This window comes from Amyelois transitella, chromosome 10 (genome assembly GCF_032362555.1).
Source record: "Amyelois transitella isolate CPQ chromosome 10, ilAmyTran1.1, whole genome shotgun sequence".
Taxonomy (NCBI): domain Eukaryota; kingdom Metazoa; phylum Arthropoda; class Insecta; order Lepidoptera; family Pyralidae; genus Amyelois; species Amyelois transitella.
The window spans coordinates 10,050,820-10,122,908 of NC_083513.1; the positions used below are offsets into that span (position 1 = coordinate 10,050,820).

Sequence of the window (72,089 nt, forward strand, 5' to 3'; positions counted from 1 at the left end):
TTGTATCTAGTTGCAGCTTCATTCAATACTTGTGTTTATACGATTCTAGTATTTGTTGAAATCAATATCCTCATATTTTTCTTTTTACTATGATTTGTTTATCTCAGTAGGTCAATTTGTACAAATTTCACAAATGTATGATTATTCCTTTCAGGTTATCATGTTTTCATTAATAAAAATCGTAACTCTGAATACATGTGTTACTGACAAGACCTCTGTTTAGTCTAAAAAGAGATAAAAAACAATATGATTAAAAATATGATAATGACTCTAAATCCGTTTAATATAATCATGCGTATAATAAGAGCTTACTCACAGAGAGTCTCATCTGTACCGACGTTCATTTGCAAACGCAAGTTAGGGCTGCGCCGTTATTACCGGTAAAGTTGTTTCGGATTTTACCGGTAAACCAAGATGGCCGCTGTGACACATGACATAAAACAATATTTATGAGCGCCAAGTTCGCGGATCCGACATGCGAGGCCGTCACGAACCGCGGAAATATACTCGTAGTCTAAACGAACGATTCGTATTCACGGCAGATTTATGCTAAGAATTTTCGGCTTACTAATAAGTATCAAAGCTTCGACAAATAATATGATACGAATGGCTTGAGTTATTTTTGGTTACAAAAACAATTTCTTACAAACTAATTTATTGGACGGGCAAGATCTGTTACCTATCTACCAATTTGATTCCTTTTTTTAATATGCAATTAAAATTATATGTAACAACAATTACTCTTTCAAAATATAAGCACGTTAATAAATACATATACCTATGGAAAAGTCACATATTATGTAGTTTACTACTAGTCATATCCAACCTAACAAAAAATTAGGCGTACGTTTTCCATCTTGAAGCAAATTTCCCCATACTTAACCTAAGAAAGGTGATAGGTAAATACGTACATACAAGATATAGAATCAGTGCTTCAATTTTAGAAGCATATTAATGATGACACAAATGATACGCAATACACAAAATAAATCAATCGAATCGATGATCGTATCTCTTTCTGATAACCTTTTATCCCGGATGCTGAGACACAAACAAGTAACGCCGGGCAACAAAACTGTCTTACTGGCCGAATTGATATTATGCTAATAAACTTACATAATAAACAACAATATTTAACATGAGAGATAAATAAAAATAGATAGCGAACTTATTATTGCGTTGTCTAAAAAAGGTTTTAATGTATTGACCTTTACTCTTTTGGCTGTATGTTCTATGCGTGTCTGTTCTCAGTGGAAACTGCTTTCATGATGAAAATAATAAACATCTGCCTTCGTCGAGAATCTTCTTAATTTTCATTGGTTACATTTTAAATATCTCATCCCAATTTCAACTAATATTATAAATGAGAAAGTACTCGTAAGTTAATTTGTTGTTTCCTCACGCGTTATCTACTGTATTAATATCGTCATCATGTCATCGTTATCTTTTAGAAATTTTGAGTAGTTTACATATAAGTTAGCATTTTAGGTGGCGTTTATTTCGTCGCGTTTTGAAAGTGACGCTGAATTTGTTGCTTTTTGTAGATGATGCTAAATTCGCCGCCTTTTTTTTAGGGTCGCGCTTAATTCGCGCGGGCGTAACTACGGGAAAAAGCTAGTTTTTTAAATATGAAACGAAATTAATAAATATATTTATTTTGTAGTCGTTTGTTTGGAGAAGATTTTCCTTGTATTATTCGTGTTTAACATTTAATTTTATTTACCCAAAAAAAATTGTGTAATCATTTAGTAATATAAATTTTAAAGTTAACTTTGAATTTGAATATTGATAGGTGGCAGAAATATGCCACACAGGTTTTGTAGTACCTAGTTAAAATGAGTCTCATTCATTTTTGTTTATGCCTTACTTACCTTGGCTGACTCTATAATGAAGGTAACTAAAGTTTTCGTTGATGCTGAAAAAAAAAGAAGTTTCACACTAAAATACAAAATTAATTACGTCGGTTAGCCTAGCCACTTGATTTTCGTTGGTTTTACCGGTAATCGTCGGTTATTCGTTACCGATGAAAAGTTTGACACTAATGAGCCAAGTTTACCGTTATCGTTAAAAGAGCCATAGCCTGAAACTTTATAGATTTTGAAAGTTTGAGTTAATAAAATAAAACTTCTATCTAAATTATCTACAAACACAGTTTAAAATTCAAAATTTTTATTCATAATTGTGGGACATATCTGCGTCATTTAATAATTTCACAACATTGGTTAACGTTAAATCTCAAAACAAAGTTTACTGCCGCTTCCAAATTGTCAGTGCAGAAGAAGCGGTAACAAACTGCACTGAAGCATTTTCTCTTTACCCTACCACAATTACTTACTATACAATTAGCCGGTACGCTTTTTGGTGAATACAATTTTAGCTTGATGCATTTTCTTTTGTCCAATGTCTATCACTCAATCAATCAGCAATCAAGGATATTTTATTTACATTTATATGATCACGCTGCCTACTACATCTTTCCTCTTGCCACGATCCCTGCATACTTACTTCATTTTCGTAATAGAGGTTCATTTTTATTGATAAAGAATTAATTAAGTTACAACCTTCGTGTCACCGAGCCTGAACAAATATTTCCATGACAAAGACCGTTGATTATTGAAGTTAGCGCAGTAAGTGTTAGCAATCTATCTGATGGTAAGCAGTTACCTTGTCTTACCGCCCTACCAGTGCTGCAACTATCGTTACCCTGAACAAATATTCCACATCGAAGACCGTTGATTATTGAAGATAGGGCAGTAAGTGCTACAAATTATCTTACAACTCGATGACATTATAACTATTTTGGAACAAAATAGCGTAAGATAAGAGTCTTATCACCTATTTCAAGGGCAGTAGGTGTATTTTATTTTAAATTGTATTGGAATTTGCCAAAATAGAAGGAAAATTGAACTATCAAAGTAGATTTAGACAAAAATAGCTTATAATTATTAGACGATAATGATAGGACATGAAGAAGATAGGCATTGAACTGGTATAGAATATAATATTTATTTAGTATATAACTAATTATAAAGTACCTACCTATTTTGGCTATTGACCTAAATGGTGAAAAAAAAAAATTCTATAAAAAATATATAAAAATATTAATGTACCCATTTAAATTGAAGAGTTGAGGAGTGTGGGTTCCTTTTTAAATAAGTTTTCCTTATATTGTTGGGATCTTATAGGATTTTTCTTTGGTGAAGATAAAAAAGATATCATTATAAAAATACTAGATACATCGTCAAATTTTAGATACGCATCGTCAAATTAGAGACTGCACTAAGTCGACCCTTGCCTTGAAGCAGCATTCCTGCGTTAATAGTTAGGTTCAACATAAAAATGTGTCTTTGAATACCTTACCAAACGAATATCTTTTCACATTTCATCATGACCTAATAAATCAAAATGTGGTTGTATAAATCGAAAGTTGCGTTTATTCTCGTCTTCATTATTCACCGGTTTATCATTTGGTCGTAAACGTTATTGTGACCCAGTTCTTAAGCTCCTACTGACACGCACCTCAGCACAAATTGCATCCCAATTTGCTACTATGCTATTTGATTTATTAAAATTTCGCTTCCGTTTTTTAATTAATTGTTAATCAGGTAAATTGAGGTTTAACGCACTCAAATTTCTTGTCAGTAATTGAAAAGCTACGGGTTATTTTTTGTAGTGTTAGTCTTACATCTCGTCATCGGGTAAGCTTTTTCTATTTTTTCTTGTTATTATTCTCAATTACTGGCCTTAAAATATTAAGACTACATACATGCAAGAACACACCCATATGAAAATTTGGACAAAATTAATTCTTTGCTTGGGCAACGTTAAGCATATTGTCAGGGTTTAAAATTATATGTGTTTTTCAACATATGAATGTTAAATTAGGGTATTAGTGTCTGATCTAATCTCCCAGTTAGAACATGCGTAACTATAAGAGTATACTGATTTGCAATTTGTTAACATAGAAAAAGTACTGAAAAATCAGAGACAGAGACACATCTCTGCATACTTCCTTCGCTTTATCCACATTCATAACTCTCTTCATACAAGCTTGAAGTTGACCCTTTGCCAGGACGTTCTTAATTTGATCAAGATATTTTTGAATCTAATAAGAAATTTGTACAATAATCATACTTTATCTTGTATATTATATGAACCATCAGTAGATACTAAGGTCTCGTATAATATACAAGATGAAGAATGTACAATTGATTCCTTAACAAATTATTCTGCTATATTCATAGCTGAAATCTATGAAATGAGACCTCCGGATGTTAGCACAATAAATTGTACCTACCACTATGTTCATCAGGAATTTTTCTCAAACTGAAAAAGACCGAAACTTATCCTTTGGCATACTTTGTGTTTAATCCTTGACTTTAATAAGGAAAGCAAGCAGTATAGGTGCTGAGGGCAAAGTCTACATTTCTAGCAACAAATACAAAGTTCACCATCTAGATACTCGTACGTTAGGTGCACTCGCTGTTGACATGATTAGTAAACATCGGACATTGCGTCATTAAAATGATCGCGTTCGCGTTATATAATTGATCAGAGCAATCGCGTTATTTCATACGTTAACAGTTTAATTCTCAAACATTTGCGTTCCAACACTAAAGATGTTTTGGTTAAATTGAGCAGTTCCATTGAGTGTTGCAGTGTGTTTAGTTACTTGCTATAACAGCGGTTATGGTTTAGCTATTGTAGATAATATGCTGGTCAAAAATTCAACAAGTTCCCTTAATCTTCGTCTTCAGGTCTTATAATTCATTATTGTTGGGTATATGTCAAATCATGCAGTCATTTTTGCCTAGTTATGTAGCATTCGTGGGTTTTCGGCACTATTGGCTCTGTCTACTCCGTAAGGGATGGGCTTGTTATATGAGTATATGCTGAATTGTACTCATTTGATTGCATCATATAGATATGATATTTATCATTAATTGAAACAGTATTTCACACTGGTGCGCCGCAGGGACCTAATCTAGGCCCATTCATGATTTATATATCAATGGCCAAATCACTCAGATTGATCTATCTTCCAAATATCGTTTCTATACATATAGGTTTATATTGCTTCAGAATGCCAATCACACATTAAAATGTGAATAGTCACGTCGCCTTCGAAAAAAAATTGGCTCGTGATCGGAGCGAAGTCCAATATCAAAAGTTCATTTCTGTACATTGATTAGACTATGCTATCACTTAGCATTAGCATCGGATGATCAATATAATCAATACGGCGATGTTAAATAATCGATTAGATTTTTTATATAATATAAGACTTTCTCCGGGAAATTTATAGTAAAAATCAGCTTATATTTCGGTTTAGATAATTAACTATATTCGAACAACATTTTATCGACATTGGCCCAGTTGGTTTAGCAGTGGAAGTGTTATATACTAATAGACATTTACACTTAAAATAGTATGAAAAAAAAAGTAAAAAGAATTTATTCGAAAAACACCATTACAAAACAAAAAAAAAACAAGAATATGTACAAGTTTTAAAGTACATATGTAGGATGGTGTTCCCGAAAGGAAAATAAAGATAATTTGGTAGATTATATTCGATGTGGCAACGAAAAAGAGAGCGACCAAATAATTCTATAACTGCGAAGTTTAATGAATAAAAATGTATTTTATCTCCACGCGCATCCTTTTTTTATTCATAATATTTAGAGTTAGAAATCAATAACATTTTGATAAGATAATAAAGGTGTCAATGACCGAATGTTCTCTGGTGGTCCAATGATTTACGTCAGCTTCTTTTATTGCTTAGAATACAATCTTTAGTTATAGTCAAAGAGCACATTGTATTTTTTGTTCTTTTTGTGCCGTGTGGTTCCCGGCACCAATACAAAAAAGAATAGGATCACTCCATCTCTTTTCCATGGATGTCGTAAAAGGCGACTAAGGGATAGGCTTATAAAATTGCGATCCTTTTTTTAGGCGATGGGCTAGCAACCTGTCACTATGTCGATCTCAATTTCATCATTATGCCAAGCAGCTGAACGTGGCCATTCAGTCTTTTCGGGAGTTCTGGCTCTGTCAACCCCGTAAGGGATATAAACGTGACTATATGCATGTATGTTATTTTTATTGCCTGGAAGAAATTTCATAATGCGATAAGCCTTTTGTATCTACATTACCTTAATATAGGGTTAGGACAAATCTATTGTTATAATTTTATGTGCAATAAAGGTATTATATCTGTCTAGCTATATATTATTGCTTAGGATTAATGCTGTGGCTAGAAATAAAAAAAAACACTATGTTACTCCTGTGCCGTGTGGGTCCCGGCACCTACAAAAAAGAATAGGACCACTCCATCTCTTTCCCATGGATGTCGTAAAAGGCGACTAAGGGATAGGCTTATAAACTTGGGATTCTTCTTTTAGGCGATGGGCTAGCAACCTGTCACTATTTGAATCTCAATTCTATCATTAAGCTAAATAGCTGAATGTGGCCATTTAGTCTTCAAGACTGTTGGCTCTGTCTACCCCGCATGGGATATATACGTGACCATATGTATGTATGTATGTTACTCCTGAAACTCGAGTTCACTTTGTTTCAAATTTCTTCAAAAATAGTTTAAATATTTACTCTTACTTCTACTGTAGATATTTATGTATGTTTGTTTGTAACGTGATAACTTTCGAAAAGTTGGTCTAATTTTTATTAAATTTTGTAGATACTTACTAGGAAAAGTTGGTAAACCTTAAGTAGGTAAGTACATCTTATTTCTCATCTTATCTCTTTGACTAGATGATGTTGCAATTATTATTTCATGATATGACTATCTATTTTTTAGTTTTAGTTAGTGAGTTCTGTAATTATTTTTGATAAGAATATCTTCAGCAAGGTCTTATTATTTTTGTGAAAATTCCTCTCATCGAACTCAGGCAAGTCGGGTTTTAGTAAAAGGACTCTTGCCTGATCTTCGCAGACTTTACAGGGGAACCTTACCCAAATATTGGATCATGTTTACACTAGTAGCCTGAATGAGTATTTTCCTCACGACGTTTTCCTTCACCGTAAGAGCAACGGTTAGCACTCAAACTAATGTAGGTACATATCTCAGAAAAGAGTCATTGGTAAATACATGTGGTTCCCGGCACCAATACAAAAAAGAATAGGACCACTCCATCTCTTTCCCATTGATGTCGTAAAAGGCGACTAAGGGATAGGCTTACAAACTTGGGATTCTTTTTTAGGCGATGGCCTAGCAACCTGTCACTATTTGAATCTCAATTCTATCATTAAGCCAAATAGCTGAACGTGGCCATTCAGTCTTTTTAAGACTGTTGGCTCTGTCTACCCCGCAAGGGATATAGACGTGACCGTGATGACCATACGTGATGTATGTATGTATGTATGTATGCAAGTACATGGCAAAGGTAGGATTTGAAAATGTGCCCCCCACACGCATTAGGTACTTACTTGATGTTCCCTGAAAAGTTAAATTACCACGATATTTTTCCTTTTTTCTGATTGTACATACATATTATACATACATATGGTCACGTCTATATCCCTTGCGGGGTAGACAGAGCCAATAGTCTTGAAAAGACTGAATGGCCACGTTCAGCTATTTGGCTTAATGATAGAATTGAGATTCAAATAGTGACAGGTTGCTAGCCCATCGCCTAAAAGAGAATCCCATGTTTGTAAGCCTATCCCTTAGTCGCCTTTTACCACATCCATGGGAAAGAGATGGATGGATGGTCCTATTCTTTTTTGTATTGGTGCCGGGAACCATACGGCACTTTCTGATTGTACCTACCTTTACTACGATAAAAAGGACGCGCTGACCTCTTAAATAGCATACACTCTATCAAATCTGTAAGTACTTACTTAATTATGAAATCGTTTTTCGAGGTTATGCGATAATTACAGCGTACAAAAATATAAACAATGAAATGTGAATATTAAAATGGGACACAGCAAAGTGCATTAAAAACATTCAGATAAGATATGCGCATTCGTTTGTAAGTATTATTTTTAATTTATCATTTAATGGTAAGATACTGTGCAAATATTTTTTTATGACTGTAACATTTGCTGTTGGTCATTCAAATAAGTATATATAAATCTCTATAATCGTCTCCTATCTCGGGTCTGCTGGAAAAGATTTCTTTTGAAATAAGCGGAACCATTGTAATTACCTAATTTTGTTTCTTGTGTTTATCAGTCTCGATGTTTTCTGTATACATCAATTTGTAAATAAATAAATAAATTAAAAATAAAATATTTTTATTTTTATGAATCCAGCCACGTTTCATAATTCTATTACTAGATATAATGGATATCTAACGCATGTTTCGACTGTCACAATCATAATTTCAACCGGAGGAGCTTTATCAGTAGGGATTGTGTTATCAGTCATTGAACCCGCCACAGCAGTGACGTACTCTCTTGTTTTCTTGTGGGTTTAGCGTTTGCGATTAGAAATGAAGTAAGAGATACATACCTACATATAATCACGTCACGTTAAGCTAAACAGCTGAAAGTGGCGCATCACTTTTTTCAAGACTGTTGGCTGTGTCTACCCCGCAAGGGATATAGACGTGAATTTAGGTAGGTATGTATGAATGAAGCGAAAGGAGTATGCAGGGATCGTGGCAAGAGGAAGTATGTGCTCTCTGCCTACCCCTCCAGGAAAGAAACGTGTTTTATGTACCTATGTATGTCATCCATTTTATTTACGCAACTGTAATTAAAAATACATCCAAAACACCTTTGGATAAGATTAAAAATTATCAGATAGTTACCTAGTTCTAATACGAATAGAAAAGGGTTCCATTACATGTGTTGCTAAGTATTATTACTAAGTGAATGTTAATGGTATTCAGCTTTAAGGGAAAAATATTGAAAACGGAGTACCTACCTAAGTATGGCGCATTTTTTCGGTTAATATAAGTTCCTAAAATATCACATACTTAATATTGAAGTCGAAATTGGACATATAAAGTCAAATAAAATGGAGTTAAAAATGTTTTTGTTTACTTATAGAAGTATTTGCAATGGGAAGTGAATATAAGCCACATGTTTTAACTAAAATAATAAAAGTGAAGTTAGGTCTAGTTAAGGTAAGCGCTATAGATCAAGAATCTTGGCTTTACATGAGATGTTTTTTTTTTATTTCTAGTACGATAAATTTTCAAAGCTCAGGTGTGCTTAAATCTATAGTCTAATGAAATAAATTCGGTTGTCGGGTGCTTCTCACCTCACGCCGGTATCGAAATAATATTTTCAAGAGGGGGGTGACCAGTCGACCGAAACATTTGCCGAGTTACACCCTCGATAATAAATGTTTAATCAGTATTACTAAAACCCCTGTCGCAATAACACATACTTATATGGAATAAGCAAGAATAAAACCTGTAACTAAAAATCCAAAAATAATCGAAATAAAATGTACATATCGTTGAAAAATACGATCGTCATATTTTTGCTAACAAGAAACTGCCAGGAGTTGTACAAATAAAAATGTGAAACAAGTGCAACCTTTATCAATAAACACAAATTAAAAAAAAATCCTTACTATCTTTTTAAATCTTTAAATTTATAAAGAACCGGTGCTTTAAGCAGTAAAATTTAATATTGATACAACATGAGTTTCCATAATCGTGATTGCGTTACTAAGCAACGATGTTTATCTATAACAAAGAATGGATTTTTTACGTAAAATCAGTTAGTGAATTATGAATCCAGTGTTCTAAGACTGCTGAATAGGTAAGACTTTATTTTACATCACAATAAAATAGTTGAAGTAACAATCTAGTGTCGTTTTAAGAAAGCAAAAGCCATTGTTTACAGAGGTTACAGCGAGGCAAGGTTAACTTCGTTGTTTGTAGCTATTTTCATACATTAGTGCAGGTAATTGACCTGTTACGTGACCTAATGGGTATAACCCCACGTAATAGGGCCTGAATGTGACAACTTTAGCCTAGTAACAGAATAAAACTGCCGATTAACTATTATTTTGGGTGTTTGTTTAGTTTATTATGACAAGTTTTGAGTTTAACAAAATAATGTCTAGGTACCTACCTATCGATAGTTTCAACAATTTAAACACGTAATTATATATGTTATCAAACCTTATTATTAATTAACTGATTATAAAGTCTCTAATTAATCTTGAATGGGTTTCAAGTAAGTAGGCGTCAACTTAACATTAGTTATTTTATTATAAGTAGTATCTGTTAGGTACCTATACTAAAGATGATGCGGATGTTTGTTTAATAAAATATGATAACAAATCTTTATCTCTGAATACACAAACCCAATAACATCTTTCTTCTTAACTTTAAAACTTACATGAGCTATGAGACACAAAAGTCGTAATTGAGATTCAGAAATAGTGACAGGTGGCTGCCCATCGCAAACAAAAAAGAATCTTAATTTTTATACTACAGAACTACATACTTACTTACAAACTCAACTGTTCTAAAAGTTTTTTCCCTTTCTTGATTTTTACAATATGCGTGGGATGACATGCAGCTGTATGTACCATATTACCTAGGTATGTTTTTTCACATTCGGACTAGCAAGTAGGCTGTCATTAGATTAATATAGTCTTGACTGGGTGATGGTAAGTAAGAACCTCTGTAGGTATATATAGAATGGGTTAACATACTAAGGTACGTAGTTACATGAGGTAGATACCTAACCTATTATCGTTTCATTATCTTTTTACATTAATTGCACCGAAATGTAAACGGGGAATAATTTCGTGAGAAGGAAAATGATTTATTTCGTGTTGAAAAGAGACAGGTTGGCTTTGCAAGGGGTCTGGTGCATTATAGGGTGGTAATTAGATGCTTAAGTCTGATAGCATAGTTACCCTATGTAGGCTTACGGGGCGGCCGTATATTGAGTACGCGTTTCTTAGGTCGTACTTAGTTATAGTTTTAATTATCCTTTTGTGAGTAGCTTTTTGCATTTTGGAATGTCCTTTGAGTTCAAATCGTCGCGCCATCTTTACTTTGAAGTCAAGCATAAAAGGAAGACGAGGAAAAAAGTTACATTTCAGGTTTTACTAAACTTACATAGCCTTGGTTGTGTTAGGAAATCATTTTCATTTGGAATTCGAAGGTGAATTTGCCAAATGAGATTTTGTGATCGCCGGTTATGTGGTTAAAGTATTCGACTTCTGCGGTGTAGTACTCGTACCTACTGCTACCATAAGACTTCTGAGTTTTTAATATAATGGCTAATGCTCATACACCGAAGGATGGTATCATATGGCAATCTGTATATTGAATAATATTTTGGAATAATTTACCATGATATCAGGGTCGCCGGTATCATTTAGGTACTTAGTCTAGCAGCCATGAGTTCTCTTTGAGTATGGAGTACCTAAGGAATAAACGTCAGTAACGGAATTGCAAACGCTATATTTTTAAAATGATCCTTTTACCAAAAGTACCCGAAACCGCCGAGCTTGTATGAAGAGAGTTATGAATGTGGATGAAGCGAAGGAAGTATGCAGAGATCGTGGCAAGTGGAAAGAGGTAGTCTCTGCCTACCCTTCCGGGAAAGAGGCGTGATTTTATGTATGTATGTATGTATCCTTTATTCTTTGTTGTAGTTGCCTTCGAGGGAAGGCTTGACCACACCGCGGAGCGCCCGTGCTCCGGTGGGTAGAAGGCCTACGAGCGCTCTTCCCCATCAACGTCTGAAGAAGGAGGTGAGTCATATTCGAATAGTAAGTATTGGTCGTACGTTCGAAATTAAGCTACCAATAGATTTGGATACCTATTTAATATGTGTTGATTCGTGTGGTTCCTGGCACCAATATAAAAAAGAATATGACCACTCCATCTCATTTCCCGTGGACGTCGTAAGAGGCTACTAAGGAAAAGGCTTATAAACTTGGGATTTTTATTTTAGGCGATGGGCTTGCAACCTGTTTTTTCAATTTCAATACTATCAAAAGCCAAACAGCTGAACGTGGCCTCTCAGTCTCTTCAGGACTGTTGGCTCTGTCTACCCTGCAAGGGATATAGACGTGATTATATGTATGTATTTAGGTATGATTCCCCTTCCAAAAAAGATTTGACTAACGTTTAATAATATCTCTTTAAGACTCCTAGGTACCTGTAAAAATGCTTTCATATAAGATTTATATATATGTAGATATAAGAAGAGTTAATTCCACCGGACCTTACGGAATATTAGGTACTACCGTTTCGTTAAGGCGCTACATTCAGATTACATGTACCTCGATGCGGGCGAGAGGCTCACCCCGCGCGGGGCTCACCCCCGACCAGCTTGCCCCGCTAGATCGCCGCCGCACCATAGCCGCTGGCGCGTGACCTCACGTAACCCGAATAAAGTTTGCGAATGCAATGGAGTCCGCATCAGAATATTTTATTGTTTTTGATACAATAAAATAATTTTACAAAAAAACATACATATATTAAATTACATTACCTATAAGCAATGATATAGTTGCGGATGTATGCAAAAATTTTGTATAAAATGAATAAGTTTGTAATGGTTTTAAAAAAACTACCTACTCGTAATTACTTATTCGATTTCGTTCAATCAAAGGTAATTTACATAGTAATGTATATCATATATTTTTAGGGTTCCGTAGCCAAATGGCTACGGAACCTATGGTTTTCTATATATGGTTTTCTATCTTGGGTTGTCGTTGATGTCGGCGTCGGAATAATGCCATGACTATCTAAGTCCATAATATCAACTGTCGACTCCACACCATCCGCACTTCTCTGTTCGGACATTGTCAACGACGATATCGGAGACAATTTATTTTTCCTAAAAATTAATAACAATCAAATAATGGGATAATGACTGTGATCGTGCCAAATGAAGAAAGCGAAGAAAAATAAACCCTGCGACGTCTTGCAGCTGAGGAGGTACCCTGAATAATACAGTTACCTAGGAGTAAGTACCTATAGAAAAAGACAGAACAATCATGCAGTAAAAAGTACTGTTTCCGTAGGCAAAGACCAGGGCAACAACTAGTGACAGTATAACCGACGGCGGCGGAGCTGTTGTTTGTTGTTGTTTTATCTATCTATCAACCTACTGCCGCCCCGCCACAAGCCGGTATCAAATGAAATATTTTTCACCTTCAGTGTTTGCGGAGAAAATCTCAGTAGGCATCTATATGTCTATCTATTAGTAAGTGTAATTAGTACCCACCATCTTAATTGTCCCATATGGGAAGCTCTTTCAAGGTTTTTTTTTAACATGCTAACATTTAACATGCTATCATGACGTAAAATTATACACCTATTTACACTAAACGAAACAAAAAAACTGTATTAAAAACTAACCTAAACTATCTATAATAGGAATATTTCAGAAAGTACCAAAAAAAAAAAAAGTATCAAAATCCACGATCCTAAATACCTACGTAATATCACCCCGTCCGGCGGAAAAGCGACGCGTAAGATTCAGAGATCAACGACACAATTCAATAAGCTGAGCTGACAATTATGTACAGAAATAAATTCAAACAAAATGAATGTGGGAAATAAAATACTTCGCAGAATATTTTTCAACGACGCTCGGAGCGATTGGCACAGGTCCTGCGTCGGAGAATGTGATCCGCGGAGTGAAGGCACGCTTACAAAGGATAGCGCTTTATCCCACCCGGTCGTGTAGGAATGAGACAGAGATAAAGTGTCAACACTCTACTGTCCAGTACTATTGTCGCAACAATTTTAATTCCTGTTTTCATCTATTTAGTTTAATTACGTCTAAACAAAACATCCAATCGAAATTTCATCTTCCAGAAGTTATTATTTTTTAATGATCTTCAATTTGGTACAAAATTCAAATTTTAAATCCTTATAGTTTGAGATAAATAATCGAAATCTAGACTTGTGTTCCTGAATTTTTTTGATCGAGGATTTTTGTTCCAATCGTGTTTTCATCTTCCACAAATATAATTGAATATATTTACTTTCATATCCAAAAATATTGAAACGATGCAAGTTATATTTTATGAGAAAAAACCAAGTGAAAATGACCCAAAATCTATGATGTATCGCCTTAACTGTAAAACCATTTCGCAGAAGTCCCTGGAGACACCTCCAGAAATGGACTCACCTGTTGGCAGCGTCAGTAGCGACCTCCGAAGGCAGAATGAGGAACTGCGCGCGCGCTTGGCAGGCGAGGCAGCCGACCATAAACGCAGGCTGGATGCTTACCGCCGCGCGCAGCAAGGGCAAGCTGCTTTGGTGTCTAGGCTTCAAGCAAAGGTACCTACCTAACTACCACTTTCAAACTTAGGCACCTATTTAGTTAACTATGTAAATTGTTAACAATTTGTACCATTCAAAAAACTTTGAGTTGGCAAAAAAGATAGCACTTTTAAACATAAGTAGTTGTTGGTTTTAAACAATCGTTAACAAGTATTGACAACATTAAAACAATCACAGTGTTTATGTGGCATTACATAAAGAATTCATTCGCTAAAACTGTCAACGTCAAAATAAAATTATCAATGTCAGTTTTAGTAAATATGACGCGAAAAATCAAAACAAAAAAGCAAACCAAATTTTTTATCTACAAAACATAGTAAATATAACTGAATTTAAGCATACTATTAATTTTGGAAACTAACCAAAATGTTCTGCCGTATGTTCCGATGGTACATGAGGTAAAAAAATTTATATATATAATAAATTAAAATAATTTTAAATAATATTTGCGCATGCAACCAGAACTTCCAAGTTAACTAAACAAACTCATTCTAATTTACTACTCAGGTGCTTCAATACAAGCAGCGATGCTCAGAGCTTGAGTCCCATATGCTGGAGACGACCCCCCGGAGCGACGTGTACCGGCCCACGTCTGACAAGACTAGCATCGCCCTCCCGGCGTCGGCCGCTCTGCCCACCCCTTCCAGCATCGACTCTCGGAAGGATGAAAGGATCAATGACCTGGAAACTGCGCTCAGGAGACTGGATGAGGAGAAGCGCAGGTCTGTAAAAAGGATTCCCTCAGCTAAAAAAGCCCATCTTAGATATATGAAAAAAACACCTTTTAAACTTGTTGTTAAATTCTAAGTTAGATGGAAGTTAATTTGTGTAAAGTCTTTGCTCTCGAGTCATGGTTGCAGTTTTAAAGCCAGCAATGGAGGATAAATCCAGGGCATACAGTGATAATATCTTAACTACAAATAGTACCATAGGTGTAAGTGCAATGGGTAGGAAGTAAGTAATGGTAAATATGTAAATAATATGTCTAGTTTAGATACAGTTCCTCGATGAATCTTTTGTTATAAATTCATCAGATGTGAGAAGCTGGTGGCTCAGAACAACTTGCTCCGTGACCAACTGGAGGAGTCCCATCAGCTGAACGAAGCCCTCACTGGCGACTTGCAGAAACTGACCAATGACTGGGAGGCTTTGCGCGACGAGATGACTATCAAAGAGGACGAGTGGAAGGATGAAGAACAGGTTCATACATATATCTAATCTATGTTTTCTTTTCTGAGCCAGAATTCTGAGAAGAATAAATACATAATAAATTATATCCAGTCCATCTCCCATGGATGTTGTATAAAGGCGACTAAGGGATAGGCTTACAACTTGTGATTTTTTTTTAGACGATGGGTTAGCAACCTGTCAACATAGCTTAATAGCTGTGTTTCTATATCAAAATTTTATATTCATTGCCAAAAATCATATTTTATTGAAGGCATATGTGAAAGGATTTTTTTTATCAAACATTTACAGTTGATTTACCTTATCAAGGCCATATAACCTCTATAAATTAAATCATAAATTGTATTGTACTGCTCAGGCCTTCAACGACTACTACTCAAGCGAGCACAATCGTCTGCTCAGCCTCTGGCGAGAGGTAGTTTCCGTCAAGCGTCAGTACGCAGAGCTACAGTCATCTACGGAGCGGGACCTGTATCGAGTGAGGAATGAGTTTGACTCCTCAGCCCGGGAACTACTGGGCATGCTCAGCGGGTATTCTATAAATGCTTTTGCTGCTCAGACTATGAAGGTTAGTATCATTTATTTTAACAAAAACCAATTAAGAATAAGTACCATAGATACAGACACACATAAAAAACTCATTACCTTAGTTAGAAAAAATGGCCTTATCGGACACACCTTCAACCCAAAAGACAATAGATCATTTAGAATTGTTATCAAGAACCTCCATCCAACCACGCCTATAAGTATAATAAAAGAGGAACTGGAAGCAACGGGTAACCAAGTAGCAGGAGAGATTATAAATGCTAGGTATGGTCCCGAAAGGAGACCTACCTCAACATTCTTTGCTAACCTTACTGCTGGACCAAACAACAAGGCTGTGAAGGACCTCAAATATATCTACCACCAATCTATCACTATAGAAGAACCGAAAAAAAGGAAAACAATTGTACAGTGTCAGAGGTGTCAGCAGTATGGGCATACCAAAAATTACTGTATGCGCCCTTTTCGTTGCGTGAAATGTGGACAGTCCCACAGAACATCAGATTGCCAGAAAAGAGACCGCAATACGCCAGCAATGTGTGCTTTGTGTGATGGACCACATCCAGCCAACTATAAGGGGTGTGAAGTTTATAAAGAAATATTGGCAAGAAAATTAAATTCTATACCAAGTTCCAGAAAAATGCAAACGAAATCAATTAAGGAAAAGGGGGTAGAAACAAATTATGTGATAACAAATACCATTGAAAAAAAATAACACCAACGAAACATATGCGGAAAAATTAAAACGACCACCCAAAAATACAGAGATACCTGATACTAACCTGAAATTAGAGCAACTATTAATAGCACAGTCTGAAAAATTTGATTTAATCCTCCAACAGATGAGTTCCCTCATGGTTCTCATAGTTAAACTAGTTGAGAAACTGACAAAATGACCTCATTAAGGTTAGCAACGTGGAACATCAATGGACTTGCTCCTAATGTCCAGGAAGTAGAGTTACTGCTGACTCAACACAAACTAGATATATTGCTTGTCTCAGAATCGCACTGCACTGCCAGAACATCTATGAAATTCCCAAACTATAAATGCTACACAACTAACCATCCCGACGGCACAGCACATGGTGGTACTGCAGTGATTGTTAAGAACAGCCTAAAACATCACCAAATGCCACCTTATAGAACTGATCACATCCAAGCTTCCTCCATAGCTATTGAAGACAAAACTGGTAAAATTATTGTTTCAGCAGTGTATTGCCCGCCGAAACACAAAATCAGCGAAACAAACTTTACTCATTTCTTAAACACTTTAGGTAGCCGTTTCATTGCTGGAGGGGATTGGAACGCAAAGAATACATACTGGGGATCAAGATTAACCAGTACCAGAGGCAGACAACTAAAACTGAGTGTAGACAAAAATAAGCTCAGTGCGATATCCTCTTTGGAACCTACATACTGGCCCAGTGATGAGAACAAATTGCCAGACCTAGTTGATTTCTTCATCACAAAGGGACTATCAAAACATTATTTCAAATCTGAGCCTTGCTACGATGGCTCATCAGACCATACACCAGTGTTACTCACTTTGAGCGCAAATATCATAGAGTTGAAAAAACCCGAAACATTATGTAATAAATATACAGATTGGGACGCATGCAGACTACACATAGAAGAAAACATAAAACTGAAAATAGCTCTCAAAACGCCTGATGATATTGAAAACGCGACCAAATATATTACTACACTCATACAGGAGGCATGCTGGTTGAGTACTCCGGAGGTAGTAAATAAAAACAAAGACGCCAACTATCCCTTAGAGATAAAGTCGGCGGTGCTAGAAAAGAGGCGAATGCGGCGAATATGGCATCAAAGCAGACTAAAAGAGGACAAAACACGATTTAATAAATCTGGCACAGTACTCAAGCATTTGATCCAAAAATGGCATGACGATACATTCCAAGCAAAACTTGAGGCTCTTACGGCAACGGAAGCTACGGACTACTCACTGTGGAAGATCACTAAGGATTACGAAAGACCACCTATTGCAAAACCTCCGATACGAAGTGGCAATGGCTGGGCAAGGACATCACAGGAAAAAGCAGACACATTTGCTAAGCACCTAGCAGGGGTGTTTACACCTAATCACACGGAGGATACAGAGTTTGAGTCAGGACACATTGACACGGTCCTTAACCAAGACCTGCAGATGGATAAACCACCGAAACCAGTTACTGCTCGCGAAGTATGGAGCGTTGTGTCGGAGCTGAAAGACCGAAAAGCTCCTGGTTTTGACTTAATTACCAAACAGGTCCTAAAACAACTGCCAAAAAAGGCTATAATCTTTTTAACCTCCGTTTACAATGGTATGCTCAGAGTCCAGTACTTCCCCAGATTGTGGAAAGTGTCACAGATAATCCTTGTTCATAAAGATGGCAAACCTCCCGATAAAGTTACTTCATATAGACCAATAAGCTTGCTTCCTATACTATCAAAAGTTTTCGAGAAACTTCTGCTCAGGAGAATTCTACCTCTACTTGAAAGTAGCAACACAATTCCAAGTCATCAATTTGGCTTCAGACAACAACACTCAACAATTGAGCAGGTCCATAGAGTCTGCGATAAAATCAGAAAAAGCCTGGAAGAAAAAGAGTACTGCTCTGCAGCATTTTTAGATATACAGCAAGCTTTCGACAAAGTGTGGCACAAGGGCTTGCTGTACAAAATAAAAAGTAATCTTCCACACAGCTACTACCTTATATTAAGATCTTATCTTACAGAGCGCATCTTTCAAGTTAAGGAACAAGAAGCAACCTCTGGTTTTTATGAGATACAGGCCGGTGTTCCACAGGGCTCGGTCCTGGGACCAGCACTATATACAATCTTCACTAGTGATTTACCTGAGACAAAGGACACCACAATAGCTACTTTTGCTGACGACACCGCTATTTTAGCAAGTAACAAAGATCCGTCCATGGCGACACAAGTACTTCAAAAAGGCTTAGATGAGACAACAACTTGGTTGCAAAAGTGGCGCATTAAAGCTAGTGCTTCGAAGTCTTCCCATGTCACCTTCACACTACGAAAAGGCAACTGTCCTCAGGTGAAACTGGAAAATATTGTACTCCCACAACACAACAGTGTACGCTATCTGGGACTGCACCTAGACAGACGACTGACATGGAAAGATCATATAAAAAAAAAGAGGGATGCAGTAAACATTCGCTATGGAAGTTTCCACTGGCTGTTGGGGCGAAATAGCAAGCTATCAGTAGACAACAAACTCCTAGTGTATAAAACAATTCTCAAACCAATCTGGACTTATGGACTACAACTTTGGGGTAGTGCTTCTGACTCCAATATCTCATGCCTGCAAAGAGTGCAAAATAAAATACTCAGAAACATCAGTGGCGTGCCCTGGTATGTTACGAACGCAGAAATCCATGAACACCTGGAAATTACTACAATAAAGGAAGAACTCCTAAATGTCGGCCTGAGGTACCGGGAGAGGCTCGTAAAGCACCCAAACATACTTGCACAGCAACTCACAAACCGCAGCTATACAAAGCGATTAAAGAGGAAAGACATCCTATAAATCGGAATGAGTAGATATCCTCACTGGGGGATACACTCTAATGTCAAGAGCCTAAAACACATTTGCTAAAAGTGGATGCACTGATCGCAAATATATATATATATATAAAAAAAAAAAAAAATTATTTTGCTTTCTTGAAAAAAGATTTTTTTTTTATAGGCCGCTTGTTGCTAGGGCAAACATGTTTAGGTCATGAACTATGAAAATATTCAGCCCCAGTCAGTTGCTCCGTCCCAGATGTTCCAAGAAGGTTTTCCAAAAAATTATTATTTTTATTTATTTATTTATTTAAACTTTATGCACGTAAAATGTACAACAGGTGGACTTAATGCCACAAGGCATTCTCTGCCAGTCGAACCTTCGGACCAAACTGAGATGGATGTTCGGTTTTATTGAGTCTGTGGTTACCAGATATGTTATGAGCGTTTTCTGCCTGAAAACTTTTACAACATTAAAAATGCGATGACAGTCATTGACCTGCAGTAAGTGCTTACAAACTAGAAGAGAAGACATTGATGTGATTTCGTTTAAATATAACCTTTTTCCAGCATAAAAAGTATCATTTACAGTCTGCCTATTGAATTTGAAATAGTTATAAAAATTTAAATAAATTTCATTTTATTATTTTACCCGTTCACAGGGTGACGCCATGGGTGCTCCCGGGATGGCAGGCTTTGGCCAGGGCTCGTCAGGTTTTGGACAGGCGTCATCTACCTTTGGTCAAGGTGGTCAGGGGTCGACAAACGTCGGTCTTGAAGCGCTACGAGTAGAACTGAGAGACATGTCCTCTCAAAAGGACACCGCTTTGGCCGAGTTGAGAGAAAGAGACGCACGTATACAGCGTCTGCTTGGAGAGTTGCAGGGATTGGTAAGTAAATATTTTTTAAACAAAGAAAGCAAGACAATCAAAAACTATTAGTGTCTAAGATTTCTTGCTGAAGTAAAAGCATTGTTTGCCATTTTTTTTGTATGTATCTTTTTAAACTTTATTGCAAAGAAAAATACACAATATCTGACTTGCCATTTGGTATTCTACCAGTCTACCAGCTGTCCAAACGAAAAAACTTTTAGTTGGTGGTGCGATACAGTGCACATGCGTACTGCAAAATACATACATTACAAACAAAATGCCTAATCCAATATTGAATAAAAAATTATAGAATCTTTATTTTTTTAATACTTATTATAGGAGGAGCGTTGCGAAATAGCGGAGGCTCAATGTTCAGACGCGGGAGTGATGCGCGCCGCCTTGGAAGACGTGGCTCGGGCACTCATACAGGACTCGGAGTCCGACATAATGCCTTCGTCGCATATACACCTCGCTGATAGGTAATGTTGACTTTAGTTGAAATACTTTTCTATTACCAATATGCACAAATCACACTTCTTATGCCAGTTGAATCCCTCTTCTGCCACCATTACACAAACCTCGAATCCCACTTCTGACACCGTTTTGAATAAAGAAAGTAAATGAGCATTTTCACACAACCTGCAATAGGCTGCCCGTGTAGACCTTTTTTATGTCAAGTCTGTATTGGTCACTTTTTAATCGTCAAATCATTTTTTTTTTGCAGATCACCAAAACGCAGTATCCCGCAATCAGCAAACGCGACTGCCTTCGCCGAAAGCACGATATCCGCAGTGCAGGCCGCCCTGCACAAGTACCAGATTCAAATACACGAGCTACAAGTAAGGAAACTAATTTTAACCGAATTTTTAGAGAAGGTTTTCAATGCAATTGTTTTTTGTTGTGTTATACCACTTCATGGACCTGTTATAATGTTGTTTACGACGGAATGAACACCGGCAATGTAAAATAGCTTAGTGTTAAGTCCATGCCTTTATTTTGAACTAAAAAAGAAATCAGTGTTGGACAGGTAACCTCCAGTAATAGTTACCAAATGTTTTGACAGCACGTAAAGCAAAGCTTGTTGTATTTTGCGGATCCCAAGTCCGAAGGACCAAAAGCTTCATTTAATATATCTGGCCATACGCTATGTTGAGAGAAATATTCATGAGTGAGAAAATTTTCTCAACAACAAACAAATTTTAGACTAGACCTTAATATTGCTTACTTTTTTACTAGAATTTCTTAGGGATGATCAGGGAAGCTAGTCAATACATATAATAAAACAGTAGTATATTCAATGTACAGCCACAAATATGTGTCCTTACATTGAATATATTAAAATATAATAATTTATACATTTATAATAAATATAGAAACGACGCCTTAGAAAAGGTTTTCAGTCTGATGAGAAATATCTAATGAGATACAAAAATCACTGGAGGGAATGGGAATTAACGGGATTTTTCGTTTACGTGCGTGAAACCGCGGGCGTCTCCTAGCATCTTATAAAACAAATCTTTATAAAATCATTTCTGTATAAATAGGTTAAACTCCAAAATAGTCGGGAACAACTCCAAACGAGCCGCAAGCAATGCGAGTCCGCTGAGACTACTATCGGCTCCTTGGAGAGCAAAGTCCAGGATCTACAAGGGAAACTCGACCAGGCCAATGCTGATATAAACCAGTTGGTCTCCGAGAAGGAGTCTATGCAGAAGACTTTGGAAACGCTGAGAGGAGATAAGAATGGTCTGGAGAGGAATAGAGTCGAAATTAATGCTATGGTGAGTGGTGAATTTTTTTTTCAAACGTTTCCATACTTGCCGTTTCAGCAACAAGAAAGAAAAATGATTTTCTTTTTCTTAAAAACTGTTGTTGAATCGCTTTTATTGTTTTCTTGAATTTATCTGAATTACTTGAGCCGTGTGGTTCCCGGCACCAATACAAAAAAGAATAGGACCACTCCATCTCTTTCCCATGGATGTCGTAAAAGCCGACTAAGGGGTAGGCTTATAAACTTGGGATTCTTCTTTTAGGCGATGGGCTAGCAACCTGTCACTATTTGAATCTCAATCCTATCTTAAAGCCAAAAAGCTGAACGTGGCCCATCAGTCTTTGCAAGACTGTAGGCCCTGTCTACCCCGCAAGGGATATAGACGTGATTATATGTATGTATGTTGCATTTATCAATACCATCATATCCTTTTTATGTGGACAAGGAATAAAAATATTTATTAAATTATTTCTCAGGTGGAATCACTAACATCGGACTACGAGAAATTGCAGAAGATAAATGCACGTCTGGAGAAAACTATCGAAGCTTTGGAGACTGAGAAGAGAGCCTTGAACTCTGAAGTGGACCACTTACACCGGGAGGGTTCCAACAGGGAATCTGTTTTGAGGTAAATATTTTTATTTCTATCAATATAGTTAACGATATCTTTATTTCCATTTGTTGATAGTTTCACCTCTTTTATCGCTGGATGTCCGGCTCGAAGGACCAAATCTTTTATCTTTCTATAATAATAAGAATTAAGCAATTACCCATAATTCGCCGCGTTCATGTTTGCTATATATATTTAAAAAAAAAACGTTGATCAGCAAACTTAACCGTGAAATACGCAACTTAATAATGTCCATAGACACATCTCTGTACACTAAATAGACTAAAGATCTTTATTGTAATCAACTTTTTATCGAACGCTCATTTTGAATCACTACGCCATACAAGTTTAATAGATTTTTTGTTACATTTTTCCATGCTATGTCTATATTATTTACTCATTTCGACATAGTACGTTATCTAATTGCATTAAGGAAATTTTGAATACAGAGCCGAAGAAGAGCGTTCATCTCGTCTTCGTTCAGAACTGGTGTCGGTGCGAGAAGAACTTAACAAGACTGCATTGTCGAGAGATCTGTTGGAACAGCAGAAAATGGAGGCCGACGCTATTATATCGCAGATGGAGAAACATAGAAGTGAGTATAATAAATTTTATTTATCACTGAGGCAATCGGGATGATTTTTAATATTAATTAAGAAAAATCTACCACGAGGCACCTTTGTTTTGATGTAGGTAGAGCGACCTCTGGGTTTTTCGCTCGGACTTAAAAATAATATATACTTATATATACGGGACAGATTACACGAGTTACATACATACATACCATCACGCCTGTTTCCCATTGGGGTAGGCAGGCAGAGACTATGGATTTCCACTTACTAGGATACTTACAGACCTCTCCCGCTTCCTCCACACTCATTACTCTTTTCATGTTAATTGGGCGATTACAAGTACTCCTAACATCTCCCTTTTTTAAAGACATTTCGAATTTGGTCCTTGAAGTTCGATGATGATTCTTCCTGTTCCACTTTTACAGTCCGCTCTGCCTTATAAATTCCTTTGGTTAGTCTGTTATTAATTCCCTCGAAGTAATTTCGAGACTTGAGTTACGAGATACCAACTCAACGATACTAAATACTTATATATGTAGATAAACATTCAAGACCCCAGAGAAATCATATAAAGTTCGTTTCTCATCATGCCCTGGCTGGGATTTGAACCCGGGACTGCCGGTATCACAGACAAATGCACTACTGCTTTACCACAGAGGCCGTCAATATAAGCACGAGAATCATAGAATGGCGTCCGGCTTTATAATATAATTTAATAATATTTCTTTATTTGCATAAACATGGTAAGTACAATTTGCTGTTACATTTTACAAGTATCACATGTTTGCCTTTGCGGCATTAAAAAAAATATTTGTAAGACGCTTTGTAATCCCTGATTGAGGGATTTAAGGTATTATACAGCCATACAGCTGAGCGTGGCTCTATATACTCCGTTAGGGATAAAAACGTGATTATAAATGTATGTATTTTAATGCAATCTTAAAGAATTGGGAACCACCCAGTTGTTCTCGCAAAAGGGTCAAATTATTTATAAGAAATTCTTCACTTCAGACGAGTTGGAAATAGAATTGGAGCGTATCATAATGGAGAGGGGGGATTTGCAAGATCTGGTGGAGAAGTTAGAGGCGGCCGTGAGGAACCTCGAGTGTGAGAAGAAAAAGCTCCAGGACGAAGTGAAGCACGTGAGTTGGGTTTTTGTGATAAATTAATACAATAATAAAATAGTAAAAAGAATATTTAATAATAATATATATTTATATGATAATAATAATACATATTTAATAATAATATATAATAATACTTAATAATATTTACTTGTCATGGATGTTGTAAAAGGCGACTATGGGATAGGCTTATTTTTTAATCCTTTATTGGTTTACAAACGGTTTAACATTGAATTTTAAAAATGTATTACAAACGACATTTTTATGTTTTGGTGATTTGTCTAGATTTTCATTCATAAAGAATACATACATTCATACATATGGTCACGTCTATATCCCTTGCGGTGTAGACAGAGCCAACAGTCTTGAAAAGACTGAATGGCCACGTTCAGCTATTTGGCTTAATGATAGAATTGAGATTCAAATAGTGACAGGTTGCTAGCCCATCGCCTGAAAAAGAATCCCAAGTTTGCAAGCCTATCCCTTAGTCGCCTTTTACGACATCCATGGGAAAGAGATGGAGTGGTCCTATTCTTTTTTGTATTGGTGCCGGCAACCACACGGCATAAAGAATATATTTTAGTTTATGTTGGCTGACGTCATATTATAAGCAGTTTTGTGTTTTCTTAGAATTATGACTCATCAACATACTTACCATTAAGATGTTGATTGCTACCTACCTACATTTAATATTATTTATTATTATTATGTTGGTACATGTAAAATGTGCACGGGCCCATAGGGGCCCGGTCATTTGGGAGGCGTTCATGGGGCCGAAGCCAACATAAAGATACCCTTTGTACCTTTTGTTCAAAAGTGAAATGGCTGCAGCTATGGAGATCTGTCCCTTGATGAACCATTGGGATACACCAACGGACAGCCCTCCACAGCCGCCAAATTATTGCCAGGGAGAGATTTACTTGGTCTGGGTCATACATACATATACATACATAAAATCACGCCTCTTTCCCGGAGGGGTAGGCAGAGACTACCTCTTTTCACTTGCCACGATCCCTGCACACTTCCTTCGCTTCATCCACATTCATAACTCTTCATGCAAGCTCGGCGGTTTCGGGTACTTTTGACCTGACCCTTTACCAGATGGTTCAGTCTGGGTCATGCGGATGAGATGCTAGTGGACTGGATTACTGGACAATGGAGTTAATATTCAAATTTATTTTAAAGCTGGAAGATGAAAAGTCTTCGCTTTCAAACCAGTCTTCAGAACAACAAGGTGACCTCAACTCTCTTCGCAAAGAGTTACTCGCAGCGGAACAGAATAGAATGGAACTCGAAGCCGACAAGGCGTCGCTGTACGAGAAGATCAAGTTCTTGGAGGGAGAAAGGGAGAAGGTGGAGTTGGAATTGAGACAAGTCATGAGGTGAGGTCATTGTAGCTTTATAAGTAAAGTTTCTTAAATCCTTCTAATATAGCCTTGCAAATTTTTACAAAGAGAAAATTACTGGAGTAATATGGACTATTTTCGGTTTCGGAGACTTAATGATGATGGACTCACAGATAATGCCAGGTTGAAACTACTGCGTTGAAAAATTCGTACAGACGTTTATAAGTATACTTGTTACCTATCCAAGTCGATATGAGTTCGGCGTTTAGAGTAAAACCACTGAACTAAATCTATAAAATTTTGGATACATATTGTGTGAAGTATATAGAAGTTCATAGGGTACGCGAAAATAAGTACATCTATACTTATATTATAAAGCTGAAGAGTTTGTTTGTTTGAACGCGCTAATCTCAGAAACTACTGGTTCGAATTAAAAAATTATTTTTGCGTTGAATAAACCATTTATCGAGAAAGGCTTTAGGCTATATAACATCACGCTGAAACTATAAGGAGCAAAGAAATGATAGAAAATGTGAAAAGAAAAACGGGGAAATTATTCATCTTTGTGGGCTTCAATGATGCCCAAAATAACTATTCGACGCGGACGAAGTCGCGGGCACAACTAGTAATAAATAATATCATTGTAATGTAATAATTTTCACAGGGAGCGTGGTGAACTCAGTTCGCAATTGACAGCTATGGTCCGCAAGAAAGATACGCTGAATGAAGAGATCATTCGTCTCCAACAGCGCTTGGAGCAAGCCAACGAGACCATAGGTCGCATCAACAGAGCTTTGGAAGACCACGTCAAAGACGGGGAGGAGAAACAGGTGTGTCCCTTACTCTTCTTTTACGCTCCTATCTTTCTTGTTTCCATATCTCCCTCTTTTTCTACATACATACATGTATACACGTCCATATACATACATATATACACGTATATATATATATATATCTATATATAAATATCCCTTGCGGGGTAGACAGAGCCAGCAGTCATGAAAAGACCGAAAGGCCGGAAACCACACGGCACCTCTTTTTCTTTCCTAAAATAGCGTGCCTAATGATTTGGGACCTGGGGTTACGTCACGTCTATATCCGTTACGGGGAAGACAGAGCAAACAGTCTCAAAAAGAGTGAAAGGCTTAGTTCAGCTGTATGGCTTTAAGATGGAACTGAAATTTTAATTGTGACAGGTTGGTAGCCCATCGCCTAAAAAGATGATTCCCAAGTTTATTATTAGCCTATGTCCTTGCATCTCAAGTGCAGGAATATCAATCGTTTCATTTGAAATAGTTTAATAGAGTAAGCCGATTAGGCTTTAGGACGTATTAACAGAGCTTCGGAAGGTCATGTTAATGTCTACATAAGAAATTATTAACTTGGGCAAATCAACAAAAAAAAAAAACTGTTAAATAATAACTAAAAGGCGACTAAGGGGTAGGCTGATAAACTTGGGATTCTTCTTTTAGGCGATGCGCTAGCAACCTGTCACTATTTGAATCTAAATTCTATCTTAAAGCCGAACAGCTGAACGTGGCCTATTAGTCTTTACAAGACTGTTGGCTCTGTCTACCCCGCAAGGGATATAGACGTGATTATATGTATGTATGTATAATAACTAACACTTTTTTCTTAGATCCTCATCGACAGCCTTGACAAAGACAAGCAACACCTGCAAGAACAGTTGGCTGGTGTTCGTTCAGAGAAGGACGCTTTGGAAGCGGTTCTGTTCGACACAGCCAACATGTTGGAAGACGCCGACAACAAGAGGAACAAGTTGGAACAGGAGTTGCAGGAGACATTGGTACAGCAGGAGAACTATAAGGGTAAGAGATGGATAGATTAAACTCTTACATAGGTACATACATACATATGGTCATATCCCTTGTGGGGTAGACAGAGCCAACCAAAAATTGACGTCCTATGAAAATGCTGCAGTGTAGTTTGTTCCGCCGCTTCTTCTACACATGCGCTTTGGAAGCGGTAGTAGTTATAATTAGATTTAAGTTATGTGACGTCAATAAGTGATACCTTGTATCCAATTTTGAAAATAAATCTATTCTATTCTATTCAACGGTCTTGAAAAGACTGATAGGCCTCGCTCAGCTATTCGGCTTAATGATAGAATTGAGATTCAAATAGTGACAGGTTGCTAGGCCATCGCCTAAAAAAGAATCTCAAGTTTGTAAGCCTATCCCTTAGTCGCCTTTTACGACGTCCATGAGAATGAGATGGAGTGGTCCTATTCTTTTTTGTACCGGTGCCGGGAACCACACGGCACCTCTATATAAAACTCTTTATTGCACCATAAGAGTAAAACTAACTAAAAAGAGTAAAAATAAAACATACAAAACAGACAGAGATAATACAAAAGCGGATGCTAATGCAATCTTTTCCGGTCAACTTCAAGAGATCAATCAATCAATTGATGTTTTTTAACTGTTTTACAAATGTTTCAATTATTTATTTTATTAGATTAGTTAAAATTAATTTCTATTTGTTTTCCATGTTGACGATTGGATTAGTATTGCAATAAAGTTTATTTTTAACTTAACACTAACTATTTAACAGTTCACGTATAATATAATCTTGTGTCTTCTTCTTCTTGGATTTAGTCCGGGGTATGACTTTGACCATGGATCCTGGATTGGGTGAGTCAGGTTTTTACACGAAGCGAGTTCCGAAACCTTTGCAGGTAAAGCTAACCCGTATTGTATATATGGTTACACATTTTGTTACTTGAATGTGCAGGTTTTCTCACAATGTTGTTCCTCACCGTAAGAGCATCGGTTAGTATTCAAACTAATGTACACAACTTTGAAAATAGAAAATGGCCGAAGTGGGATTTGAATCTGTGCCTTTCTGCGCATTATACATTTTAACATAACATCTTACCGATTCGACTTCCGACGCTCATATCCACGATTTAGATTTAAGAGATCTATATTTGTAAATTGACGTCCGATGAAAATGCTGCAGTGTAGTTTGTTCCGCCGCTTCTTCTACACATGCGCTTTGGAAGCGGTAGCAGTTATAATTAGATTTAAGTTATGTGACGTCAATAAGTGATACCTTGTATCCAATTTTGAAAATAAATCTATTTAATTCTTATGAACTTGTGTATTTCAGGTCAAATTGCTCGCCTTACGAAAGACTTAGAGAACAGTGAGAAGAAACTTCGTGACACCCGTAACAGCATGTCTCAGGCTTCAGGCAAGAAAGAGGCCGAGTACCAACAGATTATAACCAATCTCAACCGCACTACTACGGAGAACATCACCAAATTGAAAGAGGAGAAGGTGCGCCTTAAAAACTTACGTTCCTTTTTTGAATGTATTTTTTTTTCTTATTATTATCGAATTGAAATTATATTGCCAGTATTGAAATTAAAAAAAGTGTAGGTTAATTTCAATAAAATGAATTATTATTATTATTTCTATTATTTTTGTCGTAAAAGGCAACTAAGGGATAGGCTTACAAACTTGGGATTCTTTTTTAGGCGATGGGCTAGCAACCTGTCACTATTTGAATCTCAATTCTATCATTAAGCCAAATAGCTGAATGTGGCCATTCAGTCTTTTTAAGACTGTTGGCTCTGTGACTGACCATATGTATGTATGTATGTAATTTAAATACTGGTAGTAATAGTAGTAAGTATTTTAGTAAGAAAGAGACCGAGTATCAGCAGATCATATCACTAAAATGAATGCGGAAAAGGTAAATTAAACCATTTTAAAATTGAAATAGGGAAGAGGTGAAGTGGTCCTATACTTTTTTCTTGTTATTGTAGAAACTATAAAGAAAATATTTTTTTAAGGAACAATTACGTCAATCCCTCGAGCACAAACTGAACCAAACCATCGCTGCTCTAACGAGCGAGAAGGAATCATCCGAGGCCTGTGCGAGGGAAAGAGAGAAGAAGCTATTAGCGGCTCGGGACCAGTTGATATTGCAACATGACGAAGCAATGTTACGAGCGGAGAATGATAAACAGCAAGCTTTGATTATGGGTAAGGGAATATGATCCTTAACGTGATTGTTATAACGGTTATAGTAATGTTGGCTTTTGTCGTGAGTGTTAGCTGCTTATTTTTGTTATTTATTTTTATTATTTATTTATTCTCAGGCATCAAAGGCCCATCGATATACTTTACAGACTAATATACGCATAATTATAACTTAAATAAACTTTAATCTTATAATTAATCTAGTGTGTGTAGGTACTCCTCCTTAAAGTTAAGAAGGAACTTACACTTAAATAGTGCCGTGTGCTTCCCGGCACAAAATAAAAAATAGAGTAAGACCACAAGATGTCGTAAAAGGCGACTAAGGGATAGACTTATAAACTTGGTATTCTTTTTTTTGGTGATGGGCTAGCAACCTGTCACTATTTGAACAGCTGAACGTGGCCTATCTATTTTTTCAACACAGTTGTTGTTGGCTCTGTCTACCGTGCAAAGAATATAGACGTGATTATATGTATGTATGTACAGCGTACTTTGCCAAAGTCACTTGCTTTTAATAAAAAAGCGGGACGATTGTGTGAATTATTTTAAAAATTGGTAACATTTCTTCCTAACTAAGCTCATCAAGAACAACAAGCGCTTTTAGAACGTTTGGAAGAGGCGAAGCGAGTGTTGGACTGCGAAGCGAACAAATTGGAGCGGGTGCGTCGCGATGCGCAGGCGCGGGCCGAGCACGACAGGAATTACGTTAACCAGTTGAAAGATGAGCTGGCTGCTATGAAGACTAGGTTGGAGGAGGCTAAGTAAGTGTATTTGATATGCTAAGTGCTACCTTTTCCCTTGTCTTTTTCGTTAGGAAATGATATATCGGTAAAACTAATTTGAAATTCAAATTAGTTTTACTGATATGTAATAATGAGTTATCGTATTCATAAAAAAATACACATATCAAGTTATTATTCCTCATAATGAAACAGAAGCAAATATCACAAGACTCGAAGTATAGAAACAATAATGGAAGAGTTTTATTACACATATTCACATATACATCCCAAATTGATAATCCTTTCACGCAATCTTATTGATTGAGGGGATTTTTACATACATATAATCATGTCTATATTCCTTGTGGAGTAGACAGAGCCGACAGTCTTGATAAGATTGAAAGGCCACTTTAAGTGGTATGGCTTCATGATAAAATTGAGACTCGAATAGTGACAGGTTCCTAGCAAATCGCCTACAAGAGGAATCCCAAGTTTATAAGCTTATTACAAAGTCGCCTTTTACGACATTCTGGAAAAGATCTGGAGTTGTTCTATTCTAAAGTGCCGGAAACCATAAGGCACGTTTATTACAATAATTTATTTGCCTTTTTTTTAAAAGAGCAATAGCAGAAGACGACTGCGCCCGTTTCGAGAATCGCATCAAAGAGCTTCACTTAGAAAAAGAGGCTTGTGTACGCGAGTGTACCGAGACTAGAGCCTTATTGTCACTCGCTGAGGACAAATACGACAACGCGTACGGCCAATTACAGGAGACTACAAGGAAATTGAAGGAATGTAAGTATTTGAAATAAGAATTTGGAAGTGTTTTGTTTTTAGTCCACACACACCATAGAAATGTTGGGAAGGTGTTAAAAAAAAGAAATAGTCTGTATGGCCAGTATGTATTTTGTTTTCAAAAAATACCTATGTAACTCGAAATATATACTCGAAAAATATAAGAAATGTGGGTAGATCGGTATCGGAAAATATATAAATAGAACAACTCTCTCGGCATGTTAGTTAGGTCTTATTCCCGGAATGACGCATCTTTTTATGCTTTTCATAGAAAGATACAGCAAAATGAAAAACCTTTATTCTAAAGTTTTGACCATTCCATATTTAAGTTGAACAAGATTTCAATATTTTGAAGTTTTGTAATAGGTACAATTCAAATAACTCAATAAAACCTGCATATTGCATTTTGTATAAAAAAAAGAATGTGTTATCGTTGCATTCGTACTTTGTGATGTTTATACAAAAATTAACATCACAAAGTTACCATCAAGCCGTATATAGGTAACATAACGACTTCTACCAGCTAACTTTCATTAATAATAGCAACATCTTCGTTTCAGTGGAAAACGAAGCAGACAGTCTACGCAAAGAGTTGACCGACGTCCGCCGACAACTGACCAACTGTTGTGCGGAAAGAGACAAGTACAATAGCAGCTGCAGAGAGTTGAGAGAGCACGTGAAGAGAGCTGAGAGTGAGAGACGAGACGCCGCCAGGGCTAGAGATGAAGCTTATCATAAGATTGCAGGTAAGCAATTTCTTCTCAGTCGAAAACTCTGGTCAAGTTTCTTAGAGATATTGCGGAGATGTCAATCTTTAATATCGCGGCGAAAGAATGTGTACCACGCTCAACCAATAGCAGCGAAGAGTTTAAATCCCGCAATCAGAATTTCCACGGATTGGAGCACAAATACAATTTCCGACTCAACATCCAAAAATATGGTTGCATATTTGCGATACTTTTAAAGGAACTAACTGTCGTGCCCGAGTGAAAGGGAAAACAATAGTTATGGAAACAAAGCTTTACAACGGGTTTGGCAAAAAAAAGGCTCCTAAAAATATGTTTTTTTTGCCCAGGATTGGAAGAGAACCGCACATCCCTCGAGCTGGAGCTGTCCCGGCTACAGAACCTGCTGAAAGAGGCGGAGTCCGGCGGAGAGCACGTGATGAGGGACTTGCGGGCCACGGAGGCGCAGCTGAAGCGCGAGAGGGCGGCACTGGAGCAGGCGCAGCATGATGTCAAGGAGCTGCAGTCCAGGTCGGTGTTGTAGCTCCATTCTGGTCTAGATCTCTGAACTATCTCAAAGGGACTTGCGAGCCGCGGAGGCGCAGCTGAAGCGCGAGAGGGCGGCACTGGAGCAGGCGCAGCATGATGTCAAGGAGCTGCAGTCCAGGTCGGTGTTGTAGCTCCATTCTGGTCTAGATCTCTGAACTATCTCAAAGGGACTTGCGAGCCGCGGAGGCGCAGCTGAAGCGCGAGAGGGCGGCACTGGAGCAGGCGCAGCATGATGTCAAGGAGCTGCAGTCCAGGTCGGTGTTGTAGCCGCATTCTGGTCCAGATCTCTGAACTATCTCAAAGGGACTTGCGAGCCGCGGAGGCGCAGCTGAAGCGCGAGAGGGCGGCACTGGAGCAGGCATGATACAGTCTAGGTCGGTGTTATATTTGTGTTTATTGTTGTGCCACCAGGTTTTTTCCTTTATCGGGACTGAGACTGCAGGTTCTGCCATTATTAAATAATCTTTTTGCCGTATAATCCTAATTTATATAATCCTAAACTATGTCCAGGAATCTATAATGATCGGACTATTGCAGTGCGCCAGTCTGACATAGCTCAGACTCGAGTGTTGACATCTCGTATGGAACACCTAGTAAATCCACAAATTGGTCTCGCTATTATCAATAAAGAGTTTCTCACCTTTATGTCAGCGTGACAGTTCAATATCTAAAACTTTAAAAACTACTTCTTCAGACTCCAAAACGAAAGCGAGGAACGCGAACGTTGCGCCAACGACGCGGCCACCGCTCGGAGGCACGGCGCGGAACTCGAGGCGATGTTGGCGAACGCCCGCGCCGAACTAGCGGCCTCGAGGCAGAGGGGAGCGGAATTGGAAGAGGCTTGTCGGGCCAGAGATCAGGTAGATTGGCATTAGTAGGATATAAGTTATCTGTTTAAGTTTATTATTTTGTATGAGAAAGACTTCTTTGGTTTGCCGTTTGGCGCTAGTATCTATGTAAACGATAATTGTAAAAGGTATAACTAGATGGCGTTAAAATATTTTGAGTTGGTTTTGAAACGCGATGTGGTTTACCTTATAATTTATTATATATGTTTGTGGCTTTCAAGCTTCGTGGCTTCACGATCAGCCCATACAGATTCGGATATTAAACATTATCTGTCAGACCCAATGGTTGACTGGTAGATAATGATAATGAATGCTCTTAGCATTAAGTCCGCCAATTGTGCTTTACATTTTTATTTTTGTGCAATAAGTTTAAATAAATAAGGAAAGTTCTAGAATCGATCAAAATAATCGCTAGAAAGTTAGTTAATGAGGATGAGATAAATCTGAAATGATAGTGAAGCGGCCACGAGGCAAAGGGAATAAACATGTCGGGCTGGGGTTCATGTACGTTCTAAAGAAGTAAAGGAAAAACTAGAAATGTTTTTGGTTTTTCATGGTACAAATAGATGAGAGTTGTAATATACACTAACAGGACACTGTGAAGAGGTTTTCTAGGGAGTCAAAGAGTCGCGCGGACCGAGACAGAGTTCGAAATTTAAAATTGGCGCGAGCGTGCGTTTCAATAGACAACTACGAACACATTTTAAAACCATAAACAATTGTAGGTGCAACGGTTTTGATAATATAAATAATTAATACTCACAGTCTGAACAATTAATATCTGAAACATATTTGTAATAACAATACACATAATAACAAGCATATCTATATACAAATTAAAACCTCTCAATTCTATCATTAAGCCAAATAGCTGAACGTGGCCATTCAGTCTTTTCAGGACTGTTGGCTCTGTCTACCCCGCAAGGGATATAGACGTGACCATATGTATATAAATTAAAACCTTAGTGAGCGCGTCGCTGACACTATCTACATATATATATATTTGTTTTCAGGAGTTGGTATTGCGTCTCGAGGATTGCCGCTCTAAGGAGCGTCGCCTCGAAGAGCTCAAACACAACTTGGAGGTCTGCCTTGCTGATGCCACGCAGCAGATACAAGAGTTGAAGGTAATTTTATTTGTAGCATTCCAAAAAGAATGTGTACACGTATAGAACTGATCATGTTTATAATCCTAAAACAGTAGGTATATGGGATAAGTCCGCCATTACAAGTGATTTGTTTCTTTTATAACTATGTACTAACTATGTAAATTTCTATGCAATAAACATATAACAAACAAACAAACAGGCGACCCTAAGTGAAAAAAGATAAAAACTAGATCAATATATTATCTTTGTCTTTACGTTTGTTCGTGAGCACAGGTGTTTATAGATAATCACACAGAAACAGTTCGTCAAGTGTCTCCGGACAGAATGGTAATAAAAGCGAGTTTACAGCGAATTCGGATCAAATGTCGATGATAGCCGTGGATGTCGCATATTTCTGAATCAAATTTTCCTCGAAATTCGTCAGATTTTTCTCGACTGGCGTTCTCAAACAGGCCTTTTCAGGTTTTCGGTTTTGTCAGGCCTGCTAAATGCATCAAGCGTGGCTTTATGACTGCCATCTCACGAGGAGAGCCGGGACCAATGGCTTAATGTGCCGTTCGAAGCACGACTCCTTACTCTTTTATATTTTATCTTATTTCCTTATATCTTATTTATATAATCTCCTCTTATATCCTTACTCTTATATATTATCTTATTTATTTTAAAAACCTGATGTCAGGCTTCGTGAGGCCGTGTAAAGGCACATCTAATATGGCGTTACGATTGCCATCTGATGAGGAGAGCCCAGGCCAAACGGCTTACTCTTTTATGTTATGATTTATGGGCATGATGAGAAAATAAGTTTCTCTGATTATTTTGGATGTGTAATGTGTATCTTGGATCTAAGTATTTATTAAAAAAAATAGTTACGTTGAGTTAGTAACTTGTGTCACAAGACACAAGTCTCGAGCTTGCTTCGAGGCTAAATAAATCTGTGCAAACTGTCAAAGTTCGTTACTTTTGAATGTGGTGTTTAAGTAAAATCTAGCAGGTAAGAGAAATGAGAGCTAATAAAAAAAAATTAAGAATAAAGACAAACTTTATTTGGACTAGTTTTACAAGTTAAAACATGTCATGGGTTTAGCTATAGACACGAGATGCAGCAAGTAGCCACTTGAGCATAGCGAGCTACTTAGTGAACGCTGAAGTCCAAAGGTCAGGGTCACCCGGGACGCGTGCGCGCGCTTTTGTAGGGCTCCCGTTCTGTGAAGAGAGGGGCGCTGGAGAGACTGCAGCGGCATGACGTCATACCGATATTCAAAGTCAAAGTCAAATTTTTTGCAAATATAGGTAACACAGGGATTTTATACATGTATAAATAGTATCGCTATATATGCAGGCCCGCCTCGGCGGCAGCGAAGGCCGCTGCCGGGCTCTCGAAGCTTCTCTCACGCAATGCGAGAGCGGGAAGCGAGAGGCCGAGGCGAAGTTGTCTTCCATTGCGCACGCGCTGCGCAGGGTGTGCGGCGTGCAGCCCGACGGCTCCGTGCTCAGCGCCGCGCGCCGCCGCCTGGCCAGCCCCGCCAGGAGGTACAGCCCGCACAGAGGTCAGTGGGGACATATAGAGGGCAGTGTGATCGCTGTAGGCACAGATGATAGTCACTTGTTATATCTTAGCTTCCATGTGTGAAATACATAGAGGTCAGTGTGATCGCTGTAGGCACAGATGATAGTCACTTGTTATATCTTAGCTTCTATGTGTGAAATATATAGAGGTCAGTGTGATCGTTGTAGGCACAGATGATAGTCACTTGTTATATCTTAGCTTCTATGTGTGAAATGTATAGAGGTCAGTGTGATCGCTGTAGGTAGAGACAAAAGTCACCCGTTAGATCTTAGCTTCTATGTGTGAAATATATAGAGGTCAGTGTGATCGCTGTAGGCAGATACCGTAGTCACTTGTTATATCTTAGCTAGATATCTTCCATGTGTGAAACATAGAGGTCAGTGTGACTCTGTAGAGCTTCCATGTGTGAAATATATAGAGGTCAGTGTGATCTCTGTAGGCAGAGACAAAAGTCACTCGTTATGTCTTAGCTGCTATGAGTGAAATATATAGAGGTCAGTGTGATCTCTGTCGACAGAAATAATAAGAAATTACTTTCTTTAATCGAACTCATGTTTTTGTATTATTGAGTTAGGTTACCTTTTTACAGAATTGTTAGGTGGAGACTTGATCCTCTTTAGTCAAAACATGTTGGCTTTCTCAGGAACTATATAAAAAGATACGTATCCGTGTTTACTTAGACGATGTTTAGTTGGACTTCTACAGCGGATTAAAAATTATTTCAAATATAATTTATTTTTTTAAGTGTCAGTTAAACATATTGTATATATATTTTCACAGGTCGCGATCACTCTGAAGACCGCAACGAAGTCATCGACGTAGACCCCGAGCTCTTCAAGAAGGGAATGAGGAATCTCATGCATGACGTCTGTCAAATCGAGAGGGAAAAAGTAAGTGTGCACTTACCCTAATACGATAAATTGCCAAAAGAACATCGCTGGTCGAACGGTTAAGGTGTTCGAATAAAAAAGGTGGAGGATGGTGGCACAAAGTCCTACAATGGCCTTGTACAAATGATTCTATTGTTACATACATTAGTTTGATTGCTAACCGATGTTCAATCATCTTTAGAGATGTGGACACAACTGGCACTAACGCCAAGTTGTACCCGGCAAATAAGGATAGACCCAACCCATATCTGTACCGTGTAATTAATTTATTTAATGCTTGGATTACCCTCTTGGGAGCATAGGTGGACCCTGGGCACATCTCCAGAGGGCATAATGAAAAAAAATAAGAGGGTTTTCTGAGGGAGGTTTATATCTTTAAATGCTACCCGTGCAAAGCCGGAGTTGGTTGCTGGTTTATCATAATTCACATGTATTCTTTCCAGGACGATTACAAGTCCCAATTGAACGCTCTGAAGAAACAGCTGAAGGAGGCCACAGAACAACAAGGGAAAGGAGAAGGGAAACTACAAAATGTGACGAGTAACCTGCGCTCTGTGCAAGAGGAAAGGGCCAGGTTGCAAACCGCTGTGGCACAGAAAGATGCTCAGATTAACGCTCTGGTTTGTATTATTTATTAGCTTTGTCGCCCGCGCGAATTTAGCGCCATCTACACGCGTGATTTTAGCGCCATCTATACGCGCGATTTAAGCGACATCTACCCGCAACAGGGTTTTCGGAAATCCCCGGTTTTTACCGGGATAGAAGGTAGACTATGTCCTTTTCCAGACAATTATATGCTCTTATATGCGAAATTTCAAGAAAATAACACGGGAATAGAAAAAAAAACAATCAAATAAACTGACCTTCGCATTTATAGTGATAGTTGGGATTTTACCACAAATCAGGTTGGTTTTCATACTAAAGAATTCAATAGAGGGAAGAGAGTAGTAAAAGCTATAATTTGTGAAAAATAACCGTTTGTACCACAGAAAGATAAATTACAAAAACGCTATCGCACAGAAACATGCTCAAATTGACGAGTTGGTTTGGATTTCTTAATACTACTTTGAACACAAGCGCTTTAAAAAATTTGGTACGATAATAAGCCAATATTTCTTTAATGCACTAGTTCATATTAATGTGAAATTCATAGATATGAACGTTTCATGAGTTGTCCAATGACCATTTTACCGCGACCGTTTATAGTAAAATTTTTTCGAACGATAAAAACGCTTAAAGCGTGTAGGAACAGTTTTATATTATCTTATAATTTTCAGAACGAATCTGTGCAGACTAAGACGGTAGAAATAAGCAACCTTCGCGACAAAATAACCAGTATAGAAGCCACGTTGAGTGCCGTCACAGAGGAGAAAGTTCAGAATGAGGTAATTACATAGTTGTCTGGCTGTTCATTTGATGATGTTTTCTCTACTTAACATTCATGTAACACTGCTGAACAAAGACTTATCTATATTTTACTAATATCTTCTTGCATTGTTATCTTATTACATTATGAGAATCGTATCGTTTGGGATGTGGACTTTTTGGATTGAAAAGGATTCATTACCCATCGAATGATCTAGTAATTTGTCTTTGTTCGCCTTTTTTATAGATGTATTCATACTTTTATAACAATACTAGCGACCCGCCCCGAATTCAATCGGGCATTGAAACACTATCTACTTAAAAAAACTGCATCTAAATCCGTTTTGAACTTTTTAAGGGCAAAGCATTAATACACGACAGACAGATGCGTGAGTCGACTTTGCTTTATGTTCCGTATTGATCGAGAGAATAAATTTAATTAAAATATAAACAGTCACCCAGCATCATTTTTTTTATTTTGTTCTCAAATTTGCACTTTTATTTTAGAACAAGGCAGAAAATTTGCGAGTGCAGTTAGCCGAGCGCGTACAAGAAGCGGGTCAGTTGAGGGAAGCGTTGGCTGCGGCTGAAGGTAAAATACATTTTGAAATTTTACTTACGAACGTTCGTTAGCAGCGAGTCCAGAATGAATTCTAAACTAATAAAAATTAATAAATAAATAAGAATATGGATAAATTACGCGTTGACTTCCACCAATCACAGCTCGGTCACCCAGGTATTATCTATATTTATTGACATGAGTTTTAATTTTAAGCAATGAAATTTTGAAAATGACACACGTTTAGCTTGTTCGTCGAGACTCAAGTAAACTAAAAGAGTTACGTACCAATATTTTATGACTTTAATCCAACATGTGTGTGTGTGTGTGTGTAAGGTCGCGCCGCCCGTTTGGACGTGCGCCGCGCCCAGCTGGAGGGGGACATCCAGCGCGCCGCCGTCGCAGCCCGCGACCGGGATCAGGCTCTTAAGGTGAGGGGGAACTCACTCAGACATATTTATTAATTTGTCAAGTCAATAGTCAAGTTTATAACCTGTCTCTATTTGAATTGCAATTATAATATTCAGTTGAACGTGGTTTTTCAAACATTTCAATATAACGGCTTAAGTGAAATGTTTTCGTTTTTTAATGATAGAATTGAGATTAAAATAGGTTGCTAGCCCATTGCCTATAAGAATCCCAATGTGAACGTGGCCATTCAGTGTTTTCAAGACTGTAGGCTCTGTAGACGTGACCATAATTATGTATGTATGGTAAAGGTAACGTAAACATGTTAAATAATAATAAAAAATAGCTTTAACAATAAGTACTCGTAATATTATACATACATACATACATAAAATCACGCCTCTTTCCCGGAGGGTTAGGCAGAGACTACCTCTTTCCACTTGCCACGATCTCTGCATATTTCCTTCGCTTCATCCATATTCATAACTCTCTTCATGCAGGCTCGGCGGTTTCGGGTACTTTTGACCTGACCCTTTTACCAGGACGTCCTTAATTTGATCAAGATACGTTCGCCTAGGTCTTCCCACTCCAACCTTTCCCTCCACACAATAATATTATTTGTAATTTTTCTATTCTATTCTAGAAACTTCAAGAACGCTGCGAGGCCTACACCCGCACTATAGCCTCCCTAGAAGACAGGTGTACCTCCCTAAAGGGGACGGTGGAGCAGCTGTCCACCTCCCTGCAAAAGGCCGCCTCGGCCGAGAGCGAGCTGAGAGCGGAGCTGAGCAAGACTCAGCGCATGCTCAATGAGGCTAAGAGTAATGAACATAACGCTGTGGATAAGCTGAGGCAGTTGCAGAAGAATATTTGTAAGTCTTACATACGGCCTCTGTGGCGCAGCGGTAGAACGCTTGTCTGTGGCACCGGAGGTCCCGGGTTTGAATCCCGGCCAGGGCATGATGAGAAAAAACTTTTTCTGATTGGCCTGTTTATCGATATAAGTATTTATTATAAAATATAGTATCGTTGAGTTAGTATCTCGTAACACAAGTCTCGAACTTACTTCGAGGCTAACTCAATCTGTGTAATTTATCCCGTATATATTTATTTATTTATACATAAAATCACGCCTCTTTCCCGGAGGGGTAGGCATAGACTACCTCTTTCCACTTGCCACGATCTCTGCATAGTTCCTTCGCTTCATCCACATTCATAACTCTCTTCATGCATGCATTGTAAGTCTTCTTTTTTTATAAAAATATATATGTAGGTCCGTGTAAGTACCAATACTTACATATGGTCGCGTCTAAAAACCTTGCGGGGTAGACAGAGCCATCAGTCTTGAAAAGACTGAAAGGCTGTATGGCTGTTTGATGGAATTGCGATTCAAATTTTCTGCTTATTTGTGTAGCTGCAAATGAATAATATGGACGATGTCACTCGCGACTTCATTTTCACAACTTGCCACTTCTATAGTGTTGTTCAATTCTGAACTCTATAGCTGTCTCGTTTCTTATTTGTCCAATACGCTTTAATCTTAAAGGATAACCTAAAATGTTTGTTTTCACAGCGAACTGTGAGAATGAAAGGCGCGTTCTGAGCGAGAAACTCGAGAGCGCTAAGACGGCGCTCGGTGAGCTGAAGAGACTGAACGCCTCCTTAGAGGACCAAGTGCACAGACTGACTAACCAGCTGGCCAACGTTGAAGTACAGAGGTGATACGATCGTTTGTTATGTTAATATAAAAAACATACATACATACGTACATATGGTCACGTCTATATCCCTTGCGGGGTAGACAGAGCCAACAGTCTTGAAAAGATCGAATGACCACGTTCAGCTATTTGGCTTAATGATAGAATTGAGATTCAAATAGTGACAGGTTGCAAACCTATCGCCTAAAAAGGAATCCCAAGTTTGTAAGCCTTTCCCTTAGTCGCCTTTTACGACATCCATGGGTAAGAGATGGAGTGGTCCTATTCTTTTTTGTATTGGTGCCGGGAACTACACGGCACACGTTTAATATAAAAAAATATGACAATTATAATTCAGCCGCATGGTTCCCGGCACCAATTAAAAAATAATAGGACCACTCCATCTCGTTCCGACACATGTGTCACACACACACACATGTAATAGATGAAAATCCATTTTAAAAATGTGAACATCTTGAAAATGGCGGATAAGAGTTTGGACACTTTTTTTTTGATCTTGCTGTCGTCTTAACATTTTAATTCAAATTCAAAATTCAAATTGTATTTCTCTTTAGAGACTCTCTTGTCTGTACAATGTTTTTGTGATGAACCTTTTATTTTTATATCTTTCAGATCCGGTCTAGAATCCCAACTGCGCATGACCACGTGGGATGGCAAGGAGAGCAGCGATGGAGAGTTAGAAAGAGAACTACATATATTGCAGAGAGAGAGGTCCGAGCTGAAGGCCAAGTGTGACGCGCTCGCAGAGACCGTGCGCAAGTTGGAGGCTGACAGGAGGTTTGTTATGTGTTAAAAAGTTCGTATTGGTTTTCAAAGATGGCGCTCCACAATATCGGTAACGGTAATTTTCTCAAATGAATCGTACATCGAACATTGTACAAGAAGAATCCCAAGTTTATTAGTTTATCCCTTAGTCGCCTTTTACGACATCCATGGAAAAGAAATGGAGTGGTTCTATTCTTTTTTCAATTGGTGCCGGAAACGAAATTGCATAATAAATAAACACTTTATAATAAATAGGTGAAGCGATTACTTAAAGTATTAAAATGTCTCTTTCAAAGACCTTTTAAAGCAACTCAAAAGGAACCTTTATTTCAGTAATTTAAGAACTGGCATTTATAAATTAAACATAGCTTCGGGCAGTGTCGAGGTCTGAATATTACTACGATCCAGAAGTGGCCGTCAAATAATTCACATTTTTGACACAGGATGCCGCCACGGCCTTCAGCTCTTAGAAGCAAGAGTCACGACCGCGCTGAAAAATCCGTTTACTATTCATCAGATTTGGACTCTGGTAAGCAAACCCAAATATTGTTTTTTTAAGACAAAACTCTGAGACTGAGTTAGCCACGAGTTTATGACTTGTGTAGGTATTAAATGTCTTTTGTTTCCACCTGGCTTTATATCCTCACCTATTTGGAGATGAGCCCGGGGTGACTTTGATTCTGGATTACATACATACGTATAATCACGTCAATGTCCCTTGTGCGCTAGACAGAGTAGTCTTGAAAAGACTGATAGGCCGCTTTCAGCTATTTGGCTTAATGATGGAATAGGCTATTTTACACCATGTAAAAAAAAATATAAAAATGCACGTATCTTATAGATTTTGTAAAAAATAAAAGAAAAACATCGATCATTATTCATAAAAGTGCAATATGGATTTTATAATTCAATTTAAAAAATCCTCTTTTTTAATCTGTTCTTCAAAAGTCGAAAACGCTATCCGCCATGTTGGGTACTGACGTGACGTCATACTTTTAGTAAACAAATATCGAATCAAAAACATATTGATGATGTCAGGCTCTGTTTATTTTGAAATTTTAAAATTTCTATCACGTTTTTGGGTTTTTACTCTTTAATAATTTAATAGAATCATGGAAGACGGTTTTGTGAAAGCAGACAATATAAATCAACCGAGAATTAATACGTTGATGGTGGCGAAATTTTTTGCGTCCAATCCCGATTTCTGTTCTGCTGAGTTAAGAAATGTTAAAACAGCGATGTAAGTATTTATTGTATTAAACATTCTCTTACAATACACAATTATAATAGGTAAATTATTACACAACCAATCCAACATAACCTATTTTTTGTATTGTTTACTAAAAGTATGACGTCACGAGTCAAAACAGCATGGCGGATGGCGTTTTCGCGCGAAAATACAAAATCATAAATAATAAATCGTTTTTAGAGCACTTTTCGGCTTCAAAAAATTTTAATAAAAATTCTATAGGTATAACACAGTCTCAGGATTGATTTAAAACAGTTTTCAAAAAAGAGTGTAATAGCCTATTGAGATTCAAATAGTGACAGGTTGCTAGCCCATCGCCTAAAAGAAGAATCCAAAGTTTATAAGCCTATCCCTTAGTCGCCTTTTGCGACATCCTCGCGGAACAAACAGTTTAATTATTATTATATGCATATTATAGTTTTATATTTGTTTTTTAGTTAAATCTGTTTACCTGTGCGTTTTGATAGTTAAAAATATAACAGAATGTATATAGTTAATAAACAAGAAAGTTTAAATTTCTCACCTACCAGGTCCAGATTCCACCAAAGAGTCTCACCGCGTGTGCACCTGTTACAAGGACTCTTCTAACCTGAAAGACAAGAGTTTTGCAGACATCAGCCTCCTTGAGCTGGAGAATAGGGAGTTAAGAATGAAGATCAGGAGGTTGGAGAAAGAGTTGGCTGATAAGGTATGTTGAAACAAAAAGAGGAAGAGTGAGTTGCTATCAATAGAAAATTAGGTGATAATCGGTAAAGTTGCAAAAAGCGGTTGAAGTTGTTCGAAGTCTCCATGACAAATTCTTCTCTGGTATATTATCATCTTCTTCCTCTTGGCTTTAGACCCGGTTGCATCCTCACTTCTCTTGAGAGGAGTAGCCCGGAGTATGCCTTCGACTATGGATCCTGGATTGGGTGAGTCACGTTTTTATACGAAGCGACTCCCATCTGACTTCCGCAACTTTTGCAGGGGAACCTGACCCGTACTGGATCGATCATGGTTACACATCCAGTTGCCTGAATGTGCAGGTTTCCTCACGATGTTTTTTTATTAAAAATTATATATATATTAGTGGTGCAAAAAGTTTCAAGGGTGGGACCCTGGCCATATACCATTGCTTATTTTCTTAGGTATGTACATTAGTTTAAGTGCTAACCGATGCTCTTCATGAACCATTGATTATTTTCTGAGTAATGTACATTAGTTTGAGTGCTAACCGATGCTCTTACGGTGAGGGAAAACATCGTGAGGAAACCTGCGCATTCAGGTAACCATGACCGATCCAATACGGGTCAGGTTCCCCTGTAAAGGTTGCGAAGGTCAGGCGGGAGTCACTTCGTGTAAAAATATGACTCACCCAATTCAGGATCCATAGTCAAAGGCATACCCCGGGATCCTCTCTTGAGTGGTGAAGATGCGACCGGGACTAAAGCCAGGAAGAAGATAAATGTGTCGCTGTACTTAATTAATATACATACATACATATAATCACGTCTATATCCCTTGCGGGGTAGACAGAGCCTACAGTCTTGTAAAGACTGATAGGCCACGTTCAGCTATTTGGCTTTAAGATAGGATTGATATTCAAATAGTGACAGGTTGCTAGCCCATCGCCTAAAAGAAGAATCCCAAGTTTATAAGCCTACCGCTTAGTCGGCTTTTACGACATCCATGGGAAAGAGATGGAGTAGTGGTCCTATTCTTTTTTGTATTGGTGCCGGGAACCACACGGCACTTAATTAATATCTTTGTGTCTATAATTTGATCAATATGATTTCTATCCAGGAATCAGAGTTAGCCCTAGCGCGTTCCCGCTACATCAACGACCTATCGACGTGTTCCCCCAGCCGTCGCAGTGACGTGGACCGCTATAGGCAGGCCGCGGTGCAAGCTGAACGACTGCTGGAAGCCAGAGAAGCGAGCTATAGACAACAGATTCATAGACTAGAGAACCAGGTGAGTCTTTTGAAGTGATGTATCCTACTACTATTATAAAGGCGAAAGTTTGTATGGATGTATGGATGTTTGTTACTCTTTCACGCAAAAACTACTGAACCGATTACCATGAAATTTGGTATGTAGGTAGCTGAAGACCCAGAATAACACATAGGCTACTTTTTATCCCGCGGGATTGATAGGGTTTCCATGCGGACGAAGTCGCGGGCGGCCTCTAGTGTGTAATATAGGTTATCAATCGATTCTCATTATCTCAGCCGCTGCAGCGATACACACATACATACATATAATCACGTCTATATCCCTCGCGGGGTATACAGTGCCGACAGTCTTGAAAAGACTGAAAAGCCACGTTCAGCTGTTAAGCTTGTAGATAGAATAGAATATAGATACATACATACATATACTTATTCACGTTTATATCTCTGGCGGGATTGGCAGAGCCAACAGTCTTGAAAATACTGAAAGGTCCCGTTCAGCTGTATGGCTTACTGAGAGAATTGGGACTCAAATAGTGACAGGTTGCCAGCCTATCGCCTAATAGAAGAATCCCAAGTTCATAAGCCTATCTCTTAGTCGCCTTTTACGACATCCTTGGGTAAGATGGAGTGGTCCAATTCTTTTTTCTATAGGTGCCGGGAACCACACGTCGTTGCAGCGATGGTTGAGAACAGCTGTCATCACTAGATGAAAATCTAGTATTGGCCACTTAGACACATAATTATAAAGGAATACTACATTTAATTACAATATACCTATCAGTTACAAATAAAATATTTCACAAATACAAATGTAGTAGAAACATGTCTTACAGACCCAACAGTTAACTGGTAGATATTGCTTCTAGCATTAAGTCGTCCAATTGTGCTATACATTTGTATTTTATTCAATGAAGTTTAATTTTTTTTTATTAATAAATATATTCGGGATAAATTATATAGATTGAGTTAGCCTCGAAGTAAGTTCGAGACTTGTGTTACGAGACACTAACTCAACGATAAGATAAGTATCCAAGACCCAGGCCAATCAGAAAAGCTTCGTTTCTCATTATGCCCATGGGATTCGAACCCGGGACCCACTGGGTCACAGACAAGCGTACTACCGCTGCGCCACAGAGGTCGTAAATAAATAAATTTTACACCCCGTGTTTGTATGCAATTAGTTGGCTAAAACTTCCTCCAATTGACTCATATTTTCTCTTACATACATACATACATATGGTCACGTCTATATCCCTTGCGGGGTAAACAGAGCCAACAGTCTTGAAAAGACTGAATGGCCACGTTCAGCTATTTGGCTTAATGATAGAACTGAGATTCAAATAGTGACAGGTTGCTAGCCCATCGCCTAAAAGAGGAATCCTAAGTTTATAAACCTATCCCTTAGTCGCCTTTTACGACATCCATGGGAAAGAGATGGAGTGGTCCTATTCTTTTTTGTAATGGTGCCGGGAACCACACGGCACTTTCTCTTAACCTGTTCTAAACATGTCCAGTACAGTATTGTACGTGTAATCCCTTGTTTCACGATCAGGCGGCTCAGCTCCGCGCCCAGTTGTCCGCCGAGATCCGCCGCCGGCAAGCGTACGTGTCGCGCAGCGGCCGCGCCGCCCGCGACGTGCAGCGGCTGCGGGCGGCGCTGGGCGACTCGCTGCGGACCGTGGCGCAGGTGTGTATGTGTGTTGTAGGCAACCTTCTTGGCATGCGCCATAGCAACGGTTGCCATGATGTTGTTTATTAGTGTTTTATGTCAAAAATAATTTTAATTGTTAGATGTTCTTAATTTTATGTCGAATAATATAGCGATTTTTAACTGATAATTTCTCTCCTTTTTTTCCTTCTTTCTTCTGTAGGAATAAATAACTTTAATAACTATACTTCCTACATGTGTTATGTACACAATGTAAGAAGCAACAACTCCGCCGGTTATCCGCCGAGATCCGCCGTCGCCAAGTTAGGTAGTTGTTAGTGGAATGGAGTCATTATCCGCCGTCGGCAGTATAGAGACGTGCAGCGGCTGCGGGCGGCGCTGGGCGACTCGCTGCGGACTGTGGCGCAGGTGTGTATGTGTGTTATGTACACAATGTGACGGCAACGAATCCGCCAGTTATCCGCCGTCGCCAAGTTAGGTAGTTGTTAGTGGAATGGAGTCATTATCCGCCGTCGACAGTATAGAGACGTGCAGCGGCTGCGGGCGGCGCTGGGCGACTCGCTGCGGACTGTGGCGCAGGTGTGTATGTGTGTTATGTACACAATGTGACGGCAACGACTCCGCCGGTTATCCGCCGAGATCCGCCGTCGCCAAGTTAGGTAGTTGTTAGTGGAATGTAGTCATTATCCGCCGTCGACAGTATAGAGATGTGCAGCGACTGAGACCGGCTTTAGAGGACTCGCTGCGGACTGTGGCGCAGGTGTGTATGTGTGTTGTGTACACAATGTGACGGCAACAACTCCGCCAAGTTAGGTAGTTGTTAGTCACAGGTTAGAGATATGTAGTCATTATCCGTCGTCGTCAGTATAGATGTTCAGCAACTGAGACTGGCTTTAGAGGACTCGCTGAGGACTGTGTCGCAGGTGTGTAGCTCACTGTGTATGTGTGTTATGTACACAATGTAAGAAGCAACAATTCCGCCAGTTATTCGCCGAGATCCCTCGTCGCCAAGTTAGGTAGTTGTTAGTTAGGTATCACGCTTAATTTTGAAGTCAGTCTTTGAGGTGTGTAGTCATTATCCGCCGTCGGCAGTATAGAGATGTTCAGCAACTGAGACCGGCTTTAGAGGACTGTGTCTCGGGTACACATAGGTACATACACACACATATTATTATCATCAAACTACTGGCGTTGGAGTCGGTTGATTCCTCATATCTAGAGGCTTTAAGTGAGGTTTATACTCGAAGCGACTCCCGTCTGCAACCATGGAAGGAAGCCTCACGCATATTCAATGGATGATGGTGGCCCGGTTCCCTAAATGTGTTTTTTTAACTGTTTTTAACTCACAATATTAGTATTCAACTCACATCCGTAACTCGAATTGGACTTATTGGTACAGTCGCCTGCTGAGAAACATGACCAATTTGTATGAAGAATACAAACCAAATCTTTGGAGGGGTCAATTTTCCCGATAGGCGGCTGTACTTGGGTGATGTGGTATTCTAACTGCACCTTGGAACAGTTATATTTTTAAAGTATGCTCAGAATTTTCGCATACTCTTTTAAGTCACCTACTAATAATAATCTTCTTTATACAGGATCCAGCATTAGATTCCTACACTCTAGAACACGAGGCTAGAAAGCTGGACAGCACGCTGGCCCACAGCTTACCTCCGCTGAACGACAGCTACGACTCCTCCAAGTAAAGCTGAACAAATGCTGTACAATTACATTCGTACCTGATGACTGCTGAATTTGGTGAATTTGTAACATTCTGAGCTGGAGAAGAATTATTTATTTATTAAGACGATTACTTATCACCGATAGTAGCTACAATTAATTTAAATATCAGTATGTCAATTGAAATTTATACAAATACTATAAAAATGCTGCCTTAACAGCATAAGATGAAGAATTCTATTAATTTTAGTTCCCGCGGAAATTTCGAGAAATCCTATCTTAGTGCACCCCTAGATCGTATTTGGGAAATTGCTAACAAAATAATGTACCAGTGGCTGATGTTGTCAGTTAGTCAATCAATCAGTTTCCACTTTTAAATATTTAGATAGAAAAGAAATAATCATCAGTGTGTAATGGCAAAGATTTCTTTAAAAAAAATCAATTACGTAGGTATATCATTCAGTTTACAGTAACAACAAAATGATTCAAATAATTTTTTTTATCAAGAAGTTTTGAATTTGAGACCTAATTTAAACAGGAAATATTTTCTTAGTTATAATTAATTTGACGCATTATAACAGATAATATTTGACGTTATTTATAAAAGAGGTCATTATGCTTTTTTGCATTATTTACGCCGTTATATATTATACTTTATCATTAACGTTATAAATAATGTAAACATAATTTATAGAGTAAATTTACGAGCTGCGCGCGAGTTGCTACTACAGGGCGCTTAAGGTCAATTCATCCTGGTGTCGGAAGATAAATATGAAATCAGATTTCTGTACCTTTTACAGAATTAATTTCTGCGATTCGGTCAAATTACTTAATCATATTATACCCTGATATTGTTCTTACAGCAATTTGGAACTGATTCTTTATTTTAACTAGAAATTCTTACTACCTAAAGACAAAAGTACTGGCACATACATACATCCATCGTACCTACATATAATCACGTCTATATCCCTTGCGGGGTAGATAGAGATATAGTCTGAAAGGCTGATAGGCCACGTTCAGCTTGATAATAGAATTGAGATTCAAATACTGACAGGTTGCTAGCCCATCGCCTAAAAGAATCCCAAATTTATAAGCCTACTTATAAGCGTACTGAAACCTCTTTATTTTATTAGACATCCCACTAACATCCCAGTCATAGTATCAGTTCTTGTCATGGTGCTATATTTTTTTATTGTATGTCATGTATATTGTATTATCTTTCAATAATGGCTATAGAAATTGGATTTGTAATACCCACGTGGCAAGATTTTACACAAAAGTTCGTTTTCAGTTATCACAGTTAGGTATCTGTACTTATTTTTTGTAAGGATACGTTATATTTTTATTAAGTTTATGACATATGCCAAACATTCTTTATAAAACTATTGCCATTCCGCGAACTATAAAAATGAGAAGTACATCTGGCTAACGAGCCCTAAATTTCATCGCTTCGTAAAATTCAGCTTTACAACGTAAACAAATAGTTAAAAACTTTAATACCCGGTTGTGTGGTTATGGCCTTAAAATAGTTTCTCAGTATGTCCTGCCCTAAAAACATGCTTTTAGATTTTATCGTTGGAATTGAAAAAGAAACAGTTTTTTTTTTAATTTATATGTAACAAAAGCCTTAAAAATTGTTTTAAATCTTAAAAAATGCATTTTCTATTGTCTGTTTTAAAGTTTGGAATCGATAAATTCTCTAACGATAGAAAATTAAAAAATAAATAAATAAAATCAGAAAGTATCAGTTACTTTTTAACATGAAAAGATTTATATGCATATCACTGACCGGTCTTGGGAAGCTTACCACTGACCGTATAAAGGCTATTATCACACATGAATAACTTTCAGAAAATTAACGCCTATCCGTGCCTTTTCTTTGATCGACTCGTTTGACGAACCCAGATGTGTTTGGGAAAAATAATATTATATCGTTTGATATATTTTATTGCCAATACCCTTTTTTATAGTTCAAAATTATTGGCGGATAAGTAATCGATATTTCCATAATTGATCAGACAAAATATTGTTAAAATATAACATTTTAAAAGGCCGCCTTTTGTACTGTTTATCTTTACTCTCACGGGGTAAATAGAGACGAATGGCCTAGTAAAAATATACGGATAAAATGTCGTTAAATATTGTAACTGATATTGAAACTGTTTCCACGAATGAGATACAAATTATATTATACCTAATATAAAATCCTGTCCATACAGATAAGGATTATGACATTGCGGTGAATCAGGTTGATAGCCCTGACCGGTTCATCTATTTATGCGACCACCCAGTTTAGTAATTATTGTTTCAAATCGGCCGTGAATCACTAATGACTCATCGCTACGACTTAAGGTCGCCTAGCCGGAAGAAACTCGGAAGTGTTTATAAAATCTTTACTGATTCATACTTTTACTGTATAATGTAATAAGTTTTAAATGCAGACTTCTGCGGATTAAAAACTTTTAAAGAATTAACTCACTGAGATTATAACTTACAAATTCCAAGTATAGGTACATACTTTGTTATGTAAAGTCCTTTTTTGAATGAACTGATGCATTTTACCGTAGATAGATTGGACCTTCGGAGCCGGATAGACATTTTTTTTTAAGCATGTTGCTTAAAATTTTTTCGCGAAGTATATTTCTCTGTTTACATTGCAAGATTTTGTAGCCCATGGAACTCAACGAGTAGGAACCGCGTAATTAATTTTCAGTGTAGTTCAATTAGTAATGTTAGCGGCCTGATAATAGTCCTCCGAAAACACTACAGTACGAACATTGACCCCTCCTATTATGTTCCTATATTTCGCCCACCCACATTGACTAGGAAGCGCCCTATCTAAATAATTGGGCCATATCAACGATCCTTATATTTCACACTCTGCTCCGAGGTAAACATTCACTAGTCAAAGTCCCTGTTTCTGTCTGTTATGACAAGTTTTATCAATGTGCTTGCGAAATATATCTGAATTATACAAAAAGCAACTTGGCTTGTAAAAATATCCCTCGTTAAAGCGAAAGTAATTATAATTACCAATAGAAGAAAAAATAATAATTTGATTTCGAAACAAATTCATCTTTGTTCGTTTGTTAGTGGAATAAGGAATACGCTTGTTTTATTTGTAAACCATAGTGTTCAACTGTCAAACATTATTTTCGTAACTCGTGTGTATAATTTAGAGCGGTCTCACTATTTACCTATTCTATAGGGAATTATTTGCGCGTGACTTTACTCGTTATTCGCAATTGCATGAGCGCAAAAACCCAATTAAATTAATTACTTAAAAGATGAGTCAAACATTACCTCATACTGGCGCACAATTACAACTAATACAATTATCTCATAAATTTACAATGGTTTAGTTACAATGTGAGAAAGGTATACACCATGGTAGTTAATACTCATGTGGTACAATATACCTACTTATATTCTTACACCAAAAAGATGCCTTCTCTGATGTGTAAAATTGTTTGTGAAAAAGTGTATCAGTAATAAATAAGTAGGTATACAAGTACTTATTTACTTCAAACCAAAATAAAACAAAAGAATAAAAACAATCAATTTTACTTACTAACCTATCTTTATTTGGAAGGCTATACAAGGCGTAGGTTACACCTTCGATGTGAATTCAAATATAGACGATTTGTGAAAGTACCTACTTACATATATAAATAACGCCTCTTTCCCGGAGGAGTAGGCACAGACCACATCTTTCCACTTGCCATGATCCCTTTGCATTGCTTCATCTACATTCATAACTTTCTGTAACCATCGTAATCGATGCTTTGTATGGAATGTCTGGGTGTACCCCTATTACAATTAATTAATGATATTATTAAGGAGGGAAAGCGTCGGTGGTCGAATCGATGACGTGCCCGGTTAAAATGCGTGATGCTCATAAAGGCACAAGTTCGAATCCCACCTCGGCCATGTACCAATAACTGTTTTCGAAGTTATGTTACATTAGTTTTAATACTAACCGATGCTTTAACGATAAGGGAAAACATCGTCAGGGAACCTGCATATTCAGGCAACTGGATGTGTAATCATGATCGATTTACCTACAAAGGTTGCGGAGGTCAGATGGGAGCCGCTTCGTGTAAAAACCTAACTCACTCAATCCAGAATCCATAGTCAAAGAAATACTCCGGGCTTCTCTCCAGAGTGCTGAGGATGCAACTAATGATGATGGGACTAAAGCCAGGATGAAGATTATTGAGAAGGGAAAGCAACGATTATTGATAAATAAACCTATAATATTGTTAACTACGTTTTTTTGCGGAAAATGATCTTATCTCGGAAATATTATAGCAATTATATTTACCGCATTTAAGCTATATATATAAGCATTAAAAGTATTTTATGATTCCGTCCTAATATTGTGTAAGTAGCACGTATTATTCGGTAGTCCAATCACAATCTCCGCCTATGAAAATATTTCAGGGTTAGCATGTAAGTTTTAGTAGGTATCGTAGAAAAGAAAAAGACAAGATTTTTGTTGTACCATGCTATCACCCACTGCGATCGTTTCTCGCGCGATAAAAACTGCATCGCGCTTGCCATAATACGAGAGCAGATCGTTTACTATTGTAATGAGAAGAGTTTTCATTTAAGTACCTACTCTTTATTTTAATTGTATTTATGATGATACTATGGATAAATATTATTTACTATCTAAAACTATCTTTTCATAAAGTGCATGCTATATGAATCCTTTCGGTATCTTGAAAGACCCTTCTCAAGTTTTTTTAAATAATTTAAAGTTACCTATGTTAATACGGATATGTATTAAGTCGTAAATTTATATAAATTGTCACGTCACAAACATTGCTCAATACTTAGCAGAACCAAAGTATTTGACATTTTTGTATATAAGGAAAATGAAAAATAATATTATTTAATCGTGTAACGTAGGCATTATTCAATTTGGTTTCATGGAATTTGTTATAAATTTATTAAAAATTTTATGACGATACTTGCTATGACGTCATTCTTCAGTTTTATTTATTCACAAAAATACAACTGAATGTCTGTTCACAAAGTTGTTCCAGACTTTATGATCTGTAAAATTTACATGAATGAGCAGTTTGTAATCCTATAAAAATCGTGTGTAAAAAGTTGCCACTTAGTGCTGACTGTTGTTGAGTTAACATTGTAAGCATTTGAATTTGTAAACAGACGAAGTCCGTTTGTATGTACCAACAACTTCTATGTATATCCTCTATACCATGAAATGTAATACTATAACGTGTGGCAATGGCATTATCGGGTATTATCATGAACACTGCCGATAAAATATTATTAACTCTTATCGTTTATTATGCATTTATGAATGTGAAATCCCTTCCCAAGTTCACGACGAAAACATTTACATGAAAGTGTTGATTTTCAGAAAAAAATAATTATAAGATTTAGAAAAATTAAATAGCATTTATGTATTGATATCTGATTATGTATAAAAAGTGATGCGATTTTTTAACACCTGTGTAAATTATATGAAATTCATAATTTCAATTTCAAACACATTTTTATGTAAATGATGTTAGGTATTGAACATAACTGTCATAATTGTCCAATGTTTTCTGGACGTACCCCGCTTCGAGTGTAATGCCACCAAGGACTGGCGACCTCATTGTAATAGCTCGATAAGAGACAGATAGCATAGCTCGATGGAATAGACAACTTGCTCATTACACTATCAAATTCGGTATGCGTGCCACTCTATCACAATTGTATGTAGATTCGTGCACTCTCCCAAGCTTTCTACGAGACTTCTGAATTTGTTTAATTATTGTACTGTGCAATCTTGCGCACCCAAAGTGAACTTGGTCTATAGATGAGACCTTGTTTCACACGTTTGGGTTTATAAACAGATGCACAAGTATATAATGCAACCCGACACCCGTTTTGCATCATAGATTAGATTAAGTTGATAGATATTAAGTTCGTATGTGTTCATTTTCACTGGACTGTGTCAATTCTTATGTTACTAGAATATCGACATACGCCCGCCACGGCGCACTGCCAGTTTAATTTTTTTAAACTTTTGTACCTTAAATTCTAGTCTATATAGATTAAGCTAAACACGTTTTATGGAACTTTTTACACTGGTCGTATAATAAAATATAGTTGTAGAGAACATAATGGTTGTTTCATTTAATTGAATTCTATTAAAATTCCGGGGACAATTGACGTTGATTTGATTGTCGCGGCACCGGGCTCTAACGCGGGCCTGCAGTGGGTGACTCAGAGACACAAAATAACATGAACACAGGAATATACTTGGAATACTATTCGGCAGAATGAGAAGCTGAGTATGCCCTTTCCGTCTTTTTAAGACACAGGCCCTGACTTCCCCACACGGAATTTAAGACGTGACCATGTAGTTAGTATTTGGCAGAAAATATTAATAACATGGATGGATGAATCGAATACCTGCAAGGACATGAATAATTAGAATGTTTGATTTGTCCTGATGTGATTTTGAGGCGACGGCCCTATATCGTAGGTCACATGGGAACACGCCAAGAGAACAAGCATACCCAAACAAATAATTAAAATTTGTTTTATTGGCAAAAAAAGAAATTAATAGTTATTGTACAATGTCCATTATTGATTGAAAAGATAAAAATATACAAGTTTATAATTTGCACAATATATATAAAAAATATAATTCAACTCAGATCAAAGTTAATTTACCAATATCCTTGTGCAGTAATCTTATGTTAACAGAAATGAGAATGGATGAAACATCTAATCCCGTAACAATATTTGAACACCTATATAATGTATTACGTTAACAAAGTTCAAAGCAGCAAACATAGGTTGGTATATTTATATTAAATGAGCCAGTAATCATAAATTTTACTCCATTTACAATAACGATAAAATTTTTTAGAGTTTTCAATTTCATAAGGGGTTTATAGTCTGTCACGAGTGGTGCCCTTGCAGGCGAGGGGCCCGGGCCACCACGGGAACACATGGAGACACTACCATCAGCGGGGTGCAATCACCTAAGGCTCACTAATAATTGTTCAAATGTAAGTCCTAAACGGTGTCGCATTATCAACTTTTTCGATACATTTGAATTATATAACAAGACAATAATATATCTGAAAAAATTTAATGTATTCTTAATTATTAAACATTACTTACACACTGGTTCAGGCCTGCTGGCACAATATCCAGGTCTCCTCGGAGCCTGCCTCCATTCTAACCGTTCAGAAGTTTATTGCTGAATCTTAATTCTATAATAAACAAAGTTACATCAATTCACAACAATGCCGTATCCAGCCAGTATATTTCGGTTTTTTAAATATATACAGTGCTATCCATGTGAATGTCCTCGAGTCATTTTCCTGTTAGCTGCTACATATTGACTGAATATGTAAAAGATCTCCAATACATTATCCCAATTTTAATGCTTGAATTCTACCAGAATGTAAAAATTCAGCATTCTAAAACAGAAGCAATCATTTCCTTTGTCTGTGGTTATGTTCACATAAAAAGGATGAAATTATTTTAAGGATGTTAAGTTTAATTTACATATAATGAAAAGAAACAAAAATGTTTTTTATTTTATATTTTAGTCTACTTTTGTATGTATAGTACAAAAAGGAATGATGATTCTTCAATCGATTTTAAGATTATATAAGACAATGCATTGGAATCTTATACTTACAGCATTGAATTGTAACTAAAACCAACAACTGTAGACTAATTAAAACTATTTGGAGTTAAGATTAACAGTTCATGACAATTACAAGTAATATCAAAGTATTGTTATTGAAAGAACACTGAATGCTTGCATAAATTACGTAGGAATGCATTAGTCATGACTTGAACACTGTAAATAACTAGGTCTATAACTGTGGAAATCATAAACTTCTGAACCTAATAGCATCCGCACATTACAAATGGAATTCCTGGAGTGAAACATGCACTGAACTATTGTACGCACAAGCACTAAATGTCACATAAAGACCACATGTCAAAGTAAATTCAAATTATAATCAAACTTAAACAGGTGACATTAATATTACAAAACAAGAATCCTGCAAAAGCAGGATGCATGTTCACAAGTAAATAATCCTGCTGTATAATGGTAATGTTAATATCAGCTAGGTAAAGTTTGGACCATGCCAAAAATATTCATACAGATAGCAATGTGAGTACAATTGATATTCTGTGCATATTTCATTCCTGCTACTACAGCACTGAAACAATTACATCTCAACAAATGCACTTTCTCAAAATGCTACAGTAATCCGCAACAATGCGCAATACCCGACCTATTTAAACTTTGGGAACTGTCAAGAGCCAAATTCGGGTACAAGAAGTCTTTCAAATTATTAAATATTTTATATCTAGACGCGACCCAGGCCCCCACAACACTTACAGAAGGCGACACACCTTATTCTTCCTAACTTTCCTTTCGGGGTCCGGTGACTTCTTGTTGATCTGTCGCACTAGGTCGTAGAAAACGTCGTTCACATTGATTTTCGCCTTCGCGGAGGTCTCCATGAACGCGCAATTGAAATGACGCGCGAGATTAGCCCCCTGTTCCTTGCCCACCACGCGCTCTGGCTCCAAGTCGTATTTGTTGCCAACCAGTACCATAGGCACGTCATCTTTGTCCTTCACCCGCAGGATCTGCTCCCGCAGGTCCTGTAGGTCATTGAACGTTGATTGTGCGGTGATCGAATACACTAACACGAAACCTTGCCCGTTCTTCATGTATAAATCCCTCATCGCGGTGAACTGTTCCGTGCCGGCCGTGTCCAGAATTTCTAACATGCATTGTTGTCCGTCTACTTCCACCTGTTTCCGATAGCTGTCCTCAATGGTGGGGTCGTATTTCTCCACAAAGATGCCTTGTACGAATTGTACTGTGAGAGCAGATTTACCCACGCCTCCGCTACCTAACACGACTATTTTGTATTCACGCATTATTAACTATTTTGTATTACGTGATTTGATTTAAAGAAATCAAAGATCAAATGACTAAAAAGCACATTAACTAGTGAGTTATTGCAAAAAAAACTTATAACAAGTCAAACCGCCATGACACAGTTTAACAGGGCGATGGCTCACTATGGTAATGTTGCCATTGTAAAAATATTAAAATGCCACATCGAGCTGTAAAAACTTAACGTCACTTTATTTTTATTTCATTATAATAATTATCTGAGATAAAGTTCATTAACATAAATAATTAAATAATTCACTGTTTCAAACAGAAGTTTATATCCTCTTTGATAGGTAACACAACACGCAAATCAAAACGATCTATCGTAGTCCTAGTACCGGATTCCGAACTAGAATGAATGAATGAAGTCTACGAAAGTACCTACGTCTGTACTCACTCATTCTGCTGCTGATGATGCACGAACATACGTCACATCACAAGCGGATAAAACTAATTTTCTCATTTTAATGCACATACCTATTAATAATAATTGACCAAGTTCCACAATGTACTAGGGCAGGTTTATTAATTAATTGCATCTTTGTAATAAACGTTTTTCAGGTCAAGTCTCATTTTACAGGGTCGTTCTTTTTAATAAAGGGTCTTCTAAATATTCATTTCCAACACCAGATCTGCCCTCATTGTTGTTTATGGATTCTTTTATTACAAAACATCTTTTAATAAATATCAATTTATAGTCTAGCGAAGTGCATTTTTTTAAAGTTATTATTATGTTTTATTTGATAAAACATACATGAGTATCGTCGAGTTACTTAGTATCCCGTGACGCGAGTTCGAAATAACAAGCAAAGCCCTAAATTTTGCGTACATTTAAAAATTAATATTAAAGGTTTTCCTGCCTCTTAAATTAAAAAAGTATTTGTTAAGAATTCAATAAATAGGTTATTAGAAAATAACTCCACAACAAAACGCAGAATGTTATTTTAGAAACTGGCAACACCATTCACTTAAGTCAGGGAATGAAATAGTTTGTTAAAAAATACATAGATGGAGTAGCTGCTATGAAACAAATTAACCACAAACTAAATAGAGATACTATGAAATTAACACGGTATGGACAAAGCTTTGAAGTACGTTCAAATCTCAGAACCACTAACGTATGGCATAAGTAGGTAGGTAAATTAATATGGTGGAAGTACTGAGAGAGAACTTTCGCAATATCCGGCGATGGAGAGCAAATATTATTTTTGTATTGAAAAAAAAAAAACTATACATACAAATATAATAAAAGATTTTAAATTTATTTGTTATGCGGTGCCCTGGTGCCATGTTTTTATACTTTACATTAATTATTATGTTACACGTTTTAAAAGAATCTGTGCAGTATGTGATAGCACTAATGACGCCTTAGATAATTAGGTTCTCTATCTATTAGCATAAAATTTTGTGTCATAATTTTACATGGCATACCTTTGTTTAGCCTAATAATTGTTACGCATTATATTATTTGGCATAACTTTTTAGACATATTTCTTTAAGCATACCTACTATTAGCATAACCTAACCTAACCTAAGAAGTACTCGCCTTATAGCGCATTACACTACATCTACTCCGCGCAAAAAATAAATTAGTCTAAACTATATGTATGCTTATTGAAATAGTACGCCAAAACCAATTATGCCAAAAAACTGTTATGACAAAAAATAGTATGCGTAACTCGTTATGCCAAACTAAAATAGGACAAAAAAAATTAGTCGAATAAAAGGGATGCCGGATAATTATCATCTCTTTATCTCTTTTGAAGAAGACCGAGCCAATAGATTTGAAAAGACTGAAAAGTGACGCTCAACTAATGGAATTGAGATTCAAATAGGCAGTTACAGGTTACCAGCCCATCGCTAAAAAAAGAATCCCTATTTCATTAGCATTTAATTCCCTTAATTGACTTTTCTTACTGTTTTACTTCTCTTCCAGTCTGGAAGCAAGAGTAGATAGTTAATTACAATATTTTTTTACCTCTTTTCGTGTCACACTTTCATTAAAAAGGGTTTATAAATTGGGAATTAAAAATGATGTTAGGTTATTCAGTTACAAACTGACCTCGTGAGGAAAAACATACAATTGCCTGATTGTGCAGGTATTCCTCACGATGTTGTTCTTCATTCAAGAATCCAAAAACTTTTGCCTTTTTATGTGTCCCAGTTTAAATAAATTCACAGGGTTGTCACATTATTCCTAATTCTGGGCATGAGAATGTAACTAGTATAATTGTCAGTTTGCGTGTCCGTCCGGCCTAAATGACAAAACTGCGAAAGACATGGGAGCAATTAAATTAAAATGGTACTTTTTTGTGGCGTGCCGCACCCTTTCAGGGCGTGCACTGGCAACACTGATTTGATGTGTTGCCACTATAATGTGACATTTATAACATTTTTATTTGGGGAAATTTTGGAATTATTTTGAACAATATTTCCTTGATGCCTCACTGTCGTGGAAAAATGCCTTGGATTTAGACTAATCTAGTAGACTTTAAATAATTATTCCTTTCAATAATGTACAAGATTGTAAAACTTTTAAAGCCTGATACTAATTAGGTTCAGTTTTAAACTCTACTCTTCTCACTGCGCTTACAAAAAAAAAAAAAAAACAATAAAATATTGAAGTAAGGTAGCATTTTTTCTAATGTATGTTTCTAATGTATAATGTGTCTTTTTATTTATAGCATGTACACTGACTTTTATGCCATCTTTGGCAGACACCAGTAAAAAAAGATGCCAGTACTAGGGATAATATAAAAAAAGAAACAATCTTACCGTCTACGATCGTAGCAAATCCTCTACGAGCCTACGATGCTGTGTACGATTGTAGACAGTGCTACGAAGACAAGAATATAGTCGGGAATTTTCGACAATAAATGTATCACCAAATTCATTCTGAAAAAACCAGGCATGTCTAGATGGAGTTGCTTGTTTATCTCTAAAAAGTAATGAAATCTTAACAAAGTCGTCAGTGGCGTAACTATACCATTCGTGGCCCGTGGCAAATTCATCGGATAGGTACGTTCTAACTGGGTTACAACCCTTTTTTTACAAAAGCTTTGATTTTTTAATATTTTTTTTACTTGTGTAGGAAACTGAGTAGGTAACAAAAATAAATCAAAGACTAAAATTTTTTTTTACTAAACATGTATGATAAATAACAAATGTTGGGAGTTGGGATTCTCCTCTGACCAAGGGCCCCTTCCGGCTGGGGGCCCGTGGCATTTTGCCGACTTGCCACCCTGTAGTTACGCCATTGAAAGTCGTGGTAAGTCTAAGGTCAATATAAATCGCAATAAGGAAATGCTATATCTATCTATATATATAGCTAATGTTATATAACTGGCAGTTGAACATTCTTTATACGTTAGCGTGTAGTACGGATAGCGACTATGTTTTACACACATTCACATAATTACGTCTATGTCCCTTGCGGGATAGACAGAGCCGAGAGTCTTGAAAAGACTGATACGCCACGTTAAACTTTTTGGCTTGATGACAGAATTGAGATTCAAATAGTGACAGGTTGCTAATCAATCACTTAGAAGAAGAATCACAAGTTTGTTAGTAATCCCTTAGTCGCCTTTTCCGACATTCATGGGAAAGATATGGCACTCCATATCTTAATTCTATTCTAAAATGCCGAAAACCACACGGCAAACAAAACAAACCTAAAACAAACGATGTTTTCATTACCGATTTAATATTTTGTTTACTATAAACTTATGTACTCTGTAAGAGGGTAAACAACCCTGTTTTTGTTCTGCTGCCGAAAATAGATGAAAAGTGAAAATGTGGAATCATTAAAATGTATAATTATTTCTTGTTAAAAACAACTTATTTTTCTCGATTTATATAGTTGGTTTTTTAATGAGTATACATAATTTATTTTTAAATCTTTTTGATGAGGCTTCTTTCGCGAAAATGTAGGCAGATACTTATATTTTTCCAATAACCACGATCTACACACACCAATCACATTTATCAATTTCATATACAGTACTAAGAAAGAAATGGGAACTCAAGAAAACGTTGTTTTCTTGATAAAGTTCTTGTGTAATCGGATACCTAGTTAATATATTTTGCGCAAGGGATTCCTTAAAAAATTGGGAATATATAAGTACTTTAAACTACGATTTTGCTTTAACCAGATATTAAAATAACAACTCATTCAACATTGTAGGAATCCGGGAACAAAATGAAATAACTGCCGTGGTCAAAGGGGTTGAACTCGTAAACTCACGAATTTGAATCACAGTCCAGCGGTGCCTGGCCGGATCACAGAATAAAATTAACGTAGGTCTGTCACCCGAAACATCGTACTGTTTAGCCGAACTGCCGAACATGGCTTCTCGAGACTACTAGCTTAGTTTACTCGTTATGTGATCATGTCGCTTTCCCGGAGGGGTAGGCAGAGACTACATTTATACTTACCACAATCTTTCGCTTCATCCACATGATTATAATAGATTTTTGAGATATAAACGTGTAATACGGTTTTTATTTTTCAAAATAAAGGAAATTCATTATAATTAGGTCTTTAACGTCGTGTGGTTCCCGGCACCAATATAAAAAGAATAGGACCACTCCATCTCTTTCCCATGGATGTCGTAAAAGGCGACTAAGGGATAGGCTTACAAACTTGGGATTCTTTTTTTTAGGCGATGGGCTAGCAACCTGTCACTATTTGAACCTCAATTCTATCATTAAGCCAAATAGCTGAACGTGGCCATTCAGTCTTTTCAAGAATGTTGGCTCTGTCTACCCCGCAAGGGATATAGACGTGATTATATGTATGTATGTATGTCACTTGAAACCTCGTTCTGTTTAGCCGAACAAGGCCAGAGTCTTCTCGAGACTACTAGCTTTGTCTACCCCTTATGCGATATACATACGTAAATCATGTCGCTTTCCCGGAGGAGTAGGCAGAGACTACATTTTTTACTTACCACAATCTTATTATATTATTTTTTTTTTATATGTCAGTAAACTATGTTTACGTTCTTACAGTACAGCGCTGGTCACACTTCTGTATAATAATTTTTTTCTTGCGGAACTGGAACGCTATAAACTGACGTTACCTGGGCGGCGGTCGCGTCTCGCAATTAAAATGCTAATTACAGAAACCATCTTTATACTTTACGACAACATTTGGTCGTGATCGTATGGATTATGGCAGAGGAGGACCGAAAACGCTTCCTGGTGGAGCACCAAAATAGATTTCTGGTTAGATTGCAGAGGTCAATCGACGGCACTTTGTCCCTTACGGGGAAGACAGAGCAAACAGTCTCGAAAAGACTGAAATGCCACGTTCAGCTGTATAACTTTATAATAGAATTGAAATTTGAATAGTGACAGGTTGAAAGCCCATCGCCTACAAGAGGAACACAAAGTTTGTAAGCATATCCCTTTTACGACATCCGTATGATAGATATGGAGTGATTCTGTTAAAAAAATGTAAAGTAACGTTTATGTAAATTATCACATTTATTTTTCAGAGTCAGGAAGATAGACAAATGCATTTCCAACTTACATAAATGATACCGAAGTACCCGTTTACTGTGTGTGAAAGACTTACTAACTTATATATAAAATCATGATTATATCCCGTATGAGGTAGACAGAGCTAACAGTTTCAAAAAGACTGAGGTGTCACGTTCAGCTGTACGTAAGTATGTATATATATAAAAGACTTGATTATTTACATTGTATATTTTATTTATTATATACCTTCTTATATGCTCCACTTATATATAGCTGTCAAAACGATTCTCCAGCAACACAAACAGCTACTTAAGATAAAAATACGGCCTCATTTATCTCCCATTCTGTTAAGAGCGATGGCTGTATTACGCCAACAGAAATCTGTGTAAATGTCTTCTAAAATCAAGCATTAATAGATATAAAGGGAATGTGGGTTGGATATATATAATCTTAATGGACGGACGGCATAGGATATAAGTAAATATATGTATATGTGCCAAATACAGATCGAGTAAGTCTAACTCACTTCCAGTAAGTTCGAAACTTGTGTTATGAGGTTCTTATTCAATGATACTATACGAGTGTCTTATAATAAATACTTAAATAGATAAACATTAGACCCAGACCAATCAGAAAATGTTCATTTCTCAACATGCGCTGGCCGAGATTCGAACCCGGGACCTCTGGTGTCACAGACAAGCATACTACCGCTGTGCCACAGGGGGCCTATACATAATATTTATTTAAAGGAACTTTTATTGAGAACTTTTTTATTAATTAATCGAAATTGTATAAAAATTTGAAGTCGGGACAAACTGACTGCATTACCTTCTTTAAATGATGGTATGACTCTATAGAAGTTAAATCTATTCTAATATTATAAGCTGAAAAGTTTGTTTGTTTGAACGCGCTTATCTCGGGAACTACTGGTTCGAATTGAAAAATTTTTTTTACGTTGAATAGACCATTTATCGAGGCTTTAGGCTATATAACATCACGCTGCAACTATTAGGGAGCAAATAAATAATGGAAAATGTGTGTTCTATTCCACGCGGACGAAGTCGCGGGTACAGCGAATAATAAATAAAGTCCACACGGGCACTTTACCAATTCGACCAACGACGTTCAACTATCGATTATAGTTAGATTAGACAGTTCTTGCCTAAACATCCCCTCCATCCCCTCCTACTACAACTATCAATATTGTACCAAAGTGAGCTATATCCCATCGATAGGGTTTGATTTGCGAGGTCAACTATCGATAGAAAAACTATCGATAGTTCGACAACCCTAGTTCATTGTGTTGTAGTGATACAAATACAACTTTCTTTTTATTATGCGATTTTTCTCTTGTGGAATATGACGTGTCGTTGTATGTAAAACAATTTTATTATTTCAATTATAATTAAGAACATAGTTCATAAAGAAACTGTCCACAGTTGTTTTCTATTGTTTTTTGTTTGTACCACAGAATATATTATAGTAGTTATATTTATAGTAACAAGTACAAAATGTAATTGTTATCAATATTTAACTATATTTTATTTATTTATTTGCACTCCAAACAGATTACAAACAAAGAAGCAAAAACTTTTATACATATTTATACAATACATATACATAGGTATACTATACATACCTACATATGGTCACGTCTATATCCCTTGCGGGGCAGACAGAGCCAACAGGCTTGAAAAGACTGAATGGCCACATTCAGCTATTTGGCTTAATGATAGAATTGAGATCTATTTTAATCTCAATTACTTATAGGTTAAGTCAAGTCTATTCCCTAATCGCCTTTTACGACATCCATGGGAAAGAGATGGAGTGGTCCTATTATTTTTTGTATTGGTGCCGGGAACCACACGGTACACAATACACAAAAAAAAAACTATAAGTCTAAAACAGGCGTGTCTAAGTGCAAAAATATTTATAAAACTATTACAATTGGCAAATAAGAAACTAAGATTATTTACTTACTTATGAGAGTGTCAGTGGTCACTTAGATAAGATACCCGAATTAAAAAGCCTATTGCACATGTTGAAAGTTTCCTTCTTCGCGAGACTGTTGGCGATGTCCCCCCCGTAAGTGATAAAGACGTGTTTGAATGTATGCACAGGTTACAATTATACTGCAGTCATGTATCAATGACTATTCCGAGTTACATAAATTAATTTGAGTAGCACTCATGCTGTGAAGGAAAGAAGGAAAGGATGTGTTAAAACAAAATGTTTTAATCTGAGTAAGGTTTCTTTGCAAAGTTTGCGGAGGTCGGACGAGATTTACTTCGCGTAAAAACCTGACTCCAAATCCAGGTCTTGGATTGTGATCATGGAAAGACCACTGGCTCTTCTCCAGAGAGGCGAGGACGCCGGGACTAATGTCAGGAGGAAGACGATGACCGTTGTCAGGGTAACCATGTTCATTTCCGTGTCTGCGAAAAAAAAACAAAGTTTCTTTTTTCGTTCATATAGTCACGTCTATATCCCTTGCGGGGTAGACAGAGCCAACAGCCTTGAAGAGACTGGTACAGCACGTTCAGCTGTTTGGCTTAATGATAGAATTGAGATTCAAATAGTGACAGGTTGCTAGTCGATCTGTAACAAAAACCATTGTAATATAAAAACAATTAGGTATATTTTCCTGTGTTATCTGTACGCACATAATTTAAGTACTGTTGTCGTCACATTTGAGGGCAAATGAGATAACTTTGTGGTGCCGACGTGAATATTAAACAGACGATAACATTACAAAATATAGTTGAATCAGGACTGACACTTTAAACAAATGCCTCGCAAAAAATTCGACAAATTTACATATTTTCTGGGCGGCTATTGGCGTTTAAAACAAATTTCATTTTCCTGTTCCCCTTTTAGAAAAAAGGAGTGTATTTATTTAGTATTGACACGTTTTAAACAAAATGATTAGGCTTAGAATGATTGGAATAGCATCATCTCGTTACCCTGTAAACTATACCTGCACTTGTTCGCCTGAAACGAAATCTTTTAAGTATCTTACGATACATACATATTATATACATTCACATAGTCACGTCTTTATCCCTAGCGGAGCAGACAGATTCATCAGTCTCGAAAAGTCTTGGGGGCCTCTGTATACATACATTTAGACAAGAACATTTATACGATAATAAAACAGCACGTAGTTAATTGCGTTTAAAACATAAGCACGTGTCCTATATTACATACATACATATGGTCACGTCTATATCCCTTGCGGGGTAGACAGAGTCAACAGTCTTGTTAGTCAGTGTCCTATATTAGTTTAAGTAAACCTTTTGTTTCCTCTTTATTGGCAAGATATAGCAGGCATCGCAAGTTCACTGCTTAACTTTGTACAGGGCTTTTTAATGCGTAAAGCGATATTTGATTATTTAATTCTCAAAGTTGTAAAAGACATTCGAAACTTCGTAAGTTCCCTCATTGTATTGTAAAGAAGATAATATGAAGAGACTAAACGTGGCTGGAAAGTGAGAGAATATTCCTTTTGAATGTCGTGAAAGACGACAGATGTTGTCGTAAACCATGATTCTGGCTGGATAAGGTGCGTAAAAGTCTAGAAAAAAATGTACTCGTACGTATGTAAAAAATGCTGCAATAAAAACTAATTCAATTTTCCCTCGTCTAAAATTTATTGAACCATCTCAATCAAAGCCGTGAACCAAAGAACTCATTGAAGCAGTTTCAACTTCAAACCAGCTTTGAGAAGCAGCCACGTATTCAAAGCTGCGCAACAGAAACTATTAATTAGACTTCTGCACTATTTTATCCGATTTCAGAAAAGATTCATTCGATTTTTTTAATGATTATTCAGACTGCAGAATTATTCTACTGACGTAAAAACGTGTCCACATTTGATTTAGTTTAAATATACCGAATCAACAGCTAATTATTCTTAAAAAGACTGAATGCCCACGTTCAGCTATTTGGCTTAATGATAGAATTGAGATTCAAATAGTGACAGGTTGCTAACCCAACGCCTAAAAAGAATCCCAAGTTTGTAAGCCTATCCCTTAGTTGCCTTTTACGACATTCATGGAAAAGAGATGGAGTGATCCTATTCTTTTTTGTATTGGTGCCGGGAACCACACGGCACTCCATTAGATGTTAATTACTTTAATATTCATTGTAACAATAGATCTTAATTTAATTCAACATTTGGTCACTAAATTAGTACAATTAGGTTACATGAAGCTCAGGTACCTACTCGTTATGTCCTGCATTGTAGCCACAAATCGATTCGGGCAAATAGCGAGCCAGCCATACATCTACGGTGTTTTATTGTCGTGTCTACAATTAACAGGGCGATTAATTTTAGTAGGTACCTGAGCGCCGGTGAACGAACCGTTAAGGAGCCTGATTAAAAAACGTGTTGTTTAGAGAGGCATAGGTTCAGATCCTACCTCGAACATTTATGTAAGTAAATGTTCGTCGAGGTAGGATTTGAATCTGACCTGATGTGAATCTGACCTGCAAATCATGTAGGTATAATGATTCTTTTTTGAGTTATGTTAGTTTGAGTGTTCACTAATGCTCTTAAGGTGGAAGAAACATGCACATTCAGGTAAGTGGATGTGTAGTCATAATTAAATATGGGATAGGTTCCTCTGCAAAGGATTCGGAGATCAGTTGGTTCAGGTTCTTTCAGAGGCACTGTACTGTAGCGGGAGCGATGATTCGGCTCGACCGCCACCAAAGGAAAGATCTTCCGCCAGGCTAGGTGTTATGTCTGGGGAACCGCGGCTCCGACGATGTTGTGTCGGAGGAAATCTTTGCTTGCGCGATTTAGGTTTTTTGCTGTTTATGACTGATATCGTCGCGTCATTCTATTTTTTATTTTTGTGACTTGTGGCGTATGGATTTCGCCACACTACTTTCACTTCATCCACATTCGTGACGGGACATGTACGTGATATTCATGATCTGAGTTTACAAATAATTGTAAAGCGAAGGTAGGTGCTTATGCTGTACGACTGTGGAAGTCCTTACGCATGATATTCGCGATTCCCAAACTCTTTCCTCATTCGAACGACGAGTTAAAGACTATTATCTCTCAAAATAAACTCATATGTAAATAATATATATCTATGTATATGTAGTTTATTATTGTCATTTATTTTATTGTTTCATGTTTATTTATGTAAGTATAGTTAAATATGTTAAACGATATTTACGTACACGCTATACCGCTCCAAAATTCATCTCCCCTCTCATGGGTCTACTGAAGGAGATTTCAATTGAAATAAACAGCATCTTTGTTCTAGAATAACTGTAAATACTCCTGCATATAATTTTGTGTGTAAATAGAAAATTTGATTTAGAAAATTACCCAACAATCATACCAAATAATAAAATTATACAGTAATCTGATGGAAAACATGTCGAATGTTCTTTTAATCACATAAACGGCGTAGACAACGCTTTGTTCATTGCTTACGGTCAATTAGTTCCTTTGTCCGCCCACTATCGTAGGAATTTTCCGAACGATCGCCGCTTTTGGCGGGAAAATGTGCTACAATTCTGTATCGAGTTGTGCGCGAGTAATATTCTTTGATGAACTGCATGATAGACTGGTGAAACTAAATGGCTTCCAAATGTTCGATCTCTTCCTGATTTCACGTTGTCATGTCATTTAGTTCTTATTTATACTAATATTATAAAGCTGAAGAGTTTGTTTGATCGCGTTTATCTCAGGAACTACTGGTTCGAATTCAAAAATTATTTTTGTGTTGAATAGACCATTTATTGAGGAAGGCTTTAGGCTGCATATGATATAACATCACGCTGCAACTATTAGGAGCGAAGAAATAATGAAATTGTAAAAAAAAAACTGGGAAAATTATTCATTCTTGATCCCAATCAATCAATGAAAATAAATATTACACGCGGACGAAGTCGCGGGCACAGCTAGTTATAAATGAATAGTTAATGAAGAAAGCACGCCTGGGCGGTATGTATGTATGTATGCATATGGTATTAAAAAAATCATATGTTTCTATAACCGTAACTAGTAACGATAGGAGTAACCTTAAACTACTTCTTCTTCTGCAAATAATAATGAACCAACTTACCATAATTTTTTCCAAAGTTGAATAAAAAGCTGTAATTCTACCTGGTAATGTGTTAACAGCAGCTCTCGCAACTTTCATCCCTCGGGAGCGTTCCTGTTTCGCCTCCATTCCTGGGCTTTTTTCTCCACGTGCCGTAAATCTCGAATTTCATCCCATTTTTGCTGTAAACGTAGTTACAGCACGTTGGGCTGTCGTCGGGAATAGGATTGCTATAGGTACCTAATTTATGTGGTCAAAAATAATCATTGGTGGATTTTGCACATCTAGTTAGTAACATACAGTTAGCTTACGGAACTAAGGTTCGCATTCGATTACAAATATGCCAAATATTAAAAAAATATATATTTTGGTTGACTGGAAGAAATCCCGATTGGGATAAGTCCGCCATTGTACATTTTCTTCTATATCCAATGACTGTTTTATTTTTGTTATATTTATTTTTATGTGCAATAAAGAGTTTACAAACAAACAAACAAAAATATTTGGTATATTTGCAACGGTAGTGCCTACCCCTCCGGGAAAAAGGTGTCATTTTTTGCATGTACGTATTTAAGGGATAGGCTTGCGAACTTGGGACTCTTTTTTAGGCGATGGGCTAGCAACCTGTCACTATTTGAATTTTAATTCTATCATTAAGCCAAACAGCTGAACGCGGCCTTTCAGTTCTACCCCGCAAGGGATATAGACGTGACTATATGTATGTGTGGAATATCAACGATATTCTATATTTCATGATGTATGTTAGACAAACGACAAGCCTTGTCCGTTTTCCCTCATTTTAGCCAATTATTCGACATAGTACCAATGTATATGTTAGGTTAATACTGCTTTATTATTACACAACTAAAGGTAATGTTGAGATTATAATAATGTAGTGCTTTTGTTAATTAATTACTTATATAAGGGTTTAGAGTTAATACAAAAACATTCTTGTCCTAACATTGCTATTAAAAATTGCCTTGGAAAAAATTAATGGAGTGGATGAATGAAAGCAGGTTGACTGAGCAGATATACAAGGAGAGTGTGGAGGTCGGAGTGGGAAGGCCTAGACGAACGTATCTTGATCAAATTAAGGACGTCGTGGCAAAGGGTCAGGTCAAGAGTACCCGAAACCGCCGAGATTGCATGAAGAGAGTTAAAAATGTGGATGAAGCAAGGGATGCAGAGATCGTGGTGTAGTCTCTGCCTATCCCTCCGGGAAAAAGGCGTGATTTTATGTTACAATAACCTTCCCTAAAGGCTTACATGTGACACTAGTAAATTAAATTATTATTCCATATTCAATGATGCAGAGGCTAGTAAAGAAATAAAATCAATAAAGAACCAAGCAAACGTGGACGCTAAAAATAAATAAACACAAACAACGTACAACTGAAGTAGATAAGGTTAAGACCACTCCAGCAAACATACCGAAGCGCTGTCATAAATTTATTCCAATAGAAAATTCAGTATAGAAATACTCGTATCGACAATAGGGTGCATCACTATTGTCGATATTTCTAAGAAAGTTTGCGTGTCGAATGAAACCTATTATGCAGTAATGCAATGCACTTAGTCTAAAACACTCAAGAACTGAAGACGTCCTTTCTTCGTCCCTCAGGATACGTACCATTGAGTCTATATAACTAGGAATAGAAGTGACAAGTTGTGTAATAGCGTTAGAGTAATATTATTTTCTTTCAAATGCAACGGCTTGCATTTGTATTATGTGTACTATTTTTTCTGGAAAACAACTTATATAGCGCATGCCCTTTGACGCTGGCATATTAAGTAAGATATAAATGTATGTATGCCTATAATATAGTAAGTAGTGCCCTTGAATGAATATCTTTTTTGTTTAAGTTCTATTCTTATTTTTTCCTTGATGTATATTAATAAATAAATAAAAAATAATCTCTTTTCTGGTTACTTCCCACTCACGGTGATAAGACTTGTTGTTTTTAAATATAATGACTTCTTCCATACATATTTCTTTGCAAGATATGGCAAGATCCAAAACACGAGAAGATGGTTTATAGTGTGGGACCCGAGCCGATTTAAACCACACGCCGTCATAGCCTTTATTTGTGCGAGAACTGTACATTAAAGCGAGTCTCCTGTGAAATTGTATTGTGATTTTTAGTCGAACTTCGCAAATGTAAATATATTTTTTTTGTTTATGTTAGGTATGTGTTAGATAACACAAGATACTGTCGTGTCGTAGAAGATTCGCCTTAAGTCTGTCAATTCTTGTCATTTTTTTCAATGACCATAAGACCTTAATTAAATTTTCCAGCGACTTGTCTGAATTTAGCATATTTTCCTCGGCAATTAAGACTAGCCAGGGCCCGCCGGATGTAATTGCATGTAATTTGCAGACAAATTTAGTTGTACGCACAAAAATTTAAATTTCAACACTTTTGTTACCTTGTTACGTTAATTTCGGCCGCGGTCTTCACTCAGTTTGAAGGTAAACAAACGAATGAAAACTGTAAAATATTATTTAATTAGAATTGTTTTCTTTACTTTTTTTTTACTATTTTGATGGTGAGTAATTTGAGTGCTTAAAAAAAGCGTATAAGTACGCCTTTTTTATACTCTGTAGAATAATATGAAAAGATTATGATAAATTTTACTTTTTATCAGGATAAGTAAGATTTTGGGTACAGCTTTATATAAAAATACTTGGGATAATATATTAAAAAAACTAAGATGTACCTGAGTAAAAACAAAGATCTCTTTACTATGAAAAAAAGTAAGAAAATGCGCAAATATTTTGTAAAAAAGTTTCCGTATATTTTTCAATAATATTGATGTAAACAAATTTACTGTAAGCATATTAATCTATACATATAATAAATCTGTAGAAAGGTCAATTCTGTACATTGAAAATATTGAAAAAATAAATAGCAGGGGGTGTTACTGGATCGATACCAAACACAAAAATGTGATTAAAAAAATTTTTGTCTGTCTGTCTGTATGTTCAGGCATCACGTGAAAACTAACGGTTCGATTTTGATGAAACTTGGTATAATTATACCTTATTATCTTGGGCGTAAAATAGGATACTTTTTATCCCGAAAAATTAGAAAAAAAAATCTTAATTTTTCAGTTTATCCATAGACGTTGTTCTGTAGAACCGCGAACCCACGTTGCGTTACCCGCAGTGGATTTAGCGCCGTAACCTGTAGCGCCTAAAGT

General features: G+C 37.0%; 2 protein-coding genes across 2 annotated transcripts; one reads left to right on the forward strand and one right to left on the reverse strand.

The window, feature by feature from the left end:
• Positions 1 to 9,660: 9,660 nt before the first annotated feature.
• On the forward strand, positions 9,661 to 54,494 carry LOC106133118 (rootletin). The gene is made up of 38 exons (XM_060946391.1): positions 9,661 to 9,738; positions 11,597 to 11,695; positions 14,058 to 14,243; positions 14,754 to 14,968; positions 15,281 to 15,446; positions 15,793 to 16,002; positions 20,171 to 20,398; positions 20,720 to 20,859; positions 21,105 to 21,219; positions 21,925 to 22,161; positions 22,628 to 22,779; positions 23,211 to 23,356; positions 24,345 to 24,475; positions 25,643 to 25,839; positions 26,468 to 26,633; positions 27,443 to 27,632; positions 28,936 to 29,105; positions 29,624 to 29,816; positions 30,391 to 30,574; positions 31,155 to 31,330; positions 31,891 to 32,076; positions 32,406 to 32,586; positions 33,299 to 33,464; positions 34,466 to 34,579; positions 35,901 to 36,108; positions 36,909 to 37,018; positions 37,462 to 37,638; positions 38,296 to 38,403; positions 38,891 to 38,975; positions 39,279 to 39,373; positions 39,994 to 40,222; positions 40,924 to 41,068; positions 41,681 to 41,845; positions 42,277 to 42,362; positions 43,613 to 43,770; positions 44,865 to 45,035; positions 46,569 to 46,703; positions 48,284 to 54,494. The coding sequence occupies exons 3-38, from the start codon at positions 14,082 to 14,084 to the stop codon at positions 48,389 to 48,391; spliced, it is 5,805 nt and encodes a 1,934-aa protein (XP_060802374.1). The 5' UTR covers positions 9,661 to 9,738; positions 11,597 to 11,695; positions 14,058 to 14,081; the 3' UTR covers positions 48,392 to 54,494.
• A 425-nt stretch (positions 54,495 to 54,919) lies between these two features.
• On the reverse strand, positions 54,920 to 57,669 carry LOC106133120 (ras-related protein Rap1). The gene has a single exon (XM_013332740.2). It carries the CDS (start codon positions 57,315 to 57,317, stop codon positions 56,763 to 56,765), a length of 555 nt encoding a protein of 184 aa, XP_013188194.1. The 5' UTR covers positions 57,318 to 57,669; the 3' UTR covers positions 54,920 to 56,762.
• Positions 57,670 to 72,089: the final 14,420 nt, after the last annotated feature.

Excerpts from the sequence above, each read along its gene's own strand:
- LOC106133120 (XM_013332740.2), bottom strand. The coding sequence starts at position 57,317 with ATGCGTGAATACAAAATAGTCGTGTTAGGTAGCGGAGGCGTGGGTAAA.
- LOC106133118 (XM_060946391.1), top strand. The coding sequence starts at position 14,082 with ATGGACTCACCTGTTGGCAGCGTCAGTAGCGACCTCCGAAGGCAGAAT. Across the intron at positions 25,840-26,467 it reads GAATTGAGACAAGTCATGAG|GGAGCGTGGTGAACTCAGTT; the intron begins GTGAGGTCATTG and ends TAATTTTCACAG. Across the intron at positions 41,069-41,680 it reads GCCAACGTTGAAGTACAGAG|ATCCGGTCTAGAATCCCAAC; the intron begins GTGATACGATCG and ends TATATCTTTCAG.